Source organism: Lampris incognitus, chromosome 14 (assembly GCF_029633865.1).
Source record: "Lampris incognitus isolate fLamInc1 chromosome 14, fLamInc1.hap2, whole genome shotgun sequence".
Taxonomy (NCBI): domain Eukaryota; kingdom Metazoa; phylum Chordata; class Actinopteri; order Lampriformes; family Lampridae; genus Lampris; species Lampris incognitus.
In genome coordinates this window covers 16,390,977-16,452,751 of record NC_079224.1, presented here as the reverse complement: position 1 = coordinate 16,452,751, position 61,775 = coordinate 16,390,977, and the positions used below count along the sequence as shown (strand labels likewise).

The following is a 61,775-nucleotide window of genomic DNA, read 5'->3' as shown; positions in this document are numbered from 1 at the left end:
CCCACCTCTCTCTTTCTCTCTGGCAGATGATTGCAGGCCAGTGTGGAGGGTGCTATATAAAGCCCCGCTGAACAAAAAGGTCAGGTGACTCGCAGCGGAGGATCCTACAGGGAGCGCTGGCAGTTAATAGTTTCATTTCTAAGACCAACCCAACTCTTTCTGTTAAAGTGTCCTTTCTGTCAGTCGTCAGAGAATTTTTCATTGTTAGGTGGAATGTGAGAGACTTCAGGTGCTTTCTGAAGCTCTACAAACCATGTTATTCCCACACTGTAGTGACGCACGGAAGGAAACGGGTTTCATCTTTGGGGCTGGGTACAAGAGAAACGATGCAGAAAAGTGGCAACTTTTAAATTTCGCAGTGGGACAAGCTGAGTTTTCGATTGATTAAAGTAGGAAAAGTCGAATTAATAATGGTTCAGATGAAGGTTCATCGCCAAGGGTGAAGGTGAGAGTCCGAGTGGATTTCGGTTTCTTCACCCTCGTGAACAACTCAGATGAGTTTATCGCCCGGTGGTGTTTCACTACAGCCATTTGCTCAGTCAACGAGGGGCAACTGGTATTTAATTCTGCTTTTGCGTAACATCTTTTTGAACCCTTTGGTTACAAAGTGGTTCAAGTGACTTGAACCACTTTTTAAAAAAAGACCGTTTGGGACGTTTTAATGTAAAGGAGTTGCTTATGTTTGATGTTGTGAAATGGATATGTCACTGCTGAGTTTTTGTTTTATGTAAAATAAAGAGTTGTTTAAAATTCAACCCAATCTCTCTTTCGTCTGGTTGTCTGTCCTCTTTCGTCCTTGTGAAAGAAAACAAAAACACTTTCCATGACAAGCCACCGCATGTCAAAAACACATTTAACCATCCAGCTTGACAGACAACGTTGCAACTGTTGAGCTGGAATTAAGAAAGGGGCGGAACGGGGGGCAAAGCAAATAAACGAATAAATAAATAAAAATAAAATCGGCAGCATAGACAGGCTGGTCCCGACCGGTGTATAATACACTTCACATCTCACATGGTGTGCAGACGTCGTCGTGTCCTGCAGCCAGTGACTTACAAGCTCCCACAGCAGCTGGATGGGTCGCATTTAAATCCTGGTCCGCCAAGACGCCTCAGCCCGTCCGCGGTCTGCTCTTCTTATCCGTCTATTTATTTATTTATTTACTTACTTATAGTAAAGAACTCGGCTGACAGCATTCACAGACACACGGTGTAGCGCTCTCGTCCGTCTGGATGGAGAGAGAGAGAGAGCGCGCGCGCCTTAAGACTCACACCGTCCCGAAGACACCAGGGAGCCACGTCCTCCCAGAGGCGCCGAGGAACACTAATACCAATAATTAATATCATATTATCATTAATTAAATGGATTAATTAAATGGATTTGCCGTTCTGTCATCGGAGAAGAGACGTGGCGGGGAGAAGGGAGAAAATGGATTTACTGCGCTGCTTTGGCGAGTCGGGACGCAACCCGAAACTGGTACTTCTGCTGTTCCACCTGCAGCTGTGGCGCCTGGTGAGTGCGGTCCCGGCCACTTTCCCGCCACATCGGTCAGTTTGTAGCCGTTTCTCACTTTGACGCGCTCCCATACCCAACTCCACACCCCGACGCGTCTCCGCTGCTCGGCACACAAACCCGTTTCCCACTTCTTCCGCTGCTTTAATAGAGAAACTGGACGCGAGCTCGAATAATTGTGTATGAAAATTACAAAGGAGTTAATTTATCGTATACGGAGAAAAAGAAATACATAGTGATTGAAATATTACCCACCAGACTATAGTTTACCGTCAGTCGTCTCTCTGTCTTCTACACATCCAGCACAGGAGACTTCCCTCTGAACGACCACTGGTGCTGGACAGAAAATAGCCCCGTTCCAGGGGTGGCCCATCTTATCCAGAGAGGACCAGTGTGGGTGAAGGTTTTTGTTCCGACCAAGCGGCTACACACCGGATCCACTAATCAACCAGCAGAGTCTTTGCTGAGGGGCTTGATTAGGAGACACAGGTGTGTAATTGCTTGATTGGAACAAAAACCTTCACCCACACTGGCCCTCTCTGGATAAGATTGCCCACCCCTGAATCAGACCCTCGGCATGGATTCACATCAGTATGGTCTCAAATCAGTATGGTCTCACGTCAATTCAGAAATAGATGATTGATAGTTACCAAAATGTTTGGGCTACTCCAGATAACAGAGTTTTCATTTATAACGTTTAGCGGATATTTGCTATTGACATCCATTGATTGAACGTCACGATTGTGACTTGACTATAGGTCGTCGTTCAGGATTAATGGCACAAGATTGTCCCTTGAGAGGAAAGAAACAAGTTGCAGAAAACTAAAGGTTAATTTTTCTGATGCCTAAGGGAAGACGCGTTATAAGCAAAGATCCAAAAGACAAGCAAAACATTCTGCATCTTACCCCTTAAAATGTGATCGACTGAGTCACATATACTTAAAACAAAAAGTAAGGAAATGTGTGTTTGGTAGATTATGTCTTTGTTGTAACAATGCTTCTTGGCAATAAATCTTATATCGTTGGAAAGCCTGTTTATTTCCCGTTTAAATGGCGCCACATGTGTAAGGGACATGCATTTGTGGGATGAGCAGCAGAGCTGAGTATGTGGGTTGTGCCCATGAAAAATTTGCCAAATCTTCTCTGCCAATGCCAAACAGCTTATTTCGCTGCTGCTATTGACTCTTGTTTTGAGCTTCTGGTACCCCAGGTGCCTGACATAAAATTTATTGCCAAGAAGCATTGTTACAACAAAGAAATAATCCACCAAACACAAATTTCCTTACTTTTTGTGCTAAGTTCAGTAATGTGAATCAAACATATATGGGCAGTCTAAATGCATCCCATATAGAGACTGTTCATTTTTATCCCAGCCTCCCTACATTTTGCTCCATCACTTCACCCATTTACACTGAACTCCCCCAGAGGAGGGGGGTAAACTCGAGATGCATGTGTCTGCCATAGATAAACCAGTTGTCCCGTATTTGCAGGCAGACGCCATTCATCCAGACTGCGCCATCATTTCCCAGCACCTGAAGGCTCGGGAGATCTGCTTGCAGACTAGGAAGACTGAGGCGCAAAATCTTACTGGCTTCACTGGTATGTCCATGGTGATGCTTTGTGTCTGGTGACTGGTGTGGTTATCTAATGGTTGGAGTTCACAGTGTGTACTGTAATGTGTGTGTATACATACATACATACATACATACATACATACATACATACATACATACATACATACATATACATACATACATACATATATATATATATATATATATATATGTGTGTGTGTGTGTGTGTGTGTGTGTGTGTGTGTGTGTGTGTGTGTCCATGCAAAAATGTGCACACACAGATGAAGACAGACACCAAACGTTAGCATGCACACAAAATACACAGATCTATGCGCACGCAGGCACACACACATACACGCACCCCCCAAAAACTCACTCTAAGTGCACATGCATGCTAATGCACAGACACACAGACACACAAAAGAAAGACATGGACAGACACACACACACACACACACACAGAAGCGCATGAATACACACACACACACATGCATACAAGCGCCAACACATAGATGCAAACCTGCGTAATAAGAACAGAGAACTTGTCACGTGTGCAGGAAAGAATAGAAATGCGCAGTCCGCGCTGCAGGAGCAGAGCAGAGAGAGAAACCTGCAGCAGACAGAGGAGTGAGGAGTGCTAAGTAGAACCAAGGAGTAAAGACACAAAAGCAACTTGAGGAGTGCACTCAGTAGATTGCAGATCTCCACAAGGCATACGATCCTCCAAGTGCGTAATTGCTTTGTGGGATCAGGGGACACGCCCCCCCCCCAATGTACAAAAGAGGGAAACGGGAAATTTAACCCCCCCCAAAAAAAAACTCGTAGCGAATTGTGGAGACAGCCGGGGACCGCCGCAGTCGGGACGCGATCCAGGATCTCCCGCACCTCGGGTGACTACGTTAACCAGTCGACTAAAAGGCCCGACCCGCTGGATAAGGCCCAGCGAGTGTAGTTATTCATGGTCGTTACGCTATGCCCCTCCCTCGGGAAGCGCGTCCCCGCGCTTCAGAATATCAGCCCCCTCACGCCTCTTGGCGCACGCGCTTCCGATGGCCTCAAGTCAAGTCAAGTCCATTTTATTTGTATCACGGTCTCACCACCCCACTTCTGAGACCAATGTAGCGAATTCGGGGGGCAGTCGGGAACCGCCGCAGCCGGGACGCGAACCCGGGTCTCCCGCACCACGGGTGACCACGTTAACTAATCGACTTAAAGGGTCCGACCCATTAGCCAAGGGCTAGAGAGTCTACACATCAGTGGTCCTTACATTATCATCCATCGGTACAAGTTCAAGCTCATGAGACTGCAGTCAGTCACTTTTCTTCTTCTAATTACACTCGGTCGGGTGGGGGCAGCATTGAGTGTACCTGGTGGTGTACCACGAAAGAAACAAGAGAAGATACTCCGTCCGTGCGTGTGTGTGCGTGTGTGTATGTGCGTGCACACCTTGCGGTAAAAGGCGCCAACAGAGGCACAAGAGGCAGACAGAAAGCAGACCGATAAGATGCGGGTTCGAGGTGAGCAACAAGACATTGTATTACTCACACAACAGCCGCATAATATTGTTGGTGGCATGTCACGTGTTGTGTTAAAGTTCCTTATTCCAGAGTGTGTCCAGGGCGAGACAAAACAATCTGTAGAACCTGGCTAGCATTCAACCTCCATATCGCTAACAGTGGTCCTGAGGTCCCAGTCTCTCTTTGGGTTTCCTGATTCACTAAAACTAACACTGGTGATCCTGGATTGCCGGTACCATGAAGCCGGTTATCGCCTGTCTCTGTTAACGCTGCGGTTTCCAGCTGTGAGTGGGAGAGGCGGGTTGTTAACTGCTACGTTAGAAGCCACTTAGTCAGAACCATGAATGAAATACTGAGATGAGATAAAATGGCCACGTGATAGTACCCGAGGGAAAAATCGGTTTCAGTGACAACTGAAAGTAGTATTCAACAAAGTGAGTAAATAAATAATAACTCGGTCCCCCCAAAAGTCTGAGCGAGGATTGGTATGTCCCCTTCTCCAGCGCTGGGACTCGGTGACAAACCATCCCATTTTTCACCTGCCAGGAGGGTGTTTTTCCTGCCATTTTGAGACTTTTGTGCAGTGCCCAAATCGATTGAACGATTGAATATGCAGCGCTCAAGCTAAAAAAAATTTAATTAAAAAAAATCTACCTATTAAACGGTTTGCCTGTCAGTCGGTGGATGAGCAGCCACCTAGGCGGAAGTGATGGGCAAGGCAGTTCTTTTCAGTGTATTGAATCATTAGAATCAGTTCATTGAAAAGATTTGTTCAAAAGACTCGTTCACTGAATCGTTCGTTGAGCTCTGACTGGGTAGTGCCACTCACTGGACTCAAACACGTTCAGCTCAGATCGCGAACAAGTGAACTGAGAACGGTTGTGTGTGAGGGATAAAGCCAGTGATCTGAGAATCTAGCTGGATAAAGATGGCGTTTGCAAATACACACATGCACACACATCATCATCATCATCAGAATTATCTTTATTTGGCCATGTCATACATGGCATTTAATTTGATTCCGGTTTAGTGGTGCTCAATACTTCCACAGAATAACAGCAGAACACTTTTCAGGAATATATACAAGCATGATTATTCACAGGTGAAACATGAAGTCAGTAGGGCAGTGGTGTAGAGTGCAGAGATGCTGGAATAAATATTTTAGCAGGTTACTTATATACAAGAGATAGGTGGACATGACAGCATATGCATGTAGACATACAATATACAGTATATACAGTGTGCTTAGATTGACAATGTTAATCCCCTGCAGGCTACCGCCTGGTGGAGATAATAAAAAAGATAAAAGTTACACAACATTAACTGAAAAACGGAGAAATGAATCACATGAGATGCTTTTGCGTTGTCGTTATATTTCTATAACATTTGCTGCGAAAGATGAACTGCCAGTCTTTATGCAAGTCTTTAAACTCTAATCCTTCATGGATGCAGCAGTGTCCACAAAAACCATATGGTGTGTTTGTAACCACACACACACACACACATATATGTGTGTGCATATACATATATATATAAATATTAAGGTAGATGTTGGAAAAAAAGCTTTAATACATAGCAGTACAAGCCTGTTTTTTGTGTGTCAGATACTCATCAGCGTGACGCACAAAACGGGCTTGTATTAAAGTATGTATTAAAGTTTTTTTTCCTACATCTACATTAATATTCCGCTCCTCGTTTGCTCAGCACTTTTACCAACACCACTGACGGTTTCCAAAAAAAATAGAAAAATAAATAAATGCTCAGGGATCCAGTTTCCTCCCACAGTCCAAAGACATGTAAGTCAGGTGAATTGCTGGTACTAAATTGTCCCTAGGAATGAATGTGTGTGTATGTGTGTGTGTGTGGGGGGGGGCTGTGATGGCCTGGCAGCCTGTCCAGGGTGTCTCCCTGCCTGCTGCCCAGTGACTGCTGGAATAGGCTCCAGCATCCCCACGACCCTGAGAGCAGCATAAGCAGTTAAGACAATGGATGGATGGATGGATATATAAAACTTTGTTTAAAGAAACACTCAACGGTAGGGAAAGTGCTCAACAAATAAGGAGCAAAATAATCCAGTGAGTCAAGTACATTCTTTATGAGACAGTACAAGCCTGTTTCGTGCCATAAGCAATAGATTGACAGCTGGTGATTGCTTAAGGCATGATACAGGCTTGTACTGTCTTTTAAAGAATTTACTTGACTCACTGGATTATATATATATATATCACCCTTTTTTGGGTGGTGTGTGTCTTCTTCCTTCTTCGAGCTCAGGTCGTCTACCAGAGGCCCTGGGAGTTTGAGGGTTCTGTGCAGTATCTTAGCTGGTTCCTAGCACCACACTCTTCTGAACAGGGACCTCAGAGGTTGTTCCTGGAAACTGCTGGAGCCACTCTCCCAGTTTAGGGGTCACAGCTCCTAGTGCTCCTATTACCGCTGGGACTACTGTGGATTTCACCTTCTACATTCGATCTAGTTTTTCCTTCAGCCATTAATATTTCTCCAGCTCCTCATGCTCTTTCTTCCTGATTTTGCTGTCACTCGGGATTGCTACATCGATCACTACTGTTGTCTTCTGTTTCTTGTTGACCGTCACAATGTCTGGTTGGTTAGCCAGCACCTGCTTGTCAGGCTGGAACTTGAAGTCCCCCTGGATCTTAGCTCTGCCATTCTCAACCACCTTTGGCGGTGTCTCCCATTTGGAGTTGGGGACTTCCAGTCTGTATTCAGTACAGATATTCCTGTACACTATTCCAGCCATTTGGTTATGCCTTTCAGTGTACGCTTTCCCAGCTAGCATTTGACACCCTGCTATGAAGTGCTGGATTCTCTCAGGGGCATCTTTGCACAGCCTGCATCTTGGGTCTTCTCTGGTGTGGTAGACCCCTGTCTCAACCAATGTGGTCCTGAGTGCCTGTTCTTGTGCTGCTATGATCAGAGCTCCTGGGCTGTCCTTCAGTCCAGCCTTTTCTAGCCACTGGTAGGATTTCTTGATATCAACTATGTATTCTATCTGTCAACGGTACTACATCCCATGGAGGGGCTTGATCTTCCATGATACCTCCTCTTCTTCTACCTCTGCACTCTCTGTCTTCTGCAGCCTAAGGTACTCATTCAGTAGTTCATCCTGGGGGGGGGGGGTCTTTCTGATGTACTCATGGATGTTCCTTGTTTCATCCTGGATAGTGGCCCTGACACTCACTAACCCTCAGCCCCCATCTTTTCACTTATCGTACAGTCTCAGCCTGCTGGACTTTGGGTGGAACCCTCCGTGCATTGTGAGGAGTGTCTGTGTCCTCATATATGTGGCCCTTATCGCCTCCTTTGGCCAGCTTACTATTTCAGCTAGGTGTCTGATGACTGGTAGGGCATATGTGCTGATGGCTTGGATCTTATTCCTCCCATTGAGCTGGCTCCTCAGGACCTGCCTCACTCTTTGGAGGTATTTGGCTGTAGCTGACCTCCTTGCTGCCTCCTTGTGGTTTCCATTTGCCTGTGGAACACTAGATACTTGTTACTAGGTACTCTGTTATCACTAGGTACTCTGTTATCCTGCCATCTGGTGATTCAACTCACCACCTTTCCTCTTTTTGCCACCATTCAACAACACTTGTCCAGTCTGAATGGCATCCCTATAGATCCTGGTGAGGCAGATCAGCAGTTGAATGTCTCGCTCATTCCTGGCATACAGCTTGATGTAATCCATGTATAGGAGGTGGCTGATGGTAACTCCACTTCTGAACCTGTATCCATATCCACTCTTTGTGATGATTTGACTGAGGGGGTTCAGGCCTATGCAGAACAGCAGTGGGGACAGTGCATCACCTTGGTATATGCCACATTTGATGGTTATCTCTGTGATTGTCTTTGAGTTGGCCTCTCGTGTTGTTTTCCACTGCCACATTGAGTTCTTGATAAAGGCTATTAGTGTCCTGTTGGCTTTGTATAGTGCCAAGCACTCCAGTAACCAGCTTTGGGGCATTGAATCATAGGCTTTCTTGTAGTCAATCCAGGCTGTGCTCAGGTTGGTCTGTCTGGGCTTAAGAGTCATGGGGACTGCTCTATCAACCAGTAGCTGATGCTTTGACCCTCTGGTGTTGTTCCCAGTTCCTTTCTGAGTTTCGCTCATGTGACTCATGTGTCCATTCAGTTTAGCTGACATGATGGAGATGATGATGATGATGTGTGCGCGCGCATGTGTGTGTGTGTGTGTGTGTGTGTGTGTATATGTGTGTGTGTTGCGTGCCTGTGAATGTGCCCTGGTCATTGTGTGTTGCTGTTTTAAAAAGATGGAGCCGGTCATTCAGAAAAATTATGATCCTTTCCCATTTCACAAATGAACACTGCACTGACATTGGAGAGTGCACAATGGGACCCAGGACTTGAACACAGAAGTGCATGAACATCTAAATTAGCATCAGTTTATAAGCTGATGTATAAATAGAAACTGTATACGCACACATTAAGAAAATGGTCAGCAGATTGTAAAAATATCCATGCATTTTTTTTACGAATTGGAGGGGCAACATCAACTAGGGTGATGCCCAGAAACTGGACAAACCACCAATGAAGCCTAGCTCAGTCGATGGCCTTAACCTAGACACACTAGGGACAGTAGTGGTAAATAGGATGGTAGACATAGCTCGAACAGCAACAGCCTGCTGCAACTAAGATGTAACATGGGACATTTTTAGAAAGGTTGGTGTTTTTGGTATCGAAGAGACTCTTTAATAACACCCCTTATTAAAGAGTTATTAAAGAGTCTGACACAGGATTGTTTTATTACAGCACAGTTGCACTGCTAACACTGTCCAAGTGAAATTATATGCAATATCAAAATAGTGCAACAGACCTCAGGGGAAAGATAGATAGAAACAAGAAAATACAGCAATATGATATCATATTGCTATATTTTTCTCTTTTATATTAACCTACATATTCTGAATAGTTGTTCCAACTGCAACTCCTAACCCTAACGTGATCTTCCCACGTGCTACGTCCCCCTGGTGAAACTCCTCACTGTCAGGTGAAAAGAAGCAGCTGGCAAATCCACATGTATCGGAGGAGGCATGTGGTAGTCTCCAGCCCTCCCCACACCGGCAGAGGGGGTGGAGCAGCGACCAGGATGGCTTGGAAGAGTGGGGTAATTGGCCAAGTATAATTGGGAAGAAAAAAAAGGGGGGGGGGATTAATAGCACATGACGGCCATTAGGATCACTTTCTGAGTGCAAAATATCTCCATTGACGTTATTCTTTAAGGTGAACCATGTCATTTCCCCACTGACCTTTCCAAAAACAAGCACCATTTACCACTGAATATGGTAAATTGGCTAAGTACATTTGGGGAGTAAAAGGGGGGGGATCCACCCCTCTCCCCAAAAAAAGAATTAGATAGCCAGGTAATAATCACTGAACCAATGTAGCGATCTGGTGCCCATTTCAGACCTGCTACTCAACGCTATAGGCCTGTCTGTGTGATGTTGACTGTGAGGTGATATGCTTCTCATCAGATTACCACAAGAACACAACAGAATCCACACTGTTTCGAATAAACAAGAGCAAAGGACAACATATGACCCCCCCCCCCCCCCCAGCGACACCCTGGAAGCAATCAGCATCAAATCTCTAAAATTATCCTGAAAGATTCACAGATGACATGTGGGTCTTGACCGGCTACACAACTCCCACCAGAGCTGTCTGAGTTAAAGAGGAGCGATTGAGCCACAGGAAATTAATGAGAAGGATTTTTTTTTTTTTGGCTGATGTCTTGAAATTGGTTGATGTTAACCGGTAACTTTTCTTTATTTGTGAAACTTTCAATATAAGCAATTTGATCAGATTCATCATGGTTTAATCTAGACGCAATGAACATTTCCTCCTGTGATTCAACTCAAATCCGAAGACACGAGTCTCAATAAAACAGTCTGGGCATATTCAAAACCTCTGCTCTTCTTGTAGAAACTAGCACGTCGTATCCTTTTTTTTGTTTTTGTTTTTTGCATGTTTGAATGAGACAAAAGTCTCTTTGGACACCGCCGACACAATTTTGCTTTCCTTCTTTTCTCCAATCTGAAAAGCCAAAGATGAGGACTGTTCCCCATCACAGCACCGAGAGATCATCATGCAGGCAGCCCGTGTGACTTAATATCCAGGGCATCTGAATTTAGGGATTAAAAGAGGAAGGAATTCCCATATGGGAATCTTGTCCCAGCATTTGACAGGCAGCGTGACCGACATTTGTACTTCGTCACACTAGTCCAACTGGCAGCCCAACGAGAGCACTCCAAATATACTCATAACTCTTGGCCAGCACATCTCTCAAACACACATAACACGGAAGCTGGTTTGGTCAACTTTTCAAGGGTTTCCCATAGGCACATGATGCTCAGGCCCCAGCTCACCCAGTCACTCCTCACTTGCTCAGTCACACACACACACACACACACACACACACACACACACACACACACACACACACACACACACACACACACACACACACACCTTCTTGTACTATCTTCGTGAGGACTTTCATTTCCTTGCCCCAAACCTTAACCATCATAACTACATGCCTAACCTTAACCTTTACCCTCACCTTGACCTAATCGATTCTGTGCATAACTGTAGTCCACTGACTTCCGGGTTCTACTGCAGCGGTCATACCAGTTTCCTGTTTGCTGACGTGTGCTATTGACAATGGCACATTTATCCATGGTAAATCTTGCAGGCATCGGGAAAAAAATATGCCATTGTCAGTGGCACACGCCAACAAACAGGAAACTGGTATGACCGCTGCAGTAGAAACCGGAAGCTTAACGCCTAAACCCAAATCCTAACCCTAAAACTGACCCTTGCAGAAGTGTGGTTGGTCCTCACTTGCAAAGATGTCCTCACTCTGATGATAAAAATTTGGTTGTCAAGCATAGCGGTCTATTCCATTGCCTACCAACACGGGGATCGCCGGTTCAAATCTCCGTGTTACCTCCGGCTTGGTCGGGTGTCCCTACAGACACAATTGGCCGTGTCTGCGTGTGGGAAGCCGGATGTGGGTATGTGTCCTGTCGCTGCACTAGCGCTTCCTCTGGTCAGTCAGGGCACCTGTTCAGGGCAGGGGGAGGGGGAACTGGGGGTAATAGCGCGATCTTCCCACGCGCTATGTCCCCCTGGCGAAATGCCTTACTGTCAGGTGAAAAGAAGCGGCTGGCGACTCCACACGTATCGGGCGAGGCATGTGGTAGTCTGTAGCCCTCCCCGGATCAGCAGACGGGGTGGAGCAGTGACCTGGATGGCTCGGAAGAGTGGGGTAATTTACTGGGTACAACTGGAGCGAAAAAAGGGGGGATTGGTTGTCACAAGGAACACACACACACACACACACAGAGTCAGCCACTCACTCACTAATCACAATTTCAACCTGCTTTGGTCTTCTGCAGACAAGCCCAAATAAACCATCTCCTGTAGATGAGGTGCTCTGGGAAGAAGAGCATCCATAAAGGGACACGGGGAGGCCGCCCTTCTGCCTGCCCAGCCCCCAGCTTCAGCCTCGGTGTGAGGGACCATCAGTCCAAGTGGAGCGGCAAAACAATAAATCGGCCTGACAAAGTAAATGTAACTCTTGATGTTGAGTCGTCCCCGACGAGGCGCGGCTCCTCTCCTGGATAATGCCAGCCCGATGACCCACCGCTGTCCTGACGCGCCACGCAGCAGGAAATATCATTTCCTCCAAACCCTCCACGCGGATACAAAATGGTGGGCGCTCAAGGAAATAAAGAGGGACGACAGAATGATTGGATAATGCATTAGATACGCCGGCGTGGTACAAATGGAGTGAGGAAGGCAGCAAGATTGGATATTCCATCAGACAGGCTGAAGTCCATAAGTCACTGTCGGGGCCTTCCTTTCCTCAGCATCAACCCCCCCCCCCCGCCCACAGCGGATGGCTGAGAGGAAGCAGCTACGCAATACATTTCACTGCTCACCGAGGAAGAACTTCCATGTGATCAATCTTTTGTTTATTCTTCTTTAGCTTTTGCATAGAAAAAAATATATATTTGCAGAAGGAACAGATTGAAATAACCGAGCCACCGTAATAAGGAAATCACAAGCACTGAACGAAAAGGAAAATATGGAAAACTAGACTTGAGATGAAGCCTGGAGAATTCTCTCTTTTTTTTCGTTAACTTTCTTTGCTCAGAAGTAGAGGAGAAACCTGGAAATGACCTTTAACTTAGAACCATGTAAATAACAGTAAGGGGACTCGGACTGGGAAGTTGATGACCCTGAGGGAAACTAAACTGATCCCCCCCCCACCTTTTTCTCCCCAATTGTACTTAGTGCCAATTACCCCCACTCTTCTGAGCCGTCCCGGTCGCTGCTCCACCCCCTTTGCGATCCGGGGAAGGCTGCAGACTACCACATGCCTCCTCCGATACATGTGGAGTCACCAGCCGCTTCTTTTCACCTGACAGTGAGGAGTTTCGCCAGGAGGACGTGGCGCGTGGGAGTATCACGCTATTCCCCCTCCTCCCTGAACAGGTGCCCTGACCGACCAGAGGAGGCGCTAGTGCAGCGACCAGGGCACATACCCACATCCGGCTTCCGCAGACATGGCCAACTGTGTCTGTAGGGACGCCCCATGTTGGTAAGCAACGGAATCGACCGCCACGCCCCCCGGACGCCCTTAAATTGATTTCCATCCAGCAGAATCACCTGTCATTTTCTTTCTGCTGGCATGTCCTCGTGGACTGCCCGGTGATCACTGTAACGTTTAAAAATAAAAACTCAAATATCACGAAGCTGCGTTTTGGCATCTTTAGCGAAACGTTTGCATAACAACAACGGTACATCCGCTAGTGCATATGCTATCCATGGCTACTCACGCGCCTCTCTCACTCCGCTACTTCCGGGCTTAACGTGAACCAAGAACGTCTCACATATATACGATACTTTAGCCTAGAGCGCCCCCTTGTGACCAGAATAAACACTAAAACTAACACCAGAAACGTCACTAAAACATGTTACAAAGCATGGACACTACAATCACGTCAACGCTCCTGTTTGCCATCGCTCAGTCAAGCAAATGTTCAAATGACAGATGGATAAATCTAGGAGAGGGAACGCCAGCATCTGTCCAAACCGTGTCTCAGCAGTATCCAGCCAAGACCGGACATCTCAGTTTGACATGAGGTGCTAAAGGGTGTTTCTTTTTCGGTCAGAGAGTTACGTCAGGCCACCTGCAGCCTTTTCATATCCCTCACTGGCTGAAAGAATCTCGACTTTTCCTCAGAGGACAATATTCCATGCCAAAAGACCGTCTGAAGATGTCTGTCTTTCTCCAGCCTGGATGATAAACACAAAGAGTCCACCCATCCACTCGTTCCCGTCTGTCTTTTTCCGACACAACACTTCCATTACCAAGTAATCCCCTCTCTCTCTTTTCGCCAGTGCAGGATTTATGGCTGGGGGACACAGAGGGGCGGATTAATCATAAAGTTTTACCCCGATCCGCTTAGAGGGAAGGGAATCCGTTAGCAACCACGTTCCCACCACGCATTTGAAGCAGGAGTCAAACCCATAACCTATTGTTGCACACACAATGGAGTGCAACACGGGGTCGGCCCAGGATAACCCGAGAAAATTTTAATGGCGTCTTTCGGTATGTCTCTTAAACTGTCTAGAGAGATGATCATGACAGCTGGGACCCGGCAGACTCAGTTACCCTTGTCACTGTTACCCCAAACTGTCAGAAAGCCATAGATACTCCAATGAGTGATGGTGAAATTAAAGTGGAATTGATAATGGGATGATTAAATCATGTACTGGTTGATTAATTGATTGATTAATTGACTGATCTGTTTATTGATTGATTGATTGATTGATTTGTTGGTTGGTCGATTTGTTGATTGATCGATCGATCGACCGACAAGTGTTGGATTGATTGATTGATTGATTGATTGATTGATTGATTGATTGATTTATAGATAGATAGATATCACCCCACACACCCTGCACATCCTCCTCTCTCTCTCTGCAGGTTGCAGAACCGAGTGGGATCGTTTACAGTGCTGGCTGAGAGCAGAGGTTGGCCAGGTGGTCAATGTTTCCTGTTCCGAAATCTTCCAACATTTCTCCAGCGATCAAGGTACGGTTTCTGTCTGACTCTGTGTGAGCAAACAGATAGAATTCACCACATTGTAACATCTAACGTTACAAATACAGAACAGTCATAACCAGACATTTTCCCCTGTGTGTTGGTTGCATCCCCGCTTCTATCATCCTCAGCCCAGAGATGGATTATCTGGTCAAGCTTCGCAGTGCTCACCTAGTACATAGAAAAGATTGAGACTTGGTGGGGAATCTTAATTAAATAGCCACCACTACATGAATTATTAATGTACGCTTGCTGGCACAAACATATAGCCAATGCTCTGGGGCCTTTCCTAGATTTTTGGCAGTGCTATCTTTGTTTGTAAGATCCATTTGCATTGCTTTGCACTTGATAAGTTATCATTCCCCGGGGGGCCCTGGGTCATGCTGTGCTGATTTTGTTCCTAGATTAAATGTGCTGATGAGAGTCAATGAGAAATGTTTGCAAATCAAAAAGAACAACTTCAGTGTTCTCCTGGAGATAATAGTGGGGCTATTGTATAGCTTTCAATCATTGCTAACCCCTGAATTAAAGTAGAGATTTCACCTGATTTGCATTCAAATTATTTTCCTCTCGCAGTTTCAAAAGAGAATTTTGAACATCTTGGTCATTTCAAACATTTGTTATTGTTTATTGAATGTCTGTCAGCAATGGAAATGATTCATGTTACACCCTTGTGCAAACGGTCATCTAGAGTCTGTTTGCACAAGTGTGAGGCCCACCTCCCCTAGGGGGCGCCACGGAGCTTCAGGGGAGGTGCAGGGTGGGGGGGGAGCAGGGAAATACAAGAAAATGTTCAAGGGCTGGTCAGTAAGGGATAGCAAGAGCAAAATTATACATTATAAAATAATTCATAAGTATTGTTGGACTCCAGTCAGACTTAAAAGCTCGGTCTAATTCAAAGCAATGAAAGCTGGAAATGTAAAAGTTCTATGGGTACTTTTGTACACCTCATGTGGGACTGTCTGCTGGTTTCTCCATTTTGGACACGAGTGGTTGGACCAGCCCTTGCCAAGCTCGCCGCATCTATGCCTTCTTGTAGACAAATCTGCTCTACCAGCTGGACTCACAAAGGCACAGTCTGGGTCAGCCTTTACAGGCTTCCTTATGCAGCCAGGGTTTTATTTAGGACCTGGAAAAATACAAGCACACTGTGCTGTAAGGACTGGATCGAACTCATGACAGCTACAGCCTCATACGAGTTGATGTTAGCTAAAATGAGAGATGCTGTGCCTAAATTCACTGAAATGTGGGGTAGCTTCCTCGGATTTATTAGATTATTTATTATTATTTATTTACTATTTATTATTATTTGTTAGATCGTTAGATGGCAATATGTAAGAGAGCCTTGATGTATATCTTATGGGGTGTTGTGGAGGGGGGGCGAGGTTTTGTGGCCTAACATGCTGTGCTGTTAAGCTTGCTTCTGTTTTTTTGTTTTGTTTGTACTGTAATGTTGGTGTTTGGAAAAAAAAATATTAATGACAAAAAAAATAGGCCCCGTAATGGACTGGTGGCCTGTCCACTGTCCAGGGTGTCTCCCCGCCTGCCGCCCAATGATTGCGCCAGCATCCCCGCTACCCTGAGAGCAGGGTAAGCGGTTTGGATAATGGATGGATAATGACGACAAAAAAAAGGAAATGTACAAGAAAGTATGACGATGTATATTTAAAACTGGGATTTTCTTAGACCGGACCCGCCAATGCTCCAGGGCCAAGATGTGTTTTTTGTAAAGCGCATATGTGTGTGTGTATATATATATATGGGCTACATATGATAATAATAATAAGTATTATTAGGCCCTGGTGACTTGATGTTCTCTGAAGGGAGGCTCACTTTCTTACACTGATCTAGAGTAAACAATTACATTTTACTACTGGCTTATTGATTCACTAACAAACAGATTTTATGGTCTCAGTGAGTGTCAAGTGATCGGTTATTTACAAATTCTGGGCTTCAAATTGTGTATTTAAAAGCATCATCATAAACGTCACATGAACATAAGCATCACATTGTGCATCTATGGTGGAAAACAGGGCAGTTGTCAATGTCATGTATAGCTGTCATCCGTGCACGCTTGGCATGCGTATTTGTACGTGGAAGGATTTTGTACTCTAGTATGTGCATAGGAATGAATGAGCAGAGATGGTTTCATTTCAAATTTGTTGTGTCTCTGCTAATCCCTACTACAGTGCAGATGGGCCCCGTGGACTGTGTTTAAGTCAAATGCCTGACCAACATCAACAATGACGCCTTAGAGAAACGCCACATGTGAGATAAGCGCAATTTAGCTCCCCGCACATCATAGTGCCCTTATCACTTATCGTCTGTTGCAGCTGCTAGACATGCCAGTGTGGATCTGTGGTTGGGATTCTCAAACACACTGTCTAGCTCCCAGTGGACCGAAAAGTCTCCAATTGGTGCTACTCCCTATACAGGTTGCTGTAACATGACACATGTAAAGGTATGGTTACAGCAACTAACCTACAGAAACTGTAGTGTACTTTCACATTATGCAAACAAGATGAAGAATTAAATTAATTAGGTTTGTGACCACAGCTATCTGCAGTGATTAGTATCATTTATGAATGTTCTATGGTGGTATGGTGGAGCAGTTGTCAGCGCTGTCGCCTCACAGCAAGAAGGTCCTGGGTTCGAACCCTGGGGTTGTCCAACCTTGGGGGTCATCCCAGCTTGTCCTCTGTGTGGAGTTTGCAAGTTCTCCCCATGTCTGCAGTGGGTTTTCTCCGGGTGCTCCGGTTTCCCCCACCATCAAAAAGACATGCACGTTAGGGTTAATACTCCTGTCTGTGCTCCTGACTGAGGTGTGGCAAGAAGAACTGGAGTTGGTCCCCGGGTGCTGCACGGCGGCTGCCCACTGCTGCTAGCTACACAGCTAGGATGGGTTAAATGCAGAGTGTAATTTTCCCACGGAGATTCAATAAAGTATATCAAAAAATTAAAAAAATTTAAATCTACTTAATTTCTCTGATAGAAACCATAGGCTATTATGACCTGAGCTGTAGGTCAACAAAACAGACCACAGTCTTGGCTTTTAGCCTGGGTAACTGACTGTGCACTCAGTGTTTTATGTTATTTCCGCTCAATGGGACTCAAAAAGAGACCCACTGCCATGAATCCCTACGTGCCTGTGTTCAAATACCAACCAGTGCTTTTATGCTTTAACTGTGGGCCAAGCACTTCTGTGCACATGCACATGCACTTATGCATGCACTCACTACTGCTAACACACAGTCACACACATGTGCATGGACATAGTCACACTTACACTCCAAAAAGCACACACAGGTAGAGGTGCACACAGGCACACACACACAAACACAGGAAAACATCAAGAGACCTAGTTGGCTGTTTCCTTTCCTCACCTACTGCTTCTAAATGGATGTTAGTAAATGTCAATGTGGACACGAAGTCAACAAATATTTGCTGGCTGACAACACAGAACACTGCAGAAGACCAACGAAATAGCAATGGAGCAGTCCAACAATGTTCTTTTTTTAAATTCAGAATATAGAAATAACGCACATTGATGAAAAAAAAAAGACATCTTCTATTCTTGAAAAATGTACAACTCCAATTCCGTTTTTTTTTTTTTTGCCTCACCAAGGCAACTTGCTAAAATGAGGTAGTGGATGAAAGACTTTTCAAGATAGATAAAGATGGATTTTTGCACACTATATTTCATGAAAGCTTCACTTTCTTACCAAGGCCTTTATTGAATAACCTGCACCGGAGCATCTGCACAGTCGATGAATCAAGCTGGCATCACCCGTGGCTTTTCATACTTGGAATGAAATACCGCCTGGGTCTTATCTGTATTATAACTAGCAATTTTCTTTAGAAGTTTTGTTAAGTTCTGAAAAAAAACCCAGATGTAATAATATATATATCCCAGCGCTCCTATGGCCCTGTTGTTGCACCACCCCTGCAGTGGATGGGTGGGGATGGTAGATTCCCTGTGTGTAGTTTGATAGACATGGAGTTTCTTTTCACTTTCACTTTCAGGTGACAGTAACGTGGGCGGAGGCTCCATATTTTATCTCTCAGATCCGGTTGCCCACCCAAAAACACAGCCAATTATCGCCTCTGCGATGCCCAGGCAATGCCTATAGGCAATGCAGGCGCTCAAACCATGGACCACAGTGCTCGCCAACCAAGTGCCTAATCCAGTAATGGTTAACTGAATAGCAGGACAAATCGATGAAATATCTTTCATGAGATGAAATGGCACCAACTTGGATTTCTCTAAGACCACAAAACACAAAGGATTATTTCTATTTGGGGGCCAGTACTGCTTCAGTTCATTTATAAAAACAAGGAGGACTTAGTTTTGATAATAGCGTTCAAGATTTGCTGCCACAGCGTATCCAGGAGAGCAGGTTAGAAACGGATTTAGGGGGAGATTAGCCACTACTGTATGAAGAATCTTTTTAAAATTAAACGTCTATGCTGCCTTGTGCATAAAAGTCCATTAACTGATTACCTTAATTTGTAAGTTAATACCACACTACTACTACTACTACTACTAGTACTTTCGGCTGCTCCCGTTAGGGGTCGCCACAGCGGATCACCTGTTTCCATCTCTTCCTGTCCTCTGCGTCTTCCTCTGTCACACCAGCCACCTGCAAGTCCTCCCTTACCACATCCATAAACCTCCTCTTTGGCCTTCCTCTTTTCCTCTTCCCTGGCAGCTCCATATTCAGCATCCTTCTCCCAATCTACTCGGCATCTCTCCTCCACACATGTCCAAACCATCTCAATCTTGCCTCTCTTGCTTTGTCTCCAAACCATCCAACCTGAGCTGTCCCCCTAATATACTCGTTCCTAATCCTGTCCTTCTTCGTCACTCCCAATGAAAATCTTAGCATCTTCAACCCTGTCACCTCCAGCTCCACCTCCTGTCTTTTGTCGGTGCCACTGTCTCCAGAACATATAACATAGACGTTAATCCCGTGCTGCTTTTGCAAATAAGTGCATGAACCACTGGACCGCTGAAGAGGGAAGGGCCACTCAGTGATGATGTCTGCCCATTAACCAGCTGCCAGTCCATCTCACAAGTTAAAATGAAGGCAGGCATTTACATGGGAAAGAACGTCCATTATTTTTTGATCAGACATGATAAAAGAGTCTGTTACCACGAAAACTAGATCAGCTTCAGAAAGGCAAAGCGTGGCTGTTAAGTGTTAAGTTCAAGCAAGAAAGGGCCGGGAGAATTTGTGTTCAGCAAATTTAAGCCGCGTGAACACCGGAGCCCTGTAAAAAGCAGTTCCTGTTTGTTCATGTTGTTTTCTTCTTTTATGGGAAATTTGCACCTATGCTCTCGGCCCAGCACAGGGGCCCCGACCTCTTTTAAGAGCGTGCAACTTAAGTGCTCCCCAAGGTGAAACAGTTTCAACTTTTGCTGAAGCATCACAGACAAACAAACAAACAAACAAAGGTGACTGATTCTAATCTTGGTGTCCACCCCCACACCAGGGTACGTTTTCAGAAACTGCACGGTTAATGGTTGGACAGAACTGTATCCGCCGTACGAAGAGGCCTGTGCTTTCAATGATGACAGCGAGCCCGAATCTGAGGTAGACGCTTAACTTCAAATCACGGCCCGACTGAAATGCGGTCTTGTTGATTGTGCTTGCTGTTGACTGTCTCTGTTCTTCCTGCTTTCCCTTCTCTTATACTGCACTGCCTCCATAGACGTCCATACTTTTGCTTTTAAGTTTGTAAGTGCAATAATTTTCAACATGTTTTTGCCTAATCTGGGATCAATTAAATAGCTTTATGTCATAAATTAGCTTATAAAGGTCATCCGGGTAGCATGGCAGTCTATTCTGTTGCCTACCAACACGGGGATAGCCGGTTCGAATCCCCGTGTTATCTCCGGCTTGGTCGGGCGTCCCTACAGACACAATTGGCTGTGTCTGCAGGTGGGAAGCCGGATGTGGGTATGTGTTCTGGTCACTGCACTAGCGCCTCCTCTGGTCGGTCGGGGTGCCTGTTCAGGGTGGGGGGGGGGGGGACTGGAGGGGAATAGCGTGATCCTCCCATGCACTGCGTCCCCGTGGTGAAACTCCTCACTGTCAGGTGAAAAGAAGCGGCTGGCGACTCCACGTGTATTGGAGGAGACATGTGGTAGTCTGCATCCCTCCCCGGATCGGCAGAGGGGGTGGAGCAGTGACCGGGATGGCTCGAAAGAGTGGGGTAATTGGATAAGTACAATTAGGGGGGGAAAGGGGGAACCCCCCCCAAAAAAAATAAATAAATACATAAATAAACAAATTAGCATAAAATATGTTATCCAGCAATATATATTGGGAATCTTTTTTTCCTGAATGAGATCTCTATCATTTTGAAATACAAAAATATCCCACTTCCATTTACAAAATGACTGAAAGAAGGAGATCTGAGCAGAAGGACAGCAGGTAACATTAACTGGCAAAATAATACAATTTCTATTCACAGAATTGCTCCATGGACACATGAACAATGTTTTCTTATTTCTTATCCAAATTTGGATAGGCACCACTTTAGAGGATAATTTCCCCATGCTGCCTCTAGTGTATTTGCTGTACTATGGAAGAAAAGTCAGACAAATGTGTGCCTGTGTGTGTGTGCAGAAGAAAATTACATTTGTAGTAACTCTAATATATATATACAGTGCATCCAGAAAGTATTCACACCCCTTCACTTTCCCCACATTTTGTTATGTTACAGCCTTATTTCAAAATGGATTAAATTCCCTTTTTTCCCTCATCAATCTACACACAATACCCCATAATGACAAAGTGAAAAAGGTTTTGTAGAAATTTTTGTAAATTCATTGAAAATAAAAAACTGAAATATTGCATGTACGTACATAAGTATTCACACCCTTTACTCAGTACTTGGTTGAGGCACCCTTGGCAGCGATTACAGCCTCAAGTCTTCTTGGGTATGAAGCTACAAGCTTGGCACACCTATAGATCCTCTCAAGCTCTGTAAGGTTAGATGGGGAGCGTCGCTGCACAGCTATTTTCAGGTCTTTACAGAGATGTTCAATGGGGTTCAAGTCTGGGCTCTGGCTGGGCCACTCAAGGACATTCACAGACTTGTCCCAAAGCCACTCCTTCATTGTCTTGGCTGTGTGCTTAGGGTCATTGTCGTGTTGAAAGGTAAACCTTCGCCCCAGTCTGAGGTCCTGAGCACTCTGAAGCAGGTTTTCATCAAGGATCTCTCTGTACTTTGCTCTATTCATCTTTCCCTCGATCCTGACTAGTCTCCCAGTTCCTGCTGCTGAAAAACATCCCCACAGCGTGATGCTGCCACCACCATGCTTCACTGTAGGGATGGTATTAGCAAGGTGATGAGAGGTGCCTGGTTTCCTCCAGACATGATGTTTGGCCTTCAGGCCAAAGAGTTCAATCAGACCAGAGAATCTTGTTTCGCATGGTCCGAGAGTCCTTTAGGTGCTTTCTGGCAAACTCCAAGCGGGCTGTCATGTGCCTTTTACGGAGCAGAGGCTTCCGTCTGGCCACTCTACCATAAAGGCCTGATTGGTGGAGTGCTGCAGAGATGGTTGTCCTTCTGGAAGGTTCTCCCATCTCCACAGAGGAACGCTGGAGCTCTGTCAGAGTGACCATCGGGTTCTTGGTCATCTCCCTGACCAAGGCCCTTCTCCCCCGATTGCTCGGTTTGGCTGGGCGGCCAGCTCTAGGAAGAGTCCTGGTGGATCCAAACTTCTTTCATTTACGAATAATGGAGACCACTGTGCTCTTCGGGACCTTCAAAGCTGTAGAAAATTTTTTTGTACCCTTCCCCAGATCTGTGCCTCGATACAATCCTGTCTCGGAGGTCCACAGACAATTCCTTTGACTTCATGGCTTGGTTTCTGCTCTGACATGCGCTGTCAACAGTGGGACCTTATATAGACCGGTGTGTGCCTTTCCAAATCATCTCCAATCAATTGAATTTACTACAGGTGGACTCCAATCAAGATGTAGAAATATCTCAAGGATGATCAGTGGGAACAGGATGAACCTGAGCTCAATTTTGAGTGTCATAGTAAAGGGTGTGAATAGTTATGTACATGCAATATTTCAGTTTTTTATTTTTAATAAATTTGCAAAAATTTCTACAAAACCTTTTTCACTTTGTCATTATGGGATATTGTGTGTAGATTGATGAGAAAAAAAGGAATTTAATCCATTTTGGAATAAGACTGTAACATAACAAAATGTGGGGAAAGTGAAGGGGTGTGAATACTTTCCAGATGCACTGTATAAAACAAAAGCACCCTTTTTCATCCATTGCCTAATTCCTTAGTAAAGTTGTCCACTGATGGTTAAAGCACTTTTACACATGCACCCTGGAAGTCTCTCATGTGGGCTACGCGGAGCTGGAACCTCTCTGCAGACATCCACCCAGCTCCAGTGATTTAAAGGTTATGTTGACATGACATCTCATTCATCGGGTCATCGCCCCTCAGCGCCTCTGACATCCTCCAAATCTTGTTAATGGCATCTCTCTTTCCCTGTCCCATTCTTTCTGCCTTTCTCCATCTTTCCCCCATTTCTCTTCGGTGTGTCTCACCCTATTTTATATGCCTTCCCTTGTCTGTCTGCTCCCTTTCTTTCCATTCCTCCTCGTCTTTCTCACAGTTGTTCTCTGCCTTTCTCAAGCTCTCAATTTATGGGTAACTTCTTTATCTCTTACTCACTCTCTCTCTCTCTCTCTCTCTCTCTCTCTCTCTCTCTCTCTCTCTGCTCTGTCTGTCTGTCTGTCTGTCTGTCTGTCTCTCTCTTGCTGTCTCCCTCACCAGACGAATTACCTCTCTACATTCAGAAAGGTGTACACCGTGGGCTATGCCACTTCGCTCATCTCTCTCATAACAGCTATAGTGGTGTTCACTGCCTTCAGGTAGGACTCGGACACTCTGCATCATTTTGACAGTAGACACACATAGAGACAGGCCAGCAGGTGGACAAACCACCTAACTTGGCGTTTGCACTCCTATTTTACCGGTGATCCAAACCAGTGTGGCGATTCATCTAGGTAGACTGTTGTAATATTCACTCTCAGATCATTATTAGCTCTCGCTAACAGGAACGATGATAAATATGCAGTACCAGCAGTCATTAAGAGAGACTGGTGCGTCAGCACAAGTTATTTGTACCCCGCAATTACATGTGTGTGTGTGTGTGGGGGGGCATTCAATTTCCTTTACCCTGCTGTCTGCTCTCGTCAGGAAGTTCCACTGCACCAGGAACTACATCCACATCAACCTTTTCGCCTCCTTCGTCCTGAGGGCTACTGCCGTCTTCATCAAAGATGCCGTGCTGTTTGCTGATGAGACCCTCGACCACTGCTCCATGTCCACGGTCAGCGCTGCTATCATTACACATGCTTATTTTCTAAATCAGCCACTCCCAACTCTCGACCTCTGTCTGTTTTCTATTCTACCAGTTTATTAATTACAGTAAATATTTTATATGCATGCCCATGTTGTTGTGCCACTTCCCTGACCTCCCTGATTAGACGGCAGGAGTACCTGGCAGGAGGGCTGGGCAATAATTCAACATGATCATTTATCGTCTTCCAATGGTATCGTATCGAGATGAAATTCAGATAATGTCGTATCGTGATACACAATTTTACTGTCTAAATTAACGACAGCAAGAATCTATGACCTAAGATTTCTCACAAAATGAATATTTGGGGGTGGGGGGGCATAATCTGAAAAGTACTTTATACTTAATATCGCCAAACACTTCAATGTGATGAAACTCAGTTGGATCTTTAAACATAGTATATTTGCGGGCGTCCGGGTAGCGTGACGGTCTATTCCGTTGTCTACCAACACGGGGATCGCCAGTTCGAATCCCGTGTTACCTCCGGCTTGGTTGGCATCCCTACAGACACAAATGACCATGACTGCGGGTGGGAAGCCAGATGTGGGTATGTGTCCTGGTCGCTGCACTAGCGCCTCCTCTGGTCAGTCGGTGTGAGGTGAACTGAGGGGAATAGCATGAGCCTCCCATGCGCTACGTCCCCCTGGTGAAACTCCTCACTGTCAGGTGGACAGAAGTGGCTGGTGACTCCACATGTATCGGAGGAGACATGTGGTAGTCTGCAGCCTTCCCCGGATCGGCAGAGGGGGTGACTGGGAGCAGTGACTGGGATGACTTGGAAGAGCTAGGTAATTGATTGGGTAAAATTGGGGAGAAAAACAGGGGAAAAAAAACAAAAAAAAACATTTTTCATATGTAGGCAGATATGATATACATATTGATATCTAAAAAAAATCTCCTATGATTATTGTAATAATTATAGTTTACATATTGCCCGGCATTACCTGCAAGGATAGGGAAGTATTGTGGAGTCCTGAGGACCAAAGATGAGAGCCACATCATTAGTTTATCTAAATGTAGAGACAACAGAGAGAGAGAGAGAGAGAGAGAGAGAGAGAGAGAGAGAGAGAGAGAGAGAGAGAGAGAGAGAGAGAGAGAGAGAGAGAGAGAGAGAGAGAAGGAGAGGGGGGGGAGAGAGAGAGAGAGAGAGAGAGAGAGAGAGAGAGAGAGAGAGAGAGAGAGAGAGAGAGAGAGAGAGAGAGAGAGAGAGAGAGAGAGAGAGAGAAAGGGATGACAACTGAGAAAGCAGTTGCTTCCATCTTGGCATGCTGAGCGACCCAAAAGCCCAGTTTGTTGACAAATGGATCTGATGGTATTTCTGAAATGATCTGTTGACAAGATGTTATCACAGCAAAAAAAAAAACAAAACATGCATAAACCCCTCAGGGTTGTTTTGCTCTTTTGATGCACTGGATTATAAAGCATACCTGAGGTGACCTCAGGAGATGCCCCCATGTCCTGGTTTTGACAGGGAGATCATGACTGTGTGCAAACAGGGCTCATGTACTCATCTTCTTCTGAGTCACTCTCTACTCTTGTTGTACGAGTCTACACATCGATTTTTAGGAAAATCCTACTCATTATTATTATTATCATTATATTATTATTATCATTATCAGAATACTTTATTCACCCCCAAGGGGAAATTGGGTCCTATTACAAACACGCACGCTCTCGTAAAGAAAAACTAAAAACTAACAAGTTAAATAAGAAATAGAAATAGGAACTACAAGTCCAATCTGGCCTGGGAAAGCCTTGGGATCCCCCAGGAGGAGCTGGAGGGCGTTGCTGGGGAGAGGGACGTCTGGAGTGCCCTACTTAGCTTGATGCCACCGTGACCCGACCCCGGAAAAGTGGCTGAAGATGAGATGAGATGAAATAGGAACAACAGAGTATATAAACATAACACCCTATCTATACTGCACTACCGCAGCACGAAACAAACAGCACAAACAAACACCCGACAGGGTAAAACAAGTTGAAGGGTCAGTCCAACGACTGTTAACTCAGAGTGTGTGACACTCTTAGGGAGGAGTTGTAAAGTTTGATGGCCGCAGGCAGGAATGACCTCCTGTGGCACTCTGTAGTGCATTTTGGCAGAATGAGTCTATTACGTAAAGTACTCCTGTGCCCGACCAGCATGTTATGGTGTGGGTGGGAGACATTGTCCATGATGGCACATAACTTCAACAGTGTCCTCCTCTCAGAAACCGCTGCCAGAGAGTCCAGCTCCACCCCCACAACGTCACCGGCCTTGCGGACCAGTTTATTGAACCTGCTTGCATCTGCTACCCTCAACCTGCTGCCCCAACACACAACAGCAAACAGGAGAGCACTGGCCACCACAGACTCGTACCACAACCCGAGCATCGTCTGGCAAATGTTGAAGGACCTCAGCCTCCTCACAAAGTAGAGACAGCTCTGTCCCTTCTTGTAGAGGGCATCAGTGTTCTTAGCCCTGTTCAGTTTATTGTCTATATTCACCCCCAGGTGGTATTCCACAGTGTCCACAATAACCCCCTGGATGTAAACAAGGGTCACTGGTGTCATGTCTCTCCTCAGATCAACAACCAACTCCTTTGTCTTAGTCACGTTGAACTGCAGATGGTTCTGCTCACAGTACGTGACAAAGTTTCCCACCACAGCCCTGTACTCAGCCTCCTCACCCCTGCTGTTGCATCTGACTATAGCAGAGTCATCAGAGAACTTCTGAAGATGGCAAGACTCTGTGTGGTAGTTGAAGTCCGTGGTGTAGAGGGTGAAAAGGAAGACAGACAGGGCTGTCCCCTGTGGAGCCCCCGTGTTGCTGACCACTCTGTCTGACACACAGTGTTGCAAGCGCACATACTGTGGTCTACTAGTAAAGTAGTCAGCAATCCAGGACACAAGGGGGGCATCTACCTACATTGCAGTCAGCTTCTCACCCAGTAGAGCCGGCTGGATGGTGTTGAAGGCACTAAAGAAGTCAGAGAACTTGACCCCCACAGTGCTCGCGGGCTTATCCAGGTGGCCATCCTCCACTCCCAGTCGGGGCTGGTAGGCGAACTGGAGGGGGTCTAAGTGTGGCTTGACCATGGGCTGAAGCTGCTCCAGGATAAGTCTCTCCAGGGTCTTCATAATGTGTGAGGTCAATGCTACCAGTCTGTAGTCCTTGGAGTCCCTGGGACGCAGCGTTTTAGGCACAGGAATGAGGCAGGACGTCTTCCACAACACGGGGGACCCTTTGAAGTCTAAGTGAAGCACTCCACATAACTGGGGGGGGGGGCCAAAGGCTTTGAGCACTCTGGGGCTAACACCATCCAGGCCTGCCACCTTGCTTGTGTGAAGTATCATCAACTGTCTTCTGACATGGTCAACTGTGAAGCACACTGTAGGTGTTACAGGTTTGTGTGTGTGTGTGTGGGGGGGGGGTGTCAGGTTGGAGAGGGCCATTAGTCTGGGAACCCAGGGAGGGGGGGGGAGTAGGACCCCCAATGGAGGCTTGGGGGGATGTAAGGAGGAGGAGAAAGAGGTGGAGGGGGGCAGTGAAGTTGACGGTTGATGAAGGCAGGCAACAGATGAGACCGGGGGGGGGGGGATCATTGTGTCAAATCTATTAAAGAACAAATTAAGCTCGTTGGCCCTGTCCAAGCTGCCCTCAATTCCTCTGCTGCCAGTCGGCTTGAAACCAGTGATGGTCTTCATACCACTCCGGACCTCCCTCATGTTGTTCTGTTGAAGTTTTTGCTCCAACTTCCTCCTGTAATTATCTTTAGCCTTCCTGAGTCTCACTTTAAGGTCCCATTGGATTTTTCTCACCTCCTTCTTCTTGCCAGCTATAAAGGCCCTCTTGTTTTCATTCAGGATGGCTTTGACGTCCTTCGTTACCCATGGTTTGTTATCTGAATAACACTGGACAGTTTTTTTAGGGACAACGCAGTCCACACAGTAGTTTATATAGCCAGTGACACGCCCTATGACCCCATCCAGGTCATCCCCGTGCGGCTCACGGAGAGCCTGCCAGTCTGTTACCTCAAAACAGCCCTGAAGTTTCACACAGACCTCCTCTGGCCATTTCCTCACTGTTTTTGTGGTCACAGGCTGACGTTTCACAAGAGGCACATAGCAGGGGTTCAGATATACTAGGTTGTGATCTGACCTACCGAGGGGATGGAGAGGAGAAGAGCTGTAAGCCGCTTTCACGTTAGCATACATCAAGTCCAGTGTCCTCCCCTCTCTCGTTGTACAGTTCACATACTGGGTGAAGTTGGGCAGGGTTTTCACCATGGTTGAAGTCACCCGAGATTATGATGAGGGCACTCGGGGGTTGTGTCTGTCGATGAGCTATGGCTGTGTGAATGACGTCACATGCTGCCATCAGGCTGGTAGAGGGGGGAATGTAAACAGCTACCACAACAGCATATGAGATTTCCCTGGGCAAATAATATGGCCCGAGTCCCACAGCTAACAGTTCAATGTCCGAGCAACAAATGTTCCTTGATGGTAATGTGACCAGGATCACACCATCTGTTGTTAACAACAATAGCAACTCCTCCACCCTTACTCTTACCACTTCTTGAGCAATCTCTGTCGGCCTGAACAGTCTGAAAGCCGTTGATGGAAATTATTATTATTGTTGTTATTATTATTATTATTATTATTATAGTAGGAAGTCCTACTCAAAATCTACCCGATTTCCCCTCAAGGATGAATGAAGTATTCTGATTCTGATTCATTACCTTTAATTGTACATATATGTATATATATATATAATTTTCTTTAAATGGAGTGCATCATACATTAAAGTGCTTTTATTACAACTACATTGGCAACTCTGTACAGTGGTGAAGATGGACATGAGGCCTTCAGTTAAATTTCAGTTTCAGCACACATTTCATTAGCTGTTTCACACTCTAACAAAGACATACACCTTCATTCCTGGGAGAATCCTGGTACCATACAACTACCATCTTCAACCTGACTAAAGGGCGTCTGAGGTGAAAGCAAAACTGATTTACCCTCCGCAACCTATTTGAAGACAGGGACCGGTGAATTTCTGATAACAAGACTGACTTTGTGCCCTCAAGACTTCCACCGCAACTGCATTCATCAACTCGCATAAATTCCTGCCTTCTCCCAGCCAAAGTCGTTCCGACTCAGACACGTACAAAAGACTTCATGGAGCTTGAAATCACTTTCAAAAAAGCGAAACCCAGAATTTATTCAAAAACCCAGTTTACCCGACATTCAATCTAGACTGCACTTTCCCCCTTCGTTTTTTCATTATCATCCTTTGAGCCAGTGCTGAACATGAGTCTTAAGGTGTTATTTGAGAGGGGCTCTGTCACACTAGGACCAAGGAACTTGGACTCAGATGGAGGGGTTATAGGTCAGGAATCACTTGAACCCATTATCGGCAGGTAATGTTTCCAGTCACTACTGTCACAAACATTGCTGTTTGTTGGGCACAAAGCAAAGTGATGTTGGTGGGAAAAACAAAAAACAAAAACCTCTCTCTGTTGGAGTAATCCCCGGAAGAGATTTCTTCTGATGTGCTATCTTCTCAGAAAGCCGGTATGCTTTTGCTGTGTCTTTTGGGCATTTGGCTCTGAGACTTTGCCTCTATATTCAAAATTTTAAATAATGCCATATGATTTCAAAGTCTTGCAGTGGTGAGTTAAATTTTAGGGTGCCAGAAAAACTGGAAAGATGAAAGGCCATTAAAATCCTAATGAAGACAAGAGTTCTTGGCAAACCGGGCTGAGCCAGGCACACCACTGATACACAGGACATGTCTCTCATCTTGCTTTCAAGGATGAAACACAAAAGAACACACAACTAGTCTATCTTTGCACTCATGATCAGAAACAAGAGCAAAAATTAACACTTGCATGTCAAATTGGCGTTCACATCACTTTCATGACTTTGCACAGCACATTGGCCATATAATATGGACCATGCTTTTGATACAGTATAGGCTTAAGAAAATATATATGGACAAAAACATTTTTGACTTTTTCTAACAATAATGAATGCACTATGTCTCCAAGTGCTATGGCTGTATCTAAAACATTGCAGATTTTGCATCGTTGTGTCCGTTCCAGACAGCGTGCAAGCTGGCAGTAGCATTCTTCCAGTTCAGCATCCTGGCTAATTACTTCTGGCTGCTGGTGGAGGCCATGTACCTCCAAACCCTCTTGGCCCTCACCTTTGTCTCCCAGAGGAAGTACTTCTGGTGGTACATCCTGATCGGATGGGGTGAGTTTGGCTAATAGAGGGGTTGTGGTCTTTAAACCCGCCTCTAACTACAATGGATGGATTAAACATGGCGTATTATCAAGAGATATACTGATTAGGTATAATTAAGACCCATAAATGACTAGAAGAAAATCCAGGATTTTTTTTTTCAGTCAGGTATTCTGCTGGAGGTCAGAATACTTGACTGCAAGTAGCATCTATTTATCTGTCTATCTGTCTATCTATCTATCTATCTATCTATCTATCTATCTATCTATCTATCTATCTATCTATCTATCTATCTATCTATCTATCTATCTATCTATCTATCTATCTATCTATCTATCCACTCATTTGTCTATCTATCTGCCCATCCATCTATCTATCTAGCCACTCATCCATCCATCTATCTATCGATCTATTAAACATGGCGTATTGTCATGAGATATACTGATTAGGTATAATTAAGACCCATGAATGACTAGAAAAAAATCTAGGATTTTTTTTTCAGTCAGGTATTCTGCTGGAGGTCAGAATACCTCACTGCAAGTAGCATCTATCTATCTATCTATCTATCTATCTATCTATCTATCTATCTATCTATCTATCTATCTATCTATCTATCTATCTATCTATCTATCTATCCACTCATCCACCTATCTATCCACCCATCCATCAATCTATCTAGCCACCCACCCATCTATCTATCTATCTATCTATCTATCTATCTATCTATCTATCTATCTATCTATCTATCTATCTATCTATCTATCTATCTATCTATCTATCTATCTATCTATCTATCTATCGATCTATCTACTCATCCACCTATCTATCCTTCCATCCATCTATCCATATATCTATCCACCCATCTATCTATCTAACCATCTATCGATCTATCCACCCATCCATCTGTCTATCTTCACCATTTGTTGCTTTGTAAATCTCACAAGAAATACTCCTTTATATTCATTCTAATGTTGACAAAAGCGGTTGTGATATAAGTGCTGTCTAGTTCTGAATACTCGTGGTGTTAATGAGCTGACCTCTGATCTTGCATCCCAGGGTTTCCATCAACAGTGCTGATAATATGGGTGCTGACCAGATACCTGTACGATGACCGAGGGTAGGTCTTACATAAAGAGTGGGCAATTCCAATTTGAATGTCAAGATTATATTTCAAACCGCGATGGCGGAGATCTGTTTTGTTTTTCTGTGTCTCTAATCTTCCATTTGGAATTGAATTCCTTCTGGATTGGCTCATAGTTGCTGGGATGACACGGACGATGTTGCCGTTTGGTGGATAATTAAAGGTCCCATAACAGCCTCGCTGCTGGTAAGTAGAAGCCTCCAGGACACAAACTCTGCCTTGTGTAATTCTTTTAATTGTTTAATTCATAAACGCCTTGAACTTTAAATAGCTAGAAAAAAAAGTACTTTGTCGGGGAAGGATCAGAAGGGGATTAAATGGCTTAGCTGGTATTAAAGCATTGCTTTTGTGTGTGTGTGTGTGTGTGTGTGTGTGTGTGTGTGTGTGTGTGTGTGTGTGTGTGTGTGTGTGTGTGTGTGTGTGTGTGTGTGTGTGTGTGTGTGTGTGTGTGTGTGTGTGTGTGTGTGTGTGTGTGTGTGTGTGTGTGTGTGCCTTTGCCCAGGTCAACATAGTCATCTTTATAAACGTGATCCGCATTCTGGTCCAGAAGCTCAAGTCTCCAGCCATGGCCAGTAACAACGATACTGGACATTTTATGTAAGTCATTATTTAGAGGAAATGAACCCCACAGTGACTACGGACTACCATAAACAGCTTGGCACCCATTTCATTCATTTATAATCCACACTGATTTTTGGCTGGCACACCTCATGTTTGGCCTCGTCCACATTCGTTTCATTCCAATAACGGTGACCACTTCCTTGAAATTCAAATCTTGAGAAACTTGCTGAGGCAGGATGGTCTTCCATACCATTAAAGGGATACAGAATGAAACTATTTTTCATTAGCATTTGAACTTCAGCTGGTATGTAGGCTTCAGTGATAACAATGACGGATTCCTGTATTCATCTCCGAGGGGGTAGTTATCCTCCCCGTCCAAGCAGGTCAAAGTGCGCGAGGTTAAAGCAACAACACAGTGTCTCGAGTGCTGCGAGGCCTTCAGTGACTTTGACCAGTACAGTTCAGCAGTTAAAGTTAAATTGAATTGACCTTCGTCCTTTACAGACAAAACTATTTTAAGGGATTGTCAAGGGATGTTTTGTAATTAGAAATTTGATTGCACTCTCTTTCTAGGGTTTAACATTATGTAATTAAAAGTGAATTGACCCCATCCTTCAAGTTAATGAGTGCTGGACCTTCTATAGATAGATAGTGTGTCTTCCTCCAGCTCGGGTCATCTACCAGAGGCCTGGGAGTTTGAGGGTTCTGCACAGTATCTTAGCTGTTCCTAGGACTGCACTCTTCTGGACAGAGACCTCAGATGTTGTTCCTGGAGTCTGTTGGAGTCACTCTCCCAGTTTGGGGGGTCATAGCCCCTAGTGCGCCTATTACCGCGGGGACTACTGTGGATGTCACCTTCCACATCCGATCTAGTTCTTCCCTCAGCCCTTGGTATTTCTCTAGCTTCTCATGCTCTTTCTACCTGATGTGGCTGTCGCTCGGGATTGCTACATCGATCACTACTGCTGTCTTCTGTTCCTTGTCGACCACCACAATGTCTGGTTGGTTAGCCAGTACCTGCTTGTCAGTCTGGAACTTGAAGTCCCACAGGATCATAGCTCTGCCATTCTAAAACACCATTTGTGTCTCCCATTTGGACTTGGGGACCTCCAGTCTGTATTCAGTACAGATGTTCCTGTACACTATCCCAGCCACTTGGTTATGCCTTTCAGTGTACGCTTTGCCAGCTAGCATCTTACACCCCACTACTAAGTGCTGGACTGTCTCAGGGGCATCTTTACACAGCCTGCATCTTGGGTCCTGTCTCATGTGGTAGACCCCTGCCTCAACTGATCTGGTCCTAAGTGCCTGTTCTTGTGCTGCTATGTATGCTATAAAATATATATATACATATATATATATACATATATGTGTGTGTGTAAATGGCAGCCTTTTTGTGAAAACAGATTTAAAGATATCTTATTTTAGCTCTATAATTATCTACTACTTTCAAAAAAGGCATCCTCACAGATGTATTCTAACACAGCTATTAATTCGAAAGTGGAAACACACAAAAACAGTGCCTGATACCTAAAATAGATTTCTCCTCTGATGCAGCATGACAGGAGTAATCTGCCAACTCAATAAATGTTACACATGATAAAAGGACCTCATTCCTCAGCCCTGCTATCAGATTTAGCCAGGATGACGTGACGATCACAGAAAAGCACAAACTGTCCCAAATCCCAGGTGTGACAAGAGGGGACCGCAGTCCAATTATAGATGCCTTAAAAATGTCTTACAGCTACTCATTTGAGAACGAAATCCACCAAATCGATTGCTTTCCTCTTTACAATATGCAGCACTGTGCAATAGTTCTTTGAGATCTCAGATTATGTATGTTACTCATGTGATTAAGATTAGAGAATCTGTCCCAACACTCTTCTTCTCTGGTGTTTCTAAGTGTGTCCACAGTGACATGGCAGAAGAGTGGAATGAGATGTAGTCTCTTAAACTGCCAAACTCACCAGGGCACCAGATGATTAAAATGGAGTCTTGATTGCAACAGCTCACAGCAGCTTCTGTTGGAGGGTATAGCGACTTGCTGGGAAATGATGTGTGCTTCTCCAAGGGCAAACAACCGCTGATTCCCACCACCACCAAAAAAAAAAAAAAAGATAGTTATGCACAGCTCATTTGTGCTGCACTGGTTTGGAATCTCCTCGAGCGAACCAGTGGCATGAGTGAGGAGAGGACAATTAGGGTGAAATGGCAATTAGTTGCAGCCTGGTATTAGTTGTTGTTTTGATCTAATATTTTCTGAAATAAATCATGTTAGATCATGGCGGTGTGGGTTGGCAGCGTGCTGTGTGGAGTTAGAGGGCATTGTTTGGCTGTAATGCGATAGTAATGGTGTCACTTGAGAAATATATGTTCATTTCACTGTAACTAGAGGACTTAGTCTCGGGTGGCTGCAAGTCTCTGTGGCATTTCAGAAATAGTTCTCGATGCCAAAGGATCAAAATATTGCCTTGTGGCATGAAATAACTTTCCATCATCCCCTTTCCCCTTTTTCTTTTACTCTTTTATAGCATCACCCATCAAATTTTTATCCTCTATACCCCCTTCCCCATCCTTCCTGTCTTCATAAATCTTTTATTATCTCTCTTTGTTTGTCTTTGTCTCACCACTTTCTTGTTCTTTCTTCCAGGAGGTTGGCGAAATCCACCCTGTTCCTCATCCCTCTGTTTGGGATGCATTACACCGTGTTTGCCTTCCTGCCTGAGAACACCGGCGTGGCAGCAAGACTCTACATTGAGCTTGGCCTCGGCTCCTTCCAGGTACTGTGCAATACCTTGGGGAGGGATAGAGAGAGAGAGTGTCATTTATTGTTCATGCATATTTTTGAAAAATTTATTGAAGACTGAATGAAGCCGGTGTCTCGGTGAGAGTGGATACTGTTTCAATTTCAAAAGCTATCAAAAACCAATAATGAAATCTGTTGTGTTACAGGGCTTTGTGGTGGCATTACTTTACTGTTTCATGAATGGAGAGGTAGGCCATACAATAATATGTTTCTCTCTCTTTTTAAAATTCATTGCGCTGTTAAGTGGGAAGGAAAAAAAACACGTTTGTATTTCTTTGAGTAATTGAAATCCGGGGTGACATTTAAACTTAATGATCCCCATCTTGTGTTCACTACTGCTTCCACAGCACGGACACTGAGCAGCCTTGGTGGGAGGTGTACTGTACAATATTCACTTGAACCTATAATCTCTCCATAAATCCACAGATATGTGAAGGGTCACGCTATATTTATTTGTAGCCCCAAAACACAGTTACTGTGGAGCAATAAGAGTGCTACAATAATAATAATTTAATTAATAAAATATTGCGCTGTTAAGAGGAATCAAAAAACAATTTAAGTTTATGTTCTGAAATAGACTGATAAACCTGTAAATTAATATAATTGTGTAAAGTCAGATTTTATCTAATGCTCTATCTTATCACGTGTCATTTTTCTTTACCATTTTCATACTTACATTCACATGTACTTATTCATTTTTTCTGTATATTTTTCTCCATGTATTTCATATATATAATTTCAGCTGTGTCTATTCATTTATTCCGGTGTGTATTTATTTATTTCTGCATTCCCTGACAAACACAAACTGTCAATCAGCTTCTTTGGGTTCACCCATTAGGTCCGAGTCATCGCCCATCCAGCCTTTCGAGGCATTTCACGCACCGTTTCTCTTAATCTGCGCCAATGGAGAAGTCACCTTCTGTGGCTCTGGTGAGTCTTCCAACGGCGCTGGGGTGGCGCAGCATCCCAGTACGCTGGGATGTTGACGGTTTTTCAAAACGGCTGTAGATAACTTTTCAACACCCCCCCCCCCCAGCGTTTCCGAGTATGTTTATTGTTTACGTCGCTGTCGCAAAAGCAACCGGATCACTTTCTATTTATTAGCAGCCTGGCGACTGTCCAAAGCAAGAAACAACCGTAAGAATCCCAGTTTGATCTAGGAACCCCGATCGCAGTGGAACGATAAAGGCAGACTAAAACATCTATCTGGTAGTATTAATAAATAGGCGGGTTGTGTTATTTACTGATCCAGTGGAAAGAATGCCAAGTACCTGGTGTTGTATCAAACGGTGTTTCCCCGTCGAGATCCGTTTCCCCCTAGCCAGAGCTCGAGACAACATCGGGACGCTTGATTAACTTCACCCTTACCTAAATGTAAATGTAGCCATAATGGTGCATACAGTTCATTGATACTGTAACGTGCATGGATAAGAAGACACGCTGGCCGCTGGCTGGCGGGTCTAACCCTTTAGTCGAGCGGTTAGCGACGTCTCCTGCGGTGCGGGCGATACGGGTTCGCTTCCCGGCCGCGGCAGTTCCTGTGGTTGCGTTGTCCCCCGAATTCGCTACATTGGTGTCAGAAGTGGGAGGGAGCGACCGTAAGGCCATCGGAAGCGTATGCGCCCTGAGGCGTGAAGGAGCTGATATGCTTAAGCGCGGGGACGCGCTTCCCGAAGGAGGGGGGTACTGTAACGTGCATGGATAAGAAGACACGCTGGCCGCTGGCTGGCGGGTTTGACCCTTTAATCGAGCGGTTAGCGACGTCTCCTGCGGTGCGGGCGATACGGGTTCGCTTCTCGGCCGGGGCAGTTCCTGTGGTTGCGTTGTCCCCCGAATTCGCTACAATACATTTCATTGATACTTAATTGAAATACAGTTTATATGTAGTTATTTATATTTCATATTAATAATTGATTCCATCATTGGTTTGTACATTGTTTGTTCGTTGGTTGTTGAGTGACACATGATTTGATTTGTTTGTGATTGTTCCCATGTGTGTGTTACCGGCTCCAGACCTAGGGGATATCCAGAGCGGCAGCAAATGATACACAGGCTAAATAGCACTGTGGATCTGTGAATCAAAAACAGAGGCACGATGAAAACACGTTGTCACTCAAGTTCGCGCCAGTTTATTTCCGGTCTCAACAGTTAAATAAATTCACCATATTCATCAAAAGTAAAATAAATACAAAATAAAAAGTGTAACAATTTGTAAAATCAATTTGGTTTTTCTCATCACTCAAAAATCAACATAGGCTACTGTCAAAATAGCAATTTCACAAAGACAGAAATAATCAGCCTATTACTGCATCTGAACCATTTATCTATGTCCACCTGCACACCTCTTTTATCCCATACGCATGCGCGCACTTCCTAAGACGCAGTACCAGCAACAGGTATGTAATGGCGACAACTGAACAATTATCTGAACAAGTTACCACAGAATAGCTCCTCGTAAAATAGTAACATTAACACTTTTCTTACAACATAAACCCACATCTCCATGTATCACCAAAACATTACTATGAGATGTTTACAATCTACTATGATAGGATGCCACTTTATTGGGCTAGCCTAGACTACTAGCTAGCATGGCGTTTATTACCCTCAGCAAGTCGAGACAAGTATCAACCCAAAACGTAACATTCTTATCACATTTGCACTAAAAGACTACAGAATAAAGTCTTGACTTTGTCTAAGGCTCAATTGGGGAGTTTATATCTTTTTGCAGTACCTGTGAATTAAAAACAGAGGTACAATGAAAATACGTTGTCACTCAAGTTCGCGCCAGTTTATTTCCGGTCTGGCTTAAGGAAGCTTTGCTCTCTTTCGTACTGATCCCCAGAAGTGCTGCAGCGCCACCTACTGACTTGGTGGTGTAAACCCACATTGTATTTAATCTAAAAAATGGGGGGGGGGTTATTCTAAACTTTTAATGAAGGCAATTTCTCAATCCCTTACATGTGCATTTGGGTCTGGTCTCGCGTTGTTTGGGAGACGTGCCTTCGCTTTCTTTTCCGGTCGCTCACTTCCGCCTGCTTTCTGGCGGGATGATGCATGGGCTGTCGGGTGGCCCCGCGGTCTTTTCTCGTTGTTCACGGACATCATGGGTTAATGTTTGTCGCGGAAGCTATAAGGACATCAAAGGCAATCATTGCAAGTTTCACGGATAATTCCCTCATTCTGGCATGCAGCCAACGATGTATATTTGTTTCTGGATATTATTTAGGTGAATTTCTTGCTAGCTATATGCTAGGTACTGTAAACTACTAATAAGACACGTTAGTCCGCAGGTAACGGGTCTGACCCTTTAGCCGAGCGGTTAGTGATGTCGCCTTGTGGTGCAGTACACTCTGTATCGAAACCCGCACCGGGCAAAAAAATAAACGGTTATAGTACGTTATGTGTGCTATGTGTAGCCCGTGTTTTGTGCGGTCTGATTTTATGTTAATTGTGCTAATTGTATTGTTTCATGTGTACAGTTTTCGCGGTGTTGATGGAGATTTGGAGACTTCATTAAACCTGTTCATGAAAGCTACTTGTGCTCGCCGTGCCTTGGGGGGGATTTATACTAAACCTAACCTTAACCTCAACCTAATCCTAACCTTAACCTAACCCTAAACTTAACCCATCACTTACGTTAACCTAGTCGTAACCGACAGCTAACCTGTTTCCATGCGAACGCTTTCGTCTGGCTAGGGGGAAACAGATCTCGACGGGGACAACAGAGTTTGATACACCAGAGCTCGCGCAGTAAATGCCAATCGGAGGTTCCCTCTTGTTTTACCTCAGTTTCTATCACTCTCCCTCTTCGCCTTCTTTGCCTCCTTCAATGGGGTTCTTTTTTTCTTCTACTTTTGTCTTTTATTGATCCCACTGGGGAAATTACGCTCTGCATTTAGCCATAGGAGCTAGGAGCAGTGGGCAGCCGTCGTGCAGCCCCCGAGGACCCGTTCGTCTTGCCATGCATCGGTCAAGGACACAGACGGGCGTATTAACCCTAACATGCATGACTTTTTGATAAGTGAAGTTAGTAAAAAGGTTAACAGGAGTAGCTTATAGCATACTGAAGCAATGGGAACTCAACAGGTGATGTAATACATAAGAATTTCCTAAAGCAAGGAAAAGTAGAGAAAGGTAAAATGGATTATAAAGACCTTATTGGGCGACCACGCATATGCGATCACACAGATGTGGCGAAAGAGGACATGCGGGTGGCTGGTGTGACAGAGGACGATGCAGACAGGAAGAAATGGAAACGGATGATCCGCTGTGGCGACCCCTAACGGCAGCCGCCAGTAGGTTGAGCAATCACACATGGGGTTGCAAGCTGGTCTTGAACAGGAATGAACAGAAGGAATTTATAATGCATTATTTTCCCTTTTAGTTTGTTGTTGTCCTGAGTATTGAACTTTATTTATTTATTTCTTCATTTCATCTCCTCACAGTGCTGCAATGCCCTGCAGTCAATGTACACTCACTGGGCCTCCCTGAAAATAACTTTTAACTTTCACAGCTCAACACCGTATCTGAACTTTAGTGAACTCACAAGCCTGTGTCACAGACTTTTGGTAGTCTCAGTACTCATATTTGGGTAGTTGTATTCTTATATTTGCGTGTGTGTGTGTGTGTGGCCACAGGTCCAAGCAGAGCTTCGGCGATGGCTGTGGAGATGCCATACCCAGAGTCGTTTATCCCTGGCCAAGCGACACATCACCGTCACCCAGATCACAGTTCTGGACCGTGGAGGACCCCGGAGGCCCCCCTCCTCCAGCAACATCTCTTCCGTGTGACTTGATGGAGCCCACCCACAACAAGATGGCTGTGTGGTAATATTGTGACAAAGTTATGTCATAGGAAATGTAACCAGGGACAGAGGGCAGTCCTGACGGCTTCACATGCTGCGGCACTGAATCAGCAGCTCTCCTGTGTGTGTGTGTGTGTGTGTGTGTGTGTGTGTGTGTGTGTGTGTGTGTGTGTGTGTGTGTGTGTGTGTGTGTGTGTGTGTGTGTGATAAACATAAAATCACACAGAATAGTGGGTCATGGTTATGAGAATATTGTGAACACATTGTAAAAATGTCAGGATGTCATGCATGAAGCAGCCCTTACTTTGAGTGAAGGTGGGGGGTTAGCTCACACTGTCCATCTTTTTATTTTATTTCTCCCTTTTTCTCCCCAGTTGTATCTGGCCAATTACCCCACTCTTCCGAGCCTTCCCGGTCGCTGCTCCGCCCCCTCTGCCAATCTGCAGACTACCACATGCCTCCTCCGATACATGTGGAGTCGCCAGCTGCTTCTTTTCACCTGACAGTGAGCAGTTTCACCAGGGGGGACGCAGCACATGGGAAGATCACACGATTCCCCCCAGTTCCCCCTTCCCCCTGAACAGGCACCCCGACTAACCAGAGGAGGCGCTAGTGCAGCGACCAGGACACATACCCACATCCGGCTTCCCACCTGCAGACACGGCCAGTTTTGTCTTTAGGGACGCCTGTCCAAGCCGGAGGTAACACAGGGATTCGAGCCGGTGATCCCCGTGTTGGTAAGCAACAGAATAGACTGCTACGCTACCCGGACACTCACACTGTCCATCTTAATCAGTCACAGTTAATCACCATTTTTGGGCCACAAAGGTGGAGGTACATCGGTTGGTGATTTCATAAGGATGATTAACTTAGATGAATAGAACACGTGTGGCTGCATTGAGAAAACAGAAGAGCGCAACTTTCCTGTGCCAGAGCTACTCCCTTGCTTATGTCAGAGGGCTTTCATACTGGCTTGTGCACAGTTTAGATAGAAAATGTCCCTGTTTGAAAACTGCAAAGAGCAAACGTTGCAGGATTAGAGAGATGACTGAAAAAGCACTTGGTTAAATAATACCAGCTGGACTCAAACTGGACCAGTTGCCTGCAGTGGACCTCATTGGGCAGCGTCGTTGACACATCCACTACAGCTCACTGAAGCTGAGCCACTTCTGTCCATGTGTTGGAATTAACTCAGTTATGTGCGTCATCGGTAAAGCAACTGACTCCAAGGGGCCGGGGGCAACACCTTTACCTCCACAATATTCACCAGTTTATGTTTGTGGTTTTGGTATTTTATTTTTGGACTACGTTTATCACTGAACTGGAGCAAGTGGAGTGTTGTAGGCAAGACCTAAAGGGACGTGACTGAGTCAAACTCCAGCTCTGTGTGTGTGTGAGTCTGTGCTTGTGTGTGTGCATTGTACTCTAGCCTAAATCAATGGAGGAATGAGTGTGTGTGTCTGTGCTTGTGTGTGTGCATTGTACTCTAGCCTAAATCAATGGAGGAATGAGTGTGTGTGTCTGTGCTTGTGTGTGTGCATTGTACTCTAGCCTAGATCAATGGAGGGATGAGTGTGTGTGTGTGTGTGTGTGTCTGCTTGTGTGTGTGCATTGTACTCTAGCCAAGATCAATGGAGGGATGAGCGTGTGTGTGTGTGTGTGTGTGTGTGTGTGTGTGTGTGTGTGTGTGTGACGTTGCCAGGCCTTGGCATGTCGTTGCACGGTGAATTTCATATTTCAGGAGGTTGTCTGCTACCTTTATTTAGAAGTCTTTGAACCGCAGTGGTGAATATTCATGTTTGTTTTCTTGCCATCTGTCAAGTTTCAGTAAGCTGCCTTTTCCGATAAGCCCTCCCTCACACGTTCTAACATATTTTTGTCCAAAGAGGGGCTAAGAGGAACTTACTAAACCCCCCCCCTGCATGTTTAATATTTCACAAGTTGTCATATACCATCCTTTTCACATGACTTGTTATGTAGATGAAGCAGGTACATGTGTGTGAATGGTAAAAGAAAGCACTGAAACATAATTAGTAAGAGAACTGATTATTTGAATTACACACATTTTGATAATGTGGTACAAAGTTTAAAAAAAATTAAAGAGGTATAAAGTTGACCAGCCGCAGCAGCAAGTTATGGGAAAGAGTAATAGAAGCTAGGTTAAGAGGAGAGGTGGTGACTAGCGAGCAGCAGTATGGTTTCATGCCAGGAAAGAGCACCACAGATGTGATGTTTGTTTTGAGAATGTTGATGGAGAAGTATAGAGAAGGTCAGAAGGAGTTACAGTGTGTCTTTGTGGATTTAGAGAGCGCATATGACAGGGTGCCGAGAGAGAAGGTGTGGTATTGTATGAGGAAGTGGGGAGTGGCAGAGAAGTATGGAGGAGTGGTGCAGGTTATGGATGAGGGAGGTGTGACAGTGGTGAGGTGTGCGGTTGGAATGACAGATGGGTTCAAGGTGGAGGTGGGATTACATCAAGGATCGGCTCTGAGCCCTTTCTTGTTTGCAATGGTGATGGACAGGTTGGCGAATGAGATCAGGCAGGAGTCTCCGTGGACTATGATGTTTGCGGATGATATTGTGATCTGTAGCGAGTAGGGAGCAGGTTGAGGAGAGCCAAGGGTTCTCCTCAAAATGACTAACATGGGATGTGATTGTCTAAAAATCCTAAAATTTTACCATTTGTTTTCAGTAAACACTCATCACATCACACATTTTCATATATGAAATGTGTAACTATGCAAACAATAACATGAGATGACTGTTCATGAATAGTATCTGTCCAGCTTTGTTCATGACATAGAAATGATTGTAATGAGTGTTTCAGTAAAACTATTACCTGTCAAAATGTAAAGCAATTGTTATCTTCATTACAATATTTTTTATATGCATCAATATATAGACATACATGGTCCATGCATATATTGCTGTATATTGAAAATTATAAGCACATATGGAGTTTTTCCACATATATGGAAATGTATTATTTAATATATTGCATTATATTTTCCAATATATTGCCATATAGAGTGGAGATTGTGGGCCTAATTGACAAAATTGTGCTCTTTAAAGGTCAGCAAAACAGCTCAGTTTAGATAGACCGCGGCCCCATGTGAGATTTAAAAAACACCAGGATCTGAGGAAAATGTTGAGATGGGCTACAGGTATCAAACCAAGGCCCGCAGGTTTTCCCTTTGGGAAGAGCGCCATCTACTCTGTAAAATGCTCCAGACAGCAACCATGGCCACCGACCAAGCTGCTGTATGTGACGAGTTGGGAATGAGAAGGTGTTGTCTGGGGTACATCACACACCTGCACTTCGTTGTAGGACAGTGCTTGACCGTGTTTGTGATGGAAATGGTTTTCAGGGGCAGTTATTTAAACGGTTGCTGTTTAACTGAACCACGGTAACGTTACCTTGTCCAAACTGAGCTAACTTTAGTTTCGCTCGGTACTGCAACAGCGGTGACCCACTGAAAGCGGTGGTAACTTTTAGGGAACCGACACCTTTTTCATCCCACTTGAATGAAACTAACAGCTTTCCTCTTGGCCATTAATCCAGAAGAGTGGGGTAATTGGCCAGATACAATTGGGGAGAAAAATGGGGGAAATAAAAAAAGTATCACTAAAAGTAAAAAAGTACTTTTGTAAATGTGATGATCACACTGTAAGTAACTGTCATTTTTTGTTTTAGGATATAAATTGCTGTGAATACATTTGTACATCTCTTGATATTCTCAATTTTTGTGCAATAAAATGTTTTAAAAGGGAATTATGTCAGACACCTGAACAATGTTTTCCATTATGAGACAATTGTATTTACTTTTGAAATTACAAAATTCTTATGGATCAAATCGTGTGTGGAAATCCAAATTTCTGAATGTGGATCTATTCTCCAGTGTGCAAATCACTGTGGTGGACGAGAAGAACAGATCAGCCTGAGAAAAAGCTGAAATGCTTCTTTTTGTAAAGAAGAACTTACCAGCAATGACGAAAGAGAAGCCAGAAATGGCCATTACCAATGGAAGGCATTATAGTTCCTTTTTCTTTATTTTGTTCAATGTTCAAATTATACTGACATGATTTAGCACAAAAACAGCTGCTGTATAGCGTCTTTATATTTCAGTCACTGTACTTGATGTTATGTACATTTTATCTATTTAGATTTTCATTATTTTTAAGGCTATGGACATTTTTTTATCTGAAATGTGTGATTTAAATTAAAAGCGAAACAATTGGTGTAGCATTTTGTTTTATTTGTTGTGACAAGTTAATATCCAGTTGTTAACTCTAATTTCAAAATGCTACAGACCTTTTGTTTAAATTAAGGCCGGTTTGGCCTGTTTAAGAGCAAATAAAGAATCTTATTTGCGTTTTCTTTGTCGTCTGTTGCTTAAACAAACACGAAACCATCCAGACCCACGGCGCACCTGTGCTGCGAATTCAGGGGGGCAGTCCGGGAACCGTCGCCACAGCCGGGACGCGAGCCTGTGTTTCCCGCACCGCGGGCGATAACCATAACCAGTCGACTGAAGGGTCCGACCCGTTAGCTAAGGGCTAACGTGTATACGTATTCATGTACGTTACACTACCCCCCTCTTTCGGGAGGCGCGTCCCCGCGCTACAGCATATTAGCTCCCTCACGTCGCTGGGCGCACGCGCTTCCGATGACCTCACGGTTTCACCATCCCACTTCTGACACCAATGCAGCGAATTCGGGGGGGGGGGGGCGGGGGCAGCCCGGCCGGACGGCAGCCCGGCCGGACCGTCACAGCCGGGACGCGAACCCGTGTTTCCCGCACCGCGGGCGACAACGTTAACCAGTCGACTAACGTGTCTACTTATCCGTGTACATTACAATAATATATTAGAGTTCTAGTTAGATGAGGATTGTTCCGGGGACTTTTGAAATGCGTGCAGTCAAGACTAACGAGCGCTCGGTCGGTAGGAGCGGGTATTACGGAGCGTCCCTCTCAGGTCCTTATGTGAGTGACCACAATTTGCGACGCAGTCCACGGCGGCAGTTGGTCGGCGCCGTGGGGGGGGGGGGACAACTTGGAAGTGCAGATTAAGTAAAGTAGGTAACGGCTTGCCAGCGACCTATTTTATCAATAGAGAAAATAAAGCCCTACAAAGACACTCCGTTGTCCTGCATGTTGACAGTGTGTCGGCTGTTCATTTGTGGGCTGAAGGAAGTGTAAGCGAGGAAGCGGCCTGCACCCTCACACTGCACCCAGGCGGCCTTGTGTAGCGTGTATGAGAACGCGCTAAGAGTGTTTAAGACGTGCGAGTTCACGATAAGGAAGTGGCTTATTAAAAATGGGCATTAAGATTTAAAAGCTGATCCTACGGGGAGTTTACGTTGCAATTCTGAGATGCCCATTAGTTGTTTTTTGGTGTTTTTGTTGTTATTTACAAGCCTCTCTTTTCAACGAGTCCCACGGCGCCGCGCGATTCGCAGTCAACCGAGCCAAGCTGTATGCGCTAAATGAGCAGCTCCCATTGAAATTAATGGGCCGCCGGTCTCGATCCGTCACCCAGAGTTCAACACGTCCCCGGTGTGACTATAGGGACCGATATTGATGCTGGATTGCGTTGCAATCGGCATTTGTGTGCGGTTGTGAAGACTGAAACGTAAAAGAAGTGACGGCTGAGCTGCAAAAAGGTTATTATTTTTCTTATTATTGTATCCAGCAGACCCAATCCAGAATGTTTCCACAGGTTCTAAAATATGAAGTAAATTCTAAGGTTTGTACAGTGAACAGATTCAATATTTTTATATCTTTGACTTTATTGAAATACTTTTAATTCATTCCGCAGTCCTTTCCCAGGTTACAATACAGAACACAGACCGGTTGTGTTCTGGAATCAGAACTGTAATGTCCATGCTTTGTAACATGTTTTAGCAGTGTTTCTGATGTTAGTTTAATGTTTATTCTGGTCACAAGGGGGCGCTCTAGGTTAAAGTGTCGTATATGTGAGACGTTCTTGGTTCACGTGAAGCCCGGAAGTAGCGGAGTGAGAGAGGAGTGTTAGTAGCCATGGATAGCAGATACACTAGCAGATGCACCGTTGTCGCTATGCACAAGTTTCGCTAGAGATTCCAAAACGCAGCTTCATGATATTTGAGTTTTTTATTTTAAAACTTTATAAGAACCATTGTGACGCCATAGAACCTGCGCTTTATAACAGCGTGCAGCGGCCGCGGACAGTCATTTGAGTGCTTCACTGCGGACAGAAGAGGTCAGACTCTGAATCACAGAAAAATTGAGAAAGGAACTGACCTGTTCTGTATTACAGTGTGCGATGACAGATAAGGAGGACAACGGGATGGAGAGACCCCCGACTGTAACACAGGAAGTGGGGAGATGGAGAGAACGGGGGCCTCGGAGTAAGGAGATACCCCCCCCCCCCACTGCATTTCAAGAGGACAGGAGGAGGATGAGAGAGATGGAAGACTAACATGCCTGGACAAGACTGCATTCCTCCAGAGATTTCTCCAGGAGAGATTTATTTATGAAGAGGAACTCTTCCGTCAGAATAAGATCCTGGAGAGCAATTGTCTTCTCAATTCCGAGGAGGCAAATGCCGCTTTTTCTGCAAAGGAGGCCATGGAGTGAGAAAAGAAGTCAACTGAATTGCAAGAAGAAAGGATGAGGATGACAGAGGTGGAAGAGCTCTTGCAAGCCATCCTGAAAAGGACTGCACACCTCCAGAGATCTCTACAGGAGAGATCTGTTTATCAAGAGGAAATCCTCAGCCAGAATGAGACCCTCCAGACCGAGTGTCTCCTCAAATCCACAGAGGCACAGACCGCTTGTTCTGCCAATGAGGCCATGGAGCGAGAAAAAGAGTTGATCCTCCTGGAAAAAGACATGCTGCTGCAGAAGGTGGAGGCCCTGCAGAGAGATGCCATCCTGCATAGAGATGCTGCCCTGAAAGCAGAGGAGTTACAAACTGCTGCCATGAAGAAAACAAAGGTTCTGGTTGAACAGGTGGGATACCTCGCTGACAATGCCGAGCTTTGGGAACAGAGCAAAAACAAAAACAAAAAAGATGGCTGCTGCGCTACTCCAGGCAGAGGATGAGTTAAAAAGTGACCTCCGGCAGTGGCAGGAGGAGAAGGAGCGTCTTCTTATTTATCAAAAGGAACTCGTCTGTCAGAATGAGATCCTCCAGAGCGAGTGTCTTCTCAAATCCAAAGAGGCACAGGCCGCTTGGTCTGCCCAGTAGGTCATGGAGCGAGAAAAGGAGTTGATCCTCCTGGACAAAGATATGCTCCTGCAGCAGGTGGAGGCCCTGTAGAGAGACGCCACCCTGAAGGGGGACACATCCTCACCGATGAAGAGGCTAGGGCAGGAGCACCATACCCTGTTAAAAAAGGAAGAAAGAATCTTTGAACAGTCCAGACCCAACGGAAGAATGTTTAAGAGGTTCGTGCCCTATTGAAACATCTTCTCCTGATTAAGAGGAGATGGAGGCCAAGGGAGAACATAAGGTTAAGCCCAAGATGACGGAGGCTAAGGAGGATTTTTTTGAAGCGGCAGTTCCCCCTTTGACAAAGATCTTTGTTGAAAGAGCCCTTCTCTCTCCAAACCCTCTAACCAATGGCCAACAACGGCTTAAAAAATAAAATGACCTCTGTCATTGTTTCGTTGTGTTATTGTTATGTAATTTCTGATACTTAAAACTGGGGATAAATTGACATTACAGGGAGATTAGCATATCGATTGTGTCTTGTATATGTAACTTGTATGAAGTCTGTGTACATTCATTTATACTTTGATTAAATATGTAGTATATATGCATTTAGAAAGCGCTATATAAAATGCAACTTGATTGATTGATACCGATGGAAATAATCAAAATAACAAATGTAGTCGATGTAAGCATCTTCAGGATTCTATTTTATTTTTTGGTGTTACTCAACTGTTATGTTTACTACTAAATGCCTTCCAGAGCATTTTAAAACACTGAAATCAAGTAAATGGTGAGATATTCGATATTGTAGCGAACTCGGGAAGCAACCACAGGAACTGCCGCGGCCGGGACGCGAACCCGTATCGCCCGCACCGCGGGAGACATCGCTGACCGTTCGACTAAAGGAGTCGATTGGTTAACGTTGTTGCGGAGTGGGAGACACGGGTTCGCGTCCCGGCTGTGGCGGTACCCGGGTTGCCCCCCTGAATTCGCTACAATATTCTATGTTATGGTCCCGTATCACTAAGGACTCACTTTCTTAACAGTGAGAGTACTGAAGGATTGTGTCCCCTGGTATGTATGGTACAGGCAAAAATCACAGTGTGGGTGGGCACAGAGAAAATCAGGTGGGCCCAGCCCGTCCAAGACCAATCATACTGAATAGGGTCAGAAACATGTATGTTAACCAAAATAGGCCATTGAAACTACACTTTCCTGAATGCAACACAGATTAATCATACAAGGCTTATACATCATCAGAGGTAATGTTACGGGCACCAAGGCGAACATTAACAGCATCTCATAGCCTGGCACGGCGGCCACATAAACCACACACACAAGCAGATTCCCTAAAACAACCTACATCCATCGTCTCTACCCATCTAATCTAAATCAGGGTTGTGACAAGCTGGAGTCGAGCTCAGCAGGCATTGGAGGAAGACGCCCTGGACAGGTGACTAGTCCGTTACAAGGAGAGCGCGCACGCACGCACGCACACATGCACAGTTACTTACACACCATTCACCCCAATGGACATTTTAAGTCTTCTTGCATGTCAACATGGGAAGAACATACAACCTCCACACAGAAAAGCTGAGGTTGAACCAAAGCATGCTATTCTATTCTGAACAATGAAATCTCTATTTATCTCAATACAGGTTATGATCTGTTAATGTGAATCAAATCAAACATGACCCGTTATTTCATGCCCCCCCCCCCCAATTGTTCTTGGCCAATTACCCTATTTTCCGAGCCGTCCCGGTCGCTGCTCCACCCCCTCTGCTGCAGACTACCACATGCCTCCTCTGATACATGTGGAGTCGCCAGCTGCTTCTTTTCACCTGACAGTGAGGAGTTTCACCAGGGGGACTTAGCGTGTGGGAGGATCACGCTATTCCCCCCAGTCCCCCCCACCCCCACCCGAACAGGTGCCCCTACCAACCAGAGGAGGCGCTAGTGCAGCAACCAGGACACATACCCACACCCGGCTTCCCACCCGAAGACACGGCCAATTATGTCTGTAGGGACGCCCGATCAAGCCGGAGGTAACACGGGGATTCGAACCGGCGACCATTTGAGTTTTTAAACCTTACTGAGGACATTTTGGCTGGTCATCTTTTCTTCACGGTCTATTTTAGGGTTACCACATGGGTTTAGGGTTAAGTTTAAAATTAGGAGTAAGCAAAATTTAGAGTAAGGGTTAAAGTTAAGCATGCAGTAGTAGGGTTAGGGTTAGTCCATTACAAAAACAAACTCTGTGTGTGTGTGTGTGTGTGTGTGTGTGTGTGTGTGTGTGTGTGTGTGTACTTTTCTTGGTAGCATTTGGGTCCTGGTCGGTGAGGAGGAGGACGTCCTCAGAGCTGCTGTCGCTCTTCAGTTGGTCTCTCTGGTCTGTCTGTCTGTCTGTTTAGGCAGCGGTCGGAGCGGAACCAAAAGAGGCAGCTCAGAGGCAGCGGACTCTTTAGCCGCCTGGAGGGCGGGTGTATTAACAAAATTAGATAAGGAAAAACACAAGAATGAAGTGTGTAGTGTGTAGTTCGTCTTGTTTGTGGGATGTGTGTCTAAACTGTGTGTGATGACCAGCGGGTTGTGTGCTATGTGTATTTACTCTAGGTGTGGTGCGGTATGTAAATGGCGACAGCGGGTTGGCTGGGGTCTTGTAGACTGGTGATGAGCTGATCCCTGACAGGTGTGGTGGTTGTGTAGGCAGGTGCTGTGCGGCGGGATGTCGAGGTGGCTGGGTGAGAGGGGAGGTTGGATGGCGGGAGGGGGAGCGGGAGGATGAGGAGGGTGACGGGATGCTCTGCCAGGTGAACTCTGGGCGGACGGCCGTCAGGGGCCAAGATGGCTGAAGACTGCAGCTTGGAGACACAGACCGTCACCAGCCGACGAGTCTAGAGGTCGGTCAGGGGGGAGAGATATGACAGAGAGAGAGAGAGAGAGAGAGAGAGAGAGAGAGAGAGAGAGAGGAGAAGAAACTATTCAACTGGTAACGTCAGTCAATGAGCTTGAGTAATAGTAAGCTGAAATCCGTGCCCCCCCCCCCATCTGTCTCTCCCTCTGGCAGCCAGACTACAAACCAGGTGTAGCAGCCATCGTGGCCGGTGTGCTGTCAGCTCAGCAGTAAACAGTTCCCATCCTTGTACAGGGTGGATAAAACTCTTCAGGGTTGAGTCTTTATTTATTTTATTTATTTATTAAGCTTACCCCTTTTCTCCCCACTCGTATCCGGCCAATTACCCCATTTACCAAGCTGGTCGCTGCTCCACCCCCTCTGCCGATCCGGGGAGGGCTGCAGACTACCACATGCCTCCTCCGATACACGTGGAGTCACCAGCCACTTCTTTTTTTTATTTTCTCCTGACAGTGAGGAGTTTCACCAGGGGGACGTAACGCGTGGGAGGATCACGCTGTTCCTAGTTCCCCCTCCCCCTCGAACAGGCGCCCCAACCTACCAGAGGAGGCGCTAGTGCAGCGACCAGGACACATACCCACATCCGGCCTCCCACCCACAGACACGGCCAATTGTGTCTGTAAGGACGCCCGACCAAGCCGGTGGTAACACAGGGATTCGAACCGGCGATCCCCGTGTTGGTAGGCAACAGAATAGACCTATACACTAACTGGACGCCCAGGATTGAGTCTTTAAATAAAACCCATTACTAAAGGAGCCCCACCTTCGCTGTGAGGATGGTCAGGGTCCTCTCCAGTTTATTGGCCGAGCGCCCCTTTGCAGCACGCGACAGGCCCTCGGTGTCTTCACAGCTGAGTCTTCAGAGTGTTAATCTGACCAATCAGCTCGTTGGCCTTCACCACGTCCTGAGTCTGCAACGCTGCACGTTTTGGGCCAGAGCTGCACGGGGTGTGTGTGTGTGTGTGTGTGTGTGTGTGTGTGTGTGTGTGTGTGTGTGTGTGTGTGTGTGTGTGTGTGATGGCCTGGTGGTCTGTCCAGGGTGTCTTCCTGCCTGCCACCCAATGACTGCTGGAATAGGGTCCGGCATCCTTGAGAGCAGGATAAGCGGTACAGATGGATGGATGGATGGATGGATGGATGGATAGTAGGAGATAGAAACCCGGGTCTGTTTCATTCTGTTCTGTTCTTTCTAAACTACACAGAAGGATGGTTAACAAACCTGAACTTACTTACTTTTTTTCTTTTTAAAAAAAATATGTTTATTGGCATTTACAATTTTAGCTTGCTTACTTTTGACTGTATTGACGTGACAGTTTTGCCATTACATACAGCTCCCGCCAGCATTACCTGTGCTCTGTGTCACACTCTAATTGCTCCCCGGAACAACACAAACTAGGAACAACAATCCAATTGTTACAAGGTCAGTAAAGCTCAGGCACGTTTGCCCCTTAAGTAGGTTTATGGGTGCAAAAGAATCCCTCAAATAGAGATTTCTTTTTCATTTAATATATCTAATGAGTCAAGTATTTTTCTACTATTGTTTAGTAGAATTGCTGACGTGGGTCAGATCACCCCCCCCCCTTACCATGATGAGGGCCCGAAAGGCTTACTGTAGGAAGAGACATTTCCCCCCCAAATCTATTATGACAAATTCAACATCCGGGTCTCCTAAACAGTTCACCACAGATAGATTTATTTTGCAGTCAAATTTGCACATTCATTTTGGACATGATCTTGGACACCAGCACACGTTATACATGACACACTGTATACCATGTTACAGGTCGAACACAAAGTTGGGTTATGAGTTAGATATTTTTGACATTTAAAATGATCAATCCTAGTGAAGATGGGACCGGAGACACACGTGCTTCTACATTCTCTCACTGTTTCAATCACATATGCGCCCATGGACACACACACACACACACACACACACACAAGAGTGAACAAACAGGGGTACGCGAACAAAAAAACTTACAAAAACACCGTCACAATTATTACAGGTATTAATCCGGAGGTCAAACAATGTGCAAAAAATATCTATATATTTACACATAATCGAGAAAAGACATCATTTGTACACCATGGCAACTAATAGCAGGCAACGTTTAAGAGCAGCTGAGCAACAATATTACATTCAGAATTCAGTGGTAAGCGATGAAGCCCACACGCTGTACACGCTCGTAACATCACGTATTACTGACCCAACAGGCACCACCGATAAAGAAACACAGGTTCAGAGCGGATATGCGGCTACGGGAGTACTCACGTTTAAGTAACTGATGTCAGGGGTCTTACAGGACACACACATTAAAAGGTTAGCGTCTGTTTTCGTAACCCCATAGCAGAGATAGAAAAGAGATGAACGTGTTGTGACCCGATCTAAAACAAAAAACAACAAAGGCCCGTTTTTCTCCCGCTTTAATCCATGCCCTGTTTTCTAAAAATTAAACTCCATTTCGACCTTAATGACTAAATCAAAAACCTGTCATGCAAGCTCATCTGCTGTTTAAAATGAAGAAGAGGGGAAAAAAAAGAACAAAAAAACGTGACGCGTATGTGTCTCGACACCCCCCCCCCCATCACCTGTTCTCCATCCGGGAAGGAACTCAACCCCGCGACGTAAGGCTCACAATGCAACTTTACATCACCCATAACACCTGCATCATAGTTCATAAGTCAAACAGCCAAAACTAAAAAAAAAAAAACAACCAATATGCTGCCACCTAGTGGTGGATATATATATATTTATCACAAAACACTCTAGGAAGGCTCCTATTCTTATATTCAGACAGTAACAGCTTTGAGACATGGTCGTTTCCATCTGAGCCTTATTATACTCAGAGTGACAGCTGGTGATAGAACACGTAAGAAGCACCTCGAACTCTCCTTTCACAAACTCATTCAGGCCGCCTGTGATATCTGTCTCTAAACCCCGTCCTCTACCTCGGTCCACCCTATAACTCAAGTGTCTTTCACGCTCCAAACCTCATGCAACACCTTTTGTTAATTCAAAACGAGCAAATCAACATCCTACTACATACCAAACATCCCCTTTTACATCTTAAATAGTTTTCCGTCTACCTATGCCTATATCATATCATATATCATGTCATGTAATTTATCATATGTCATATCATATCACATCATATCATATATTATATGATATCATGTCCTATAGCTTATATCATGTCATGTCACGTCATTTATCATGTCATATCATATCACATCATATCATATATTATATGATATCATGTCCTATAGCTTATATCATGTCATGTCATGTCATGTCATGTCATGTCATATCATATATATCATATCATATCATGTCATGTCATATATCATATATATCATATCACTGCTGTTCCCCTGGTTTCAGTAATCTCACTTTATCCACTGAGACTTTGGACGACAAATTGGCACAACTCGCCACACACCATGGCCTACTATTGAATACATTTTTGGCACTTATATCGCATAACTGCAAGCACACCAAACAATATAAATAAAAGGTACATCATTCGCAGAACTGTGCAGAAAATAAACATGTGTATGTTATGGAAAAGTCCTCATGTACACAGTCATTTGTTAGATTTCTGCATCGAGCTGACATTTACACACCTGAATGGCTGTTGTTTGTTAAACTGTTTCCTTCAAAAAGCAAAAAAAGAAGCAAATTAAATAAATAAATAAATAGAGCGACACTACACAGGCCTATCACATTTAATCACTTGTGTTATTCTTACAAGGTCCACTTGTTGCGGTTCAATTTCATTTAAGTTTTTCAGGTTCACATTTATTGTTCCCATGCCAATTCAAAATAGATTTGCAATTTTCTTAAATGAATGAGAGTCAAATGAAACACGGCAATTACTTATTCTTCATCGTTGAAGACCCCTATTGCATGCAACACAATAAATGTCCTCTGGCGGGAGCCCTCTCACATTTTGTGTACAAGTCAAAGGTCTATTAAAAACAATATGAGCAGCGAAAACAAAGCAGCACCAAACATAACCTTATAGCTGGGCACAATTTCCCTTCTGTTGTATTACAATGTGCTACATTACACGTTGGAGCAAACCAAGCAAATGTCCTAAAGGCATCCGTAGCTTTGCTAAGTGGTGAATAGTGGTTTGTATCAATCTGTACATTCTTTGCCTTAAATAAATATTGAATAGTTCATTCTTTACTGGAAAAATACTTGAACTACCCTTTCATGTCTGTGTATTACATCTTAAATCTATGTGTGACTGACTAGGCACTTTGGAATGTGTGTATGAGAGTCAGTTTGGCCTAAATGTACAGAGGAGTGTTTTAGCAGAATTGGATGGGTGGTCAAGAGCATCCCTGCACAACACTCCACACTGCTGGGGTTCGGGTTAGAGTTGGGGGGTACACCCATTTTCAGAAACACATGCACTCATGGCACCATAGGACGCTTTGGATAAATGTGTTTGCAAAAGGGCACATGTAAGTCTCTACGGTCTATCAGTAGAGAAAACACATCTCAGGCCTGTTTAGAAGGGGAAAGCCTGTGGGGAGGTAACTTGGTCTGGGCCTGCCTGCACTGGCATCAGTTCTGAGGAGAAAAAAATCAACTGGTAACATTGTAGATATTATAAAAATTTCCACTGTTATTCCCACATCTTACAAAGTACATGTTCACACTTGTACCATGTAAGACCATGCCACAGGCAAGTTGTATTTTTATTATTATTATCATTAATCAGTACTGATCCTAGAACTGTTATGCTGCTACTACTACCAATAATAATAATAATGGTGTATTGTTTTTTTGGCAATTCAAAGGATACCATTTCCTGACCACTTCACATTTTAGCATTGCACTGAAGATGGTACAAAGTTTTATTTTCAGAAATACTGTGACTGAACTGAACTCTTAGCTCCTGACACATCTTTATGCCTAACAAAGAGTAGTGCGAGTAGGAGTCTCCATAGGATAATGTAGGTCCTCGGGATACGGGATAGTCTACAGGTTTGGGCTCCAGTGCCTTTTGTTGAAAAGGTCATTACAATATCACTTTGTAAAACAAAGAAAGAAACGGAGAAAGAAAACGGAGACACTAAACCCAGCTATTTACAAGGTAAAGATCCATGAGCTGTTCTCGTTTCATATACATGTTGACATACTCCGTACTTGTGGCTGATTGTAGAAAATATATCGAGTTTTAGATGGAACATTGAAACAGTTAGCGTTTGTACAAGCAAGGCGAGGGTCTGCTCGCTATTTAACTTTAAACTATTATCACGTCAGATCCAGTCAGACAAACCTGTATGGCACTTAGAAACTTAGAAACACACTTTTTCTTCACACCAAAAGACGGACACAACATCCACATATGAAACGCTTCTCATTCCACTTAGACTCCACTGCTATTTTTTTTCCCTTTCAAATGTTCAATACCGTCAAATCATGAAAAATACTGCTATGTTCTTGCTGATACTGCATCAACATTGATCACAATTGAATGGATGGCACTGGAATAACATAAAATAAAATTGTTGTGATAGAGGTTTGTTGTATCTTCTTCACATTCTCTTTGGAGAGACAGTGCAGACATTAAGTTCTCTCGGACAGCTTAGCGGTAGGCTTAATCGTAATGAAACTCAATGGACACACACACACACACACACACACACACACACACACACACACACACACACACACACACACACACACACACACACACACACACAGTGCATGGATAATTTTGATGAGTCACACAGCCAACAAAATCAGAAAAAAGAGGACCATCTATGCTGCTCTCATGCATCAACCCTCTTCAATGAATTTTTCAAAATTTGCCGACGGCCAAACAAGAAAATATAAGACAGTGGGCCTTTGGTCTGCTCTGATTGGTCTAGATGGACATTGGGCGGCACCTTGAAGTAGAATCTGACCAATGAGATGCTCAGGTGGGGAGGCTGAGGTTGGCGTTCTCCGCCTGCGGGCTGGACATGCGTATCTGGGAACTACTCTTGCTGAGGATGGATAGTTGGGTTCCCCCGTTCACTCCGCTGCTGGCCAGCGAAGGGTGCCTCTGTTGCTTCAGGTCCACAGCAAAGTACCGGTTCACCGTCCAGCTGCGCCATTTCCTCTTGATCTCTGACTGCACCTTCAGGGAGAAACTTCACAAGGTCATTTTTAATGTACTTTAGGCTGTACCAGCTCCACAGAAAGGTACAGTACACATCACTCCTGTGCTAGTATCAATAAATATATCTGCTAACACTACAGCAGGAATGTAGTAGTCCATTCTAAAGTTAGATAAGGAGGGTGCTTTGTAAATTACAAGAAGCATTACAAGAATTTCAGCCATTGGTCCACATCAATATTGAAGTTGTTGATCTTTTATATATATATATATATATATGTATGTATATACACTACCGTTCAAAAGTTTGGGATCACCCAAACAATTTTGTGTTTTCCATGAAAAGTCACACTTATTCACCACCATATGTTGTGAAATGAATAGAAAATAGAGTCAAGACATTGACAAGGTTAGAAATAATGATTTGTATTTGAAATAAGATTTTTTTTACATCAAACTTTGCTTTCGTCAAAGAATCCTCCATTTGCAGCAATTACAGCATTGCAGACCTTTGGCATTCTAGCTGTTAATTTGTTGAGGTAATCTGGAGAAATTGCACCCCACGCTTCCAGAAGCAGCTCCCACAAGTTGGATTGGTTGGATGGGCACTTCTTTGAGCAGATTGAGTTTCTGGAGCATCACATTTGTGGGGTCAATTAAACGCTCAAAATGGCCAGAAAAAGAGAACTTTCATCTGAAACTCGACAGTCTATTCTTGTTCTTAGAAATGAAGGCTATTCCATGCGAGAAATTGCTAAGAAATTGAAGATTTCCTACACCGGTGTGTACTACTCCTTTCAGAGGACAGCACAAACAGGCTCTAACAGGTACTATTTAATGAAGATGCCAGTTGGGGACCTGTGAGGCGTCTGTTTCTCAAACTAGAGACTCTAATGTACTTATCTTCTTGCTCAGTTGTGCAACGCGGCCTCCCACTTCTTTTTCTACTCTGGTTAGAGCCTGTTTGTGCTGTCCTCTGAAGGGAGTAGTACACACCGGTGTAGGAAATCTTCAATTTCTTAGCAATTTCTCGCATGGAATAGCCTTCATTTCTAAGAACAAGAATAGACTGTCGAGTTTCAGATGAAAGTTCTCTTTTTCTGGCCATTTTGAGCGTTTAATTGACCCCACAAATGTGATGCTCCAGAAACTCAATCTGCTCAAAGAAGTGCCCATCCAACCAATCCAACTTGTGGGAGCTGCTTCTGGAAGCGTGGGGTGCAATTTCTCCAGATTACCTCAACAAATTAACAGCTAGAATGCCAAAGGTCTGCAATGCTGTAATTGCTGCAAATGGAGGATTCTTTGACGAAAGCAAAGTTTGATGTAAAAAAAATCTTATTTCAAATACAAATCATTATTTCTAACCTTGTCAATGTCTTGACTCTATTTTCTATTCATTTCACAACATATGGTGGTGAATAAGTGTGACTTTTCATGGAAAACACAAAATTGTTTGGGTGATCCCAAACTTTTGAACGGTAGTGTATATATATATATATATATTATAATTATATATTATCAAAATATATTTTATTATCAATAATAATAATATATAATTATAATATGTAATTATTATTTTATATAATAACTGCTGGGATAGGCTCCAGTATCCCTGCGACCCTGACAGCAGGATAAGTGGTTTGGAAAATTATATATATATATAATGTTGAATTGAGTTGTTGTGGATGAAATGCAAAGGGAATAACTATATGTAGGAAGCGTACCTCTCCATTGAGGAAACAGTACAGGACAGCAACTACAAACCCCTGCAGAGAGGAATGAAGGTTAAAAAAATTAGAGAGAAATTTACTGAGGAACACCTGGTGGAGGAAAAAACAGCTGTTCTCATCTCGAAAAAAAAGTCATCTTTATTGCTAAAAGGCACAATGCTGTGGCCAACACGGAATAAAAGTCGGCATCGGTATGACTGAACAGGCGGTTTCTGCTTGTAAGTCCGTAATAAATCATTCAGGGGACACTGAACATAAAAGAAAGCATTACAAACAGGTACAAACCGTAAAGAGACTGGAACTAGGATTTGTTTCCTGCTTGCAAAACAACAGAAGCTTCTGAATCCTTTTTGTTTGGTCAGAAAGCAAACTCACTTTCTCTCTGTGGGTCAAAGTGGCCTGATCTGGGATTCACAATACGTGTCACTCATGTACAGCAGGGCCTGTTCACATCTCCATCCCATTCACTGCAAACGACGCCTACATTATCCTGCCTACTGACTGTTTTAAGATGGAAGCTGCTAAATCGTACCTGGAAGGATCCAAGCCCCAGCTCAAACACCAGCCTCTCTCTCTTGCTGACATCCTCGGGCGAGAAGGCGAACACGGTGTAGTGAATACCAAACAGAGGAATGAGCAGGAGGGTCGAGCGTGCCAGACGCCTACACAGCACACAATCACATGTAGTCAAATCTCAAGCATTGTCTTGGGCAACACTACACTGTTTGTAAGGACCTCGCTATTTAGTCCATGTATGGACTAAATAAATATACACAAATCATACTCATTCTATGTGAACATCACTGTGTAGTGACATGAGATGACAGCATCAAGCTATTGGCGTGAGGGTATTGTGAAATTTCTCACTGATTGTTGTTACTTGGCCATTTAAAAAAAAAGGTTTTCATGTTTGGCTAAGTGACAAGTCAAAAATTGCTATGTCTTCATCTCAGCAAGTTGTAAATTTGCCTGTCGCTCAAGGTTCAAGTTAGGTGCGAGTCTTTTGTGCTTTTTCCTTTAGAAAATTGTTTCAACAGTTTAGTTCTGCTTGCGGGGTTTTCACTATGTGTCCTACTTACACAGTCAGACAAGCTCATGGATACCTTTTTTATATCTGATGGTCAGTTTGAGGTTAGCTTTATGTTCCCTCAGCCCTGTGGGTTAGCCATGGGTTAGGTTAAGGTAAGTGTTGGGTTAAGGTTAGGTTAAGGTAAGTGTTGGATTAAGGTTAGGTTAAGGTAAGATTTGGGTTAAGGCTAGGTTAAGGTAGTGCTGGGTTATGGTTAGGTTAAGGTAAGTGTTGGGTTAAAGTAGCATTGGGTTAAGGTTAGGTTAAGGTAAGCATTGGCTTAAGACTAGGTTAAGGTAGTGTTGGGTTAAGGTTAGGGTAAGGTAAGTGTTGGGTTAAGGTTAGGTTAAAGTAGCATTGGGTTAAGGTTAGGTTAAGGTAAGTGTTGGATTAAGGCTAGGTTAAGGTAAGTCTTGGGTTAAGGTTGGATTAAGGTAAGCGTTGGGTTATGGTTAAGTTAAAGAAACATTGGGTTAAGGTTAGGTTAAGGTAGTGTTGGGTAAGGTTAGGTTAAAGTAGCATTGGGTTAAGGTTAGGTTAAGGTAAGCATTGGGTTAAGGCTAGGTTAAGGTAGTGTTGGGTTAAGGTTAGGTTATGGTAAGTGTTGGGTTAAGGTTAGGTTAAAGTAGCATTGGGTTAAGGTTAGGTTAAGGTAAGTGTTGGATTAAGGCTAGGTTAAGGTAGTTTTGGGTTAAGGTTAGGTTAAGGTAAGTGTTGGGTTAAGGTTAGGTTAAACTAGTGTTGGGTTAAGGTTAGGTTAAGGTAAGGTAAGTGTTGGGTTAGGGCTAGGTTAAACTAGTGTTGGGTTAAGGTTAGGTTAAGGTAAGTGTTGGGTTAAGGTTAGGTTAAAGTAGCATTGGGTTAAGGTTAGGTTAAGGTAAGTGTTGGATTAAGGCTAGGTTAAGGTAGTGTTGGGTTAAGGCTAGGTTAAGGTAAGTGTTGGGTTAAGGTTGGATTAAGGTAAGCGTTGGGTTATGGTTAAGTTAAAGAAGCATTGGGTTAAGGTTAGGTTAAGGTAGTGTTGGGTTAAGGTTAGGTTAAAGTAGCATTGGGTTAAGGTAAGCATTGGGTTAAGGCTAGGTTAAGGTAGTGTTGGGTTAAGGTTAGGTTATGGTAAGTGTTGGGTTAAGGTTAGGTTAAAGTAGCATTGGGTTAAGGTTAGGTTAAGGTAAGTGTTGGATTAAGGCTAGGTTAAGGTAGTGTTGGGTTAAGGTTAGGTTAAGGTAAGTGTTGGGTTAAGGTTAGGTTAAACTAGTGTTGGGTTAAGGTTAGGTTAAGGTAAGGTAAGTGTTGGGTTAGGGCTAGGTTAAACTAGTGTTGGGTTAAGGTTAGGTTAAGGTAAGTGTTGGGTTAAGGCTAGGTTAAACTAGAGTTGGGTTAAGGTAGGTTAGGTTAGGTTTAGGTTAATTCAGTGAGATAGGGCTGAGGGAACATAGACACAGTTTAGCCTAGCTTAGCTCCATTGCTGGATGTCTAAGGGATCATTAGCAGCTCCTCTCAGAAGACGAGAAACACAAATTTTCTTAACCATGTTTTCACAAGTACATGCAAAATCCTGAAAATGAGATTGCATTTGCTCTCAGCAAGACTTGGAAGCTAAATAAAACACAACGCGAGTCTAGCCAGGATGAGGAAGTGTTTGGGGAGTTTGATGTAATCTCGTTTCTTTTTTTAAATAAAAGAAAAAAATTGGCAACTTCATAAACACGTAAATTTCAACATTTACTTTTGGAAAACCTGCCGTCCATCTTTTGGTGAAGCTTGAAGGTTCATTTCCCTTCTTTTGAGAGGAGCTGCTAAAGATCCTGGTAGACGTCAAGCGATAGAGCCAAGCTTGGCAAAGCTCATCATTCGATGTCCCTTCAAACTGCACACACAGACATACAAACAGGTATCTACTAGTTGGCCTGACTATGAAAGTAGGACACGAAAAACACCTGAAGCAGACATATCCCTTTAACTTCTAAAGTTGAAAATATGACGAGTCCTGACACCTGGTAGGTAGACAGGCCTTGAAGACAGAACCACTGAGGTGCTCTGGTTTATCCTGGAGGTCACATAGAGTTGCATTTGTGTGTTTATCTTTCCAGATTGTGTCATGCCGTGGGGAAAGACAGTGTCTCATTCACACTGAAGATGATAAAATAAAGTCGTGGTAGACGCCCGCTGTAAAACAATAGGCTCCAGAAGTACAGTCCGGGGACCACCAGGGTTCCTCCATAAGAAGACGTGAAGTAACACATGTAAAATATTGTTAATTTGATATCAGATGCAACCTTTCTACTTCTAACTGCCCACTGACATTTACAGTATGGTAGAGACTGAATTAAAATCTAATTCTATACTTTGGTCGAAAGAAGGGTCCCGGATAATGTTTTTCAGATTGGGGGGCCTAGAGGATGGAGAATATGTGCAGGTTGTAGACTCGAGAAGTTTTAAGTGGCCCTGGAGTTAATGCATACTGTACACATGCGGGTAAACACACGTGGAAACAAGTGTACACACAAACATGCATGTGCATACAAAAACACTCAAATACTACACATACACAGCCTCTCTCTCTCTCTCTCTCTCTCTCTCTCACTCTCTCTCTCTCTCTCTCTCTCTCTCTCTCTCTCTCACACACACACACACACACACACACACACACACACACACACACACACACACACACAAACACACACACTTACAGCGTGATGGTGGATAACTCTGACATCCTGCACGAATGCTGAACAGCCTGTGTGGGCTCACTGAAGCATTTCTGAGCACAGCTGCTACACAGCACAAAGACAACACAACAGTACAACAAAGACACCATCTTTAGGGACAAAGACACACACACACACACACGGTCGCACGCGCAAACGTTTGGTCATACTCGCTCGCACGCACAGGTGTATGCAACAGATGAGAACGGCACTCTCTGGCAAGTCTCAGAGGACGCCACTCTTAGCGGTGCAGAAAAAGTCTGGAGTTTGTGGAAAACTAGATAGATGCAAATCTCAGAGAGACCGGAGCTCACTGCGTTGCGTGCACAGCAAGCGTATTT

The 61,775-nt window shown here is 44.4% G+C and overlaps 2 protein-coding genes across 2 annotated transcripts in view; one reads left to right on the top strand and one right to left on the bottom strand.

The window, feature by feature from the left end:
* The first annotated feature begins 1,428 nt into the window (after positions 1-1,428).
* Positions 1,429-39,677, top strand: ghrhra (growth hormone releasing hormone receptor a). The gene is made up of 13 exons (XM_056293803.1): positions 1,429-1,507; positions 2,977-3,111; positions 14,634-14,741; positions 20,244-20,344; positions 23,563-23,660; positions 23,989-24,121; positions 30,235-30,388; positions 31,433-31,493; positions 31,634-31,703; positions 32,020-32,114; positions 34,729-34,858; positions 35,031-35,072; positions 39,525-39,677. The coding sequence occupies exons 1-13, from the start codon at positions 1,429-1,431 to the stop codon at positions 39,675-39,677; spliced, it is 1,359 nt and encodes a 452-aa protein (XP_056149778.1).
* A 15,909-nt stretch (positions 39,678-55,586) lies between these two features.
* Positions 55,587-61,775, bottom strand: part of LOC130123610 (pituitary adenylate cyclase-activating polypeptide type I receptor-like) — a 24,101-nt gene continuing 17,912 nt past the window's right edge. Inside the window, exons 10-13 of the mRNA XM_056292832.1 lie at positions 61,417-61,500; positions 58,190-58,319; positions 57,652-57,693; positions 55,587-55,958 (exon numbers count right to left, since the gene is read on the bottom strand). Coding sequence (XP_056148807.1) covers positions 55,803-55,958; positions 57,652-57,693; positions 58,190-58,319; positions 61,417-61,500 — 412 coding nt within the window. The 3' untranslated portion in view covers positions 55,587-55,802. The remainder of the gene's footprint in view (positions 55,959-57,651; positions 57,694-58,189; positions 58,320-61,416; positions 61,501-61,775) is intronic.

What these genes read in the sequence shown, in the direction of transcription:
- ghrhra (XM_056293803.1), top strand. Translation starts at nt 1,429, where the DNA reads ATGGATTTACTGCGCTGCTTTGGCGAGTCGGGACGCAACCCGAAACTG. An exon ending in AAATCTTACTGGCTTCACTG is followed by an intron (nt 3,112 to 14,633) that starts GTATGTCCATGG and finishes CTCTCTCTGCAG; the next exon opens with GTTGCAGAACCGAGTGGGAT. An exon ending in ACTGTTTCATGAATGGAGAG is followed by an intron (nt 35,073 to 39,524) that starts GTAGGCCATACA and finishes GTGTGGCCACAG; the next exon opens with GTCCAAGCAGAGCTTCGGCG.